Consider the following 72,089-nt stretch of genomic DNA (forward strand, 5'->3'; position numbering starts at 1 on the left):
AGTCCACAATCTTCCTTTCTGGGATTAAGGAAGTACATGAGGGACTATTACCAGGGAATTGAGCCAGACAAATGATGTCAAATGGATTTGTTCATATTTGTTCTCGTGTACTAGTAGCTGTAGTAGTTGCAACCCCAGGCCCATCAGAATATGAATTCAGTGGATGGCAGGCTGAGTTACCCTTCTGTAGTGCACCTTTCTCCTGTTGGGGGATAGGGAAGGCAATCTCCCCCCTTTCATCCTAGTAGTGCCACTCCAGCACCAATACATTAAGAGTTAACTAAGATCTGTATTGAACACCTCCACAGACAAAGAGTTAAATTATCAACAGAGCTGAAATTATCTCCTAAAAACCTGCCACATTTTCAGGGGCTGCCTGTGAAACTTGTGTTGATGTTTCCGTTGTTGCTGTGTTGGTGTTACCACTGCCGACGGGGTTAGTGATGCTGCGATTGATGTCGATGCTGTGATGGGGTTAGTGATGCTGCGATTGATGTCGATGCTGCAGTGGGATTAGTGATGCTGCAATTGATGTCGTTGCTGCGATGGGGTTAGTGATGCTGCGATTGATGTCGATGCTGCGATGGGCAACAATGCTACATTGGGGTTGGTGCTGCAGGCTCCTTGTAACACAGTGGCCTTTAACCTGTGGGGAAATTAACTGGTCAGAAGAGGTTACCCTAGGCCATCTGTCTTCAAATCTTATCTACTGCTACTACTACACCTACCACTACAACTACGGCTATTACCGCCCTTCTGAAAAGTGAGTTAGAACATTTTTGGTTTGTCCACCTTGACTTGGCAAAGATTTTGTACATTATACCTTGGTGTCATTCTGAAGGTTACTGATGGAAATTGTGTCTATATCAAAACAATAAATGCAACATACTAAAGAATCCTTAAGGTTTAATACACATAAATCCCTAAAAAAAAAAAAAAAAAGTGCTATTAGTAGGGGAGCCCACTGGAGTTCATTTACACTTTTGGGAACGAAAGGTTTGATAATGTTGATCGGTTGCTACTAATATGGTAATGAAAAAAAAAAACATTTCTTAAGTTCAACATTCCTGGGGTTTAGAGGGGGCAGGCCCCCAAGCCCCCCCAAAAATAGGCCTTTATTTACACTTTGGTGAACAAGACTGAAAATAACATGGATCAATACCATTATACTACTGAGTTGAAATATGCAACTTAAGAAAACAAAATTTCAGGGGTTTCCATTTAAGAAGGGTTCATTTGGAGGGTTCAATAGGTTTTTAATTACACTTCCGAGAACAAGGTTGAAACTCATACTGGTGAATGACCTTACATACCTTATCCAAAATACATCACTTAAGAAAATATATTCCCTGGCATTTTTGCTTAAGAAAGGTCAGTTAGGGCCAGGTGGGGTCAAAAATAGGTTATAATTACATTTCAGAGAACAATGGTGAATTTCATATTGCTTATATCTTTTGCATCCCTAATTTGAATAACCAGCTTAAGAAACAATGTTTTCAGGGGTTTCCATTTAAGAAAGGTTCTTTTGGAGAGTTCAGTAGATTTTCAATCACATTAGATTATATTAGGAACTTGGAGAAACAAGCTATATTTTACTTTACTATCAGTCAGAGTCATCATCAGTCTCACTGCATACATCTACATCACTCTCACTGTCATCGAAGTCTGAGTCGAAGCATTGCTCTGGAGTCTCAGCATCACTGTCATCGTCGGTTGGATAAGCAGAATCAGGGAGAACAGAGTCTGGCATCTGGGAACTGGTGAACCACACAGTTTGGTAGGCATTGTCCACGAGTTCCCATCCTTTTAACGGCCCTTTGGGGATCACCTTGTCACATGCTGCATGCCATGTCATTGCCACAAAGTTGCTGCGATGTATCTTCTGCTGAATGACATTTTCACAGGGTGGAATACTGCTTGTATCTACACCCTTCAGACTTGCAAACAGCCCCTTGCCTTTCTTTGGTCCAAACGATTTCTCGAAACATAGGAACCTGTGCTTGTTCAGGGGCATTACCTTCTTTGCACCATATATCTTGGCAGTATACTCTTCGAGAAGTTTGTATGTTGGTTTATCTACTTCACCCATTGCCAATGCAGAGAGAGCAACCAAGGTAGACTTGACTGTCTTCAGCAATTTTCAGAGGGCGCTTCTTTCCTTTCCTAATGAAGAATGAGGTGTAATCGCATCCTGTGCAAGCATGAAAACCTGGCAGGGCTTCACAGACTTTGGATCCAATCTTGCTGGCTATGGCTGAAATATTGACGTAGCACCTGTTGCCTTGACCTTTGGTGCCAGTGTCCATCCACACATTGGTTTTCATACGATGGCAATGGTGTAAGAGGATAACAGCAACATCAGTATCTGAGGCCCTCACAACTATGTCACCTGGGTGCTGGAGAGAGATATCTGAATCAATTGCATGGAGACAGATTCTTGTGTCTGCCTCTGGATGGTTACAATCCAAGTGAGTTACTGGTGTAACTTCAACATACCCACTGATTCCCCTGAACCGCACACAGCTTGTGTCTACACTACCATTCAGCTCTGCAAAATGCTGCTTGTCTGCCCAATCTTTCACAAAAAAGCGGGGTAGATTTTGTTTGAAGGATCGGGATTTTAGAGCTTTCTGAAGGTTGCGTGGACGAATTTGTTCTGCTGCAGTGATGACATAAATGGTGTCCTCCACCCCACGGCGCTCACGCTCATTATCGTTAATGGAAGGTTCTTCATATGTATCAAAGACAATGTCTACCCGTTTTGAAGGTTGAGTCAGGACTAACTTCAGGAAAGCTCGTGAAAGTCCACCGTATGTTGGGGGTAGATTTGGTGGAAGACAGTGAAGGAGGAAGTTACCATCAACTATGCTTGATTTTATTTTCACTGGGGAACCATGAACTGTTACTCTTTCCTTAAGGACTCTGAAAAGGTCGACCTTCTTCCCATGCGCAATGGACACCATAGTGCCATCTGTCTGACACATAGTGAGAGGTACAGGAGTGAGAGGGTACTGCAGGAGGTATTCCAGGTCTACTTTCCTTTTTGCAGCGATGATGGCAATCCGTCCAAAGAGGTCCCTAGTACACCTGAGTTCCTTCACAAGTGGATAGCTTGCCCGCTTGTTTCTTGCACCTTGGTCAGCAAATGTCCTCGAGGAAATTTGGGTGATGGGCTTCTCGAATCTTTCAGCATCTTCCACACACTCTGAGATGAAATCATCATGCTTTTCTCTGCCTTTGCTCTCAATCTTAAGTAATGACTCAGAAATTTCAGCTGTAGCCGCTTTCCCTGTCTGAATATTAACAAGGAACTCTAATTTTACAGTGAATGGAGTGGCAAAGTCTTGGTCGATCGTCTTTAGCAATTTTCTGAGGTCCTTGTTGTCATGTGCGATACGGCTTGGTGTTAGCTCTGCCTGCATGTCACCAGATTTACTCATTCCAGCCATTTCAAGGAATGCACTTATGAATCCAGCTCTGGCACCTTTGGTAGCACTCCATCGGAGACGGGCAGTGAAGTTGTTGGTGGAATCTGTGTAGCCTGTCATCCTTGATGCAGCATCTGCATTTATTGTTTGCTCAATAGTCAGATCTACCGGAATTCTGCTGAACTGATTTTCTGTTCTTCGGATACTGAAAAGTCCAGCGTTCAGCATTTCTTTTAGGCCTGGATGTGTGGAAGGTAGATTCATCAGATCAAGTTGATGCTTTGACATCCACCTGGCATAATTTTGTCGATTGGTCCCGAAAAAGATGTCAACTGCTTGAGTGAGTGCCCATGTGTACAGGTTGACATCACACTCTCTGACTGCTCTGTCGATGGTGTGGTACAGGTTGATTCTATTTATGTACTGCATGTAAAATCTGGCGGTTGGGCCATGCTTTCCATCAAGTGTTGACTGAGAGTAACGAGTATATTCATCAAAGAGCATGTTGAATTCTGAAGTGGTGCAGAGCTGATTCCTGCTCTCCTTCTTGTCTGATGCTGAGGATTTTAGGATATCACTGAGAGAGTCCACTTCATCTTGGTGCTCCCTGCAGAATTCACGGAAATGTAGTATCTGAAAGGCAGGTGCTAGCATTGGGTGTAAGCGTTTGCATCTATTGAAGTTCTTGCACTCCAAGAAACCTTTTAGTGACCCTGATGCGAGGACTTCAGCTTCAACTAACATTTCTGGCATTCCAGACTCCTTGATGATCTTTCCAATAGCTCTAAATAGGCACATCTGTACATGAAACACTCCAAACATAATGAATATGTTGTCAAACCTTGGTTGCTCAGTCATCTGTATCTTTATGGCCCTTGTGGCAACGTCCAGGTCATATGTCACAACACCATATGGCTGTCCGCATTCCTCTGCACATTTCTGAGTAATACAAAGAGTCTCCACAACAACATCACTACTTGTTGGGGATTGGCTGATGTTAGGCATGTAGAGGACTGACTGTTTTGGAAGATCATCTATGTAAGTTTGACCATTGAACCCAGTCCACATGGGAATACCTTCCATTCCCAGAGCATGCATCACCATCCATAAAAAGTCCAGCTTTCTTGATGGAACTGAGAGATCCATGTTGCTGCATAAATCCTTGTTGTCATAGGAGAAGTCATTCATTCTTGGCTTTTTCCTGTAGGGTGGCAGGTCTTTATCTAGGACATCTAATTTCCTCCTCCTTTTCTTACCTTCCATCTTTGGCAGGGACATGTCTTCTTTAGGTTTATCTTCATTCTGCCTACCTCTTTGTGGGGAGGGTTCTGTAGGGGGCGACCTCCTCTGAGTCTGATATAATATGCCCATTATGTCATGCAAGGTGTCGGACCCTGATAGTGTGTGTGTTACTTCATCATAATTGTCAAAGGCCAATCCACACGGTACTCCAGAAACCGTACCAGCTGGACAATTCAGCTGTCTGTCCAATATAGCATAGGCAAGATTGGTCTCAATTTCTTCAACAGCATGGTAGTTAAGAGAGTGTCCCATTCAGTTTAGAAGTGTAAGAATCTTCTTACTACCAGTAAGGGACTTCAGTGACAAACCCATCAATATATGCTTTCTCGGTTTCAGGTGACCATTCTTGACCAAAAAGAGTACATCCTGGCTCAAGGAATCAGAGCGGCGCATTACTGAGTCTGAATATTGTCCGGTTTTGGGTCCTCCAATTAGTGTCTGAAAGAAAGTCTTGACAAGTTCAGGAGGTTCTCCCTCACCATGGTTCACAGCTTCAACAGTTAGTGGATCTGGGAGTGGCTCTTTCGTAACAGCCTTTAGGGCCTGTCTGAGCTGTAAGGCAGCTTTTGTGATCTGACCCTCGGGAGATGATGTAAAGTCATACACTGTCTTGATGGAATCATACTCAATATCTGTGCTGTGGACAATCACCCCTTGCCGGCGGGACTCTGGAGAATGCAATAAAATTGTGCCCTGAAATTTTTTGGTCAAAAGATCTCCCAGATATTGTGGTTTGCTTACTGTAGGGACTACTTCAAGTTCTGTACAGAGATCTATATACTGTTCATAGATGGATGTAAGACGTTCAGGTCTTTGGCAATCAATGATGTTGTCTTTGACATATAAATAGATACAGTCAAGGGGAAACTTGGCACTAACACGTTCCTCAGCAACTGGTGGTAGATCATATCCTCTTGCCCTATCTGCCCTCCGTATGTGTAAGGATCGACAACTGTGGTGGAACTGGGCTTCTTTAGCTATTAGGTCAACTCCACTAATTTTGACTAGTACGTGTGATAGTTTGAGGATATTTGCTATCTCCCTGATCTTTTCTTCTGCTTGCTTAGTTAGTAGTTTTCCTGGGAGCTCTTTTGTTTCATCTGGGCGTGTTTTAACCTTCTTGTCACAAAACAAACATGTACTGGGAAAAATACCCACAGTAGACTCTCTTCTACTAGTAGAGCTAATAGGGCTAACACATGCAGATGATGATGATAATTCGGAGCGCAAAATCTTTCTTTCTGGGCCTGAAGTGTCATGAATAGGCCTAGACACAGGTTGAATAGCAGTAAAATTCTTATAACATTTGCTGTGGTAGCCATCATCCTCTCCTGGGTCACTTGGTAACGCCTCAATAACTGCTCTGTACTTTGATGTTTGGAAGTTTTTGCACTGTTTCCTATCTTCGGCAACACGTGTTAGTACATTCCATTTGTCAGGTTCCCAGGGTAGAATCTTTGATTCAATGGGCAGAACATGTACAAGACATCTGGAGGGCACTGGCTGCTGGGTAGATTCTGTAAAAGAAAGACAAAAGGAATCATGTAGACTCCTTATGGTTAAACAATATCAATAATTTATGTCAGTTCTCATCAATAACCAATTTGTGACTGAAAAGAAAAGAATACGAGCTGAGTGATAAACATACCAGTATAATCTTCTCGTGCAGCCATTTTGAAACAGCGTCAGTCTTTAGTAGAAGGTCTCTTAAACTGAAATCACCACACCATACCTGCAGAGAATGCAAAAATGCCAGTGAATGTCATTTTTAACTAATGAACTTTGGACATGTTACGTAAAGTCATCTACCAACACGAGCTTCAACTTTGTTCTCCAAAGTGTAACCGATATGCTTTTGGTCCCTCAACAAGAACCTTTCTAATATAAAAACGCCTGATACTATTGCTTCTTAAGTTGCTTTTTTCTATTAGGAATACAAAAGATATGATCAAAGTAAGTTATAGGATTGATCTCCCAAGTTCCTAATATAATCTGTTTTAGGCCAATTGACACCATAACTCACCTTTCTTAAACAAAAATGCCAGGGAATATATTTTCTTAAGTGATGTATTTTGGATAAGGTATGTAAGGTCATTCACCAGTATGAGTTTCAACCTTGTTCTCGGAAGTGTAATTAAAAGCCTATTGAACCCTCCAAATGAACCCTTCTTAAATGGAAACCCCTGAAATTTTGTTTTCTTAAGTTGCATATTTCAACTCAGTAGTATAATGGTATTGATCCATGTTATTTTCAGTCTTGTTCACCAATGTGTAAATAAAGGCCTATTTTTGGGGGGCTTGGGGGCCTGCCCCCTCTAAACCCCAGGAATGTTGAACTTAAGAAATTTTTTTTTTTTCATTCCCATATTAGTAGCAGCCGATCAACATTATCAAACCTTTCGTTCCCAAAAGTGTAAATGAACTCCAGTGGGCTCCCTGACTATATGAAACCTATGTCGCTTGGCACTGCGTCGGGAGTGTTTGTAAAGATATTATTGACTGACTTTAGTAAGTGGTTTGTGAGAACTGGTATGTATGTATATGCACTTGAATGTCGGCACGTACTTGCTGCTTCTATCTATCTGTCTGTCTATCTATCTATCTATCTATCCATCATGCTATCTGTTATGATTTGTAATTATAATATGGAGTCCTGACATATACACGCTACGTCTCCAATCCTGGCTGAAAGAATTAGAGGGTGTCAGTGTGGGTAGCACACACGTCTACATGTGTATTCTATTCACACGTACACACACACATGCTGCTCTACATATTCTGTTCACACACATGGTACTGTGTATGTGTATTCTGTTAACACATACAAACACATACGCACACACACACTACCCTATGTCTGTCCTGGCCTGAGTGTCAGTGTAGTCTATTCATAAACCCACACACATAAACAACTACTATGTGTGTCCTGGCCTTTGTGTGTATTCATGTGGATATCAGTCAAGTACACACGTTTGCGCACACACACACACACACACACACACACACACACACACACTACTGTCCAGGCATTTGTGTGTGCATGTGGGCATTACTCAAGTACACACAGCTTTAAGCGCACACGAACACACACACACACACACACACACACACACACACACACACACACACACACACACACACACACACACACACACACACACACACACACACACACACACACAAAACCACGTCCACCTCGTGCGATACTTGGATTTGGAAGGACCGACCAACAAAAGACCGCAGTGCATAAACCACTTTGACAATGCAGTAAATTTAGGCGTTTCGACAGGGACCAAGACTTTTACGAGAGAGTGAAATAGGGAGAGAAAGACTGAAGCCAAGACGTAGGTCACAGAATCAGATGGGAGGAGGGGGTTGTGTTTATAACGTTTTCTGAGTCTTATTTTAGGCCAGTCTCGCCTAACCTATCTATATTTGCTGGAACTGAACCTGGCCTAACCTCGAGTGACCTAATTCAACCTAAAATAACCGAAACTAATCTAACTTAACCTCACCTAACCCAGTCTATTTGTATTTAACCTCACTGTCTCACATAACCTCCCTACCTAAGCTAACTAATTCTGACGCAGCCTAACCGCATGTAACACTGCCTAATCCTACCCAGTCTCACTTAACCATACCATACCTGACCTAGCCCAACCCAGTCAAGCCTAAAATGACCTAATCCAACCGAACCTAACTCAGCCTAACCCAACCAAATAAAACCCAACCCAAAACCTATCAAAACCGACGTATTCTAAAGCAATCTAACCTAATCCGTCTATATCTAGTCGAACTGAAGCCAACCCAACCAAAAATTACCTAATCAGACCAAACCCTGCCCAAAGTGACCTAACCTAACTTTCGATCGGCTATATATTCGTTAATTAAGAAATCTTGCTGCCTGACAGTCTACGGATGTTACATTCCAAGTTTCGCCTGTTCTGTGTGCAAGTATCTGTTTGTTCTTACCTAATTGTTCTTACCTAATTGTATCTTTACAGGAATGAGTCAAGCTCGTACTGTCCCGTGTCTTAAACCATATTTATCGTACATATCCTTAAATTTATGAATTGTTTTGGCACACACTATTTCCTTCGGTAGTGCATTCCACTGATCAGTTGCCCTATTTGGGAAACTAAATTTCCTTACGTCTTTGTCGTCTCTCTTTTTATGCAGTTTTTTACAGTGTGTGTGTGTGTGTGTGTGTGTGTGTGTGTGTGTGTGTGTGTGTGTTCATACCTAATTGCCTCTTTACAGGAATGAGTCAAGCTCGTACTGTCCCGTGTCTTAAACCATATTTATCGTACATATCCTTAAATTTATGAATTGTTTTGGCACACACTATTTCCTTCGGTAGTGCATTGCACTGATCAATTGCCCTATTTGGGAAACTAAATTTCCTTACGTCTTTGTCGTCTCTCTTTTTATGCAGTTTTTTACAGTGTGTGTGTGTGTGTGTGTGTTGCACCGCGGACTGGGTACAGTGTTGTGTACCGGGTCTGGGTGTCAACAATACGTGTCCTTTAGTTCTCTCTCTCTCTCTCTCTGCGGTTTCTGTCTCTACTTCCTTCTATCTCCTCTCCTTTTCCTGTTTCCTGTTTTCAACTTTCCCACCATTATCCTGCCTCTCCTCTCTCTCCCCTTTACTCTTCCCTCCTTTCCTTCTGTCTGTTTTCTTATCTTCTCTCCATTCTTATTTTCTCTCCTCTCTCCCGTCCTCCCTTTATATCCCCGCTCCGTTCTCTCCCTTCTTTCTTCCCACCATTTCTCATATCTTCCTCTCTCCTCTCCATCCCTGTTCTCTCCCTCCCTCCCTCCATCCCTGTTCTCTCCCTCCCTCCGTCCCTGTTCTCTCCCTCCCTCCCTCCATTCCTGTGCGCTCCCTCCCTCTATCACCTCTCCATCCCCCTCCTCTCTATTTTCCTTCGCTATCTCTTCCATTCATTCCTTTCCCCCTTGCCCTCGTATCTCTTCGTGCCGCCCCTCTTTCTTCTCTTCCTCACCTCTACCTCTGATCCATTCATTTCCTCGTCTCTTCCCTTCTTAACCCTTTTCCTCCCTCAGCTCGCTCCCTACCCCTTCTCTTTCTCCATTCCTCTCCTTTCGTCGTCCCCCTTCTCTATTCCTCCTAGCCTGAGTCTCTCATCTTCCGCACCTCTCCCCTTCTGCCAGTTTCTTCCTCACAGTTCTGTTTTCCTCTCCCACTCTTTTCCTCTCGTTTCTCTCTTTTTCATCCATCTCATATCTTCCTCTCCTACACTCTTCTTATTTTCTCTCTTCCTCTCCTTCTTCATTTCCTCCTCTCACGCAATCCTTTCTTCCTCTCCCTCCTCTCTCCCTTCCTTCCCCGTCTATCCTCTCATCCTCCCCCTGTTCTCTTGCTTCCCTCCTCTCTTTCTTCCTCTTCTCACTTGTTTCTCTCCTCTCTTTCTTCCTCTTCTCACTTGCTTCCCTTCTCTCTTTCCCCTCCTTATCTACCTTTCCCTCTCTTCCTCCTGTCACTCCTCTCTTCCTCCCTCTCCTCTCTTTCTACCCTTTCTCTCTTCCTTCCCTTTAGTCTCTCCTCCCCTCACATTTCTCATCATTCATCCTTTTCGTCTTTCTCGAGCCCTCCCTTTTCCCTCCTCCTCTGTTCTTTCTTCCCCTCCTCTCTTCCCTCTCCAATCCCTCCTCCAGTCTCTTCGGGTCATTGCTAGGTCTCTCTTCATGTTCCTCATCTTTCCTTGTTCCTTTCTTTAGTGTCACTCCTAATGTTACTGTTCAACCATTATCATCAGCAGCAGCAGCAACAACAACAACAGCAGCAGCAGTGGCAGAAGGATCATTATCATCATTACCATCATCATTATCATCATCATCACCAGCAGCTGCAGCAGCTTTATAATAATTGTTACCATCATCAACGTCATCATAATCACCACCACCCCACAACCCCTTTTTCTCTCTCCAAATATTACCGTCATCTTTCTGGACCCGTGAATATTTTACTGTAAAAATTAAGCAGAGTTGATGAGGCCTTTCATCCTGGAAAAGTTATTCAGTTCAAGAAAATAACAGGCCTGGGATGTGTATATTAAACTCTCTCTCTCTCTCTCTCTCTCTCTCTCTCGAATGTACGGTATTATCATGTATGAGATTCGTCTGTAGTATGAAAATTGTTATGGTGCCAATAACAACTGTAGTAGTAATAGTAACAGCAGTAGTAGCAGTAGTACCTGTACTTCACATTACAACTCCAAATGGGGCCTCGTATTATGAAGATTGGTACTGATCTTCACACTATAATATAAAATATGGATGGAGGTGATCTTAAGTGAAAAAAAATATTAGCAGTAGTAATAGTAGCAGAAGTAGTAACAAAAATAAAATTTAAAATAACAATCCATCCATTCATCCATCAACCAATCCAATGTCACCCCACGAGAAATGTAGGAGCCAGGGGCTAGGCAAGCTGGTCCTGGCATTTAAGATGAGAGTGACCAGCCTCACATCCTTGAGTGGCAATAAACCCCAACAATAAACCCAAATCATTCCTTGGATATAAACATGCACCGGCTCAATCTGATTGGAGCACCTTAATTACCCACTAAACCACCAGGTGCCATAATTTGGTTATATGGTTACCACCCAGCATAGTAAATGGTTTCCAGGTGTAAAGGAAACTATTTGGCTTGTCACTCAGTGCAGAGTCACCTGTAGGGAGAAGGAAGAGGAAAGAATGAAGGAAATAATGAAAGAAGAAGAAAGAAGGAAGAGAGGAAAGCGCAAACACCAAAGCAGCAATACATTGAGTGAGTGGTTGGTGAGGCGTCGCGTAGGGATATTATAATAACAATAATAACAATCATCATCATCATCATCATCATCATCATCATCATTTGGACCCCCTTTCCAACCCTGGGGGCAGGGTGAGGGTTAACAACGTCCAGAGAACCTACATTTGCCCAACCCAATGGGCCACGCTTCCATTCACTCATTGTTCAAGCCTCCGGAATTCTGGCTCTATCTGACACGCCAAAACCATTCAACACATTCTGTAGCTTCACATAAACGTATCCAAAGTGTCATTCCAGACGCTGTCACATTAAAAAGGGGTGCCAAATCCCTGATCATGCACTTCTCACAACATTCATCTAGCCAGCTCAGTCTCTTGTCAGTTCCCTAGCCTCACTGACTTCCATACCTCTCTTCCTCACACACACATCCACCATATCCCTCCACCTTCTCCTTGGCCTACCTCGCCTCCTCCTTTCTTCAAATTCGCTCAGATATATCTTTTTCACCACCCTGTGGTTATCCATTCTTTCCAGATGACCATACCATCTCGGTACACTCTCTTCGATTCTGGTGTCCACAGACTTCCTCACTCCGCACCTTTCACGAATCACATTATTTCATATCCTGTCCACTCTCTGTACTCCACATACATTCCTCAGCAGTCACATCTCTACTGCTCTCACTCTTGACTTTTCATTTTCATGCCACACCATACTCTCACATCCATATGTTAAAGTTGGCACTAACACTCCTTCATGTATGCATCACTCAGCTGCAGCACTCAAGCCTCTGTTTCACGTCAAGGCCTTCGTTGCACCAACTACTTTCCTTCCTTGTGTCCCACTACTTTCCAGTTCAGCAGATTTTCCTCTCTTTTCTATCACTGTACCCAGGTATTTGAACTCTCTCACCAATTCCAGTCTCTCTCCATTCACTGTAACATCACACTGGGAGACTATCACTTTACTCCTTTCTACATTTACCCTCAAGGCACGACACTCACAGACATCAGCACAATTCTGAATTAGACTACCAAGCTCTTGTCCGGGGTTTGGAAGTAGCACTGCATCATCAGCATACAACAAATTTGAGATATTCCATCCATCACCATTCACTACCACCACAGTCCCTCTTTCCATTACTCGTGTTTTTACTTCTCTCATCACCTCATCCATATATATATATTTAACAATCATGGGGACATCACACAACCTTGTTGAATGCCCACACCGATTGTGAACCATCCACTTCGATGCCCATTTACCCTTACACATGCTTCACTACCTTCATTAAAACTCGTGACGGCACCTAGCAGCTTACCATCTACACCGCACATGCGCAAAACCTTTCACAGTCCTTCTCTGTCTTCATTGTTGAATGCTTTTTCCAGATCCATAAATGCCATAAACACCTTATCGTCCTTCTCACAGGCCTTCTCCACTATCTGTCTCACTGAAAATATTTGATCCACACATCCTCTGCCACTCCTAAAGCCACCCTGTTCATCACTCACTAGGACTTCTGACAACTCTCTCTTACTTTCTCTACAATAATTCTTCCATATACCTCCCTTACAACACTCAATAACTTATGCCACAAAAATTCTTGCACTCACTTCACTCACCTTCACTTTTGTACAGGGGTACAATAACTGCTTTTTTCCACTCTGCTGGCACAGTTTCACTCATCCATGCCTTCTTACATATCCCCAACAAGTACTTCATTCTGCTCTCTTCACTACACTTTTTCATCTCTGTATACACCTCATCAACTCCAACTGCTTTCCCATTTTTCAGCCACTTCACAGCTTTCTTCACCTTTGCAAGTGCCACGTTTCCTGGCACTGCATTCCTTCTCTGTACACCCCCAAAACCAGTCATGTTAATTGTCGCTTTGCTCTCTCCATTCACATTCATCAGACTTACAAAATACTCTTCCCTCCTGGTCCTTACTTCATCCCAATGGGTCAATAATATACCACTTACGTCCTTCACACTTTCACATTTCTTTCCGCTGTCACTTCTACATTTCTGCACCTCTTTCCAGAATAACTTCCTATTTTCAGAGTAATTTTCATTCATTTTTCTTCTTAGATCATCATTTACCTTCTCCTTTTTCCTCTTCACTAGTCTCTTTATGTGCTTCTTCTCTCAATATATTCAGTTCTTATTTCAACTGAACTCCTGTTCTGTAACCTCTCTAGCCACTTCTTCCTCTTTTCCTCCACTGCTCTCTTAACCTTTTCAAACCACCACGCCATACCTTTCTTGTTTGTTACCCTTGCCACACCACACACTGCTTTTGCATTCCTAACTATGCAATCCCTATATGCATTCCACAAGCTGTCTAGATCCTTGCATTCCTAACAATGCAATCCCTATATGCATTCCACAAGCTGTCTAGATCCATTTCATTCCAATTCACTTATTCTAACTCCTCCCCTACTTTGGTCCTGTATTCATCTGCCATTTCTTTGATCCTCAGCGTCTCGACTTTCAGTCTTTCTCCCTGACTGCTCCTCTCTCACCTGGTCCACCTCACTTTTTCAGCTTGATCTTGCACACCACTGTCATATGATCTGACAGAAACTCCACATCGTCCTCTCGCTGCCCTCGTATCATCAACCATTCCCATCATCGACCTCTCCACGAGCACGCAATCAATCAGGCTCCTTTCAACATGATCCCCGTTCCATCTATTCATATCGCCCATTACGATCACTTTATAGCTCCTGGGCATTTCTCTCATTGCCTCATCCAGCTCATCCCAAAACCTGTCTTTCTCTCTCTCACTCGTCATCACACGGTGCATAAGCTACAATTACTGCCACTTTCACCTACTGAAACTTGAAGTTGACATACATAGATCTCCAGCTGACACATTTGTAATCTCTTATTCAGTTCTGCCACATTTCATTCATCAAAAAAGCAACTCCTTCCCTGCATCTTCCTTACCCATTCATGCCCGATCTTACTTATTTCACACCCTCCCACTCCTCCAGCTCACATCCTTTCATTTTTGTTTCACACAGTGCCATCAAGGAATATCTTGCACTCCTGAACACATTCGCCACTTCCACCCTCTTGCTCTCCTCATTCACACCTCTCACATTCCACATGGCCACGCGAATCTACTCATTTGGTTGGGGTCCTGGGCAGGTATTGGGCCCACTAAGGCTCTCTGAAACATTTGCCATGATTAAGTGATTTTAGATAGGGGAATCTGAAGGACATTTAACCTGGCCAAAAATCCTGATTATATGGTTACCACCCAGTGCAGTAAATGGTTTCCTCGGAACATGAAGCCATTTGGCTTGTCACTCAGTTTAGAGACCATAAGGCATCCCTGCAATGAGTGAGAGGATGATGGGTGCCCCTACCTACCACCAAGAAAACACTAAGACTTTCACCTTATTATCCAATCATGTACCTCTTCTTAACCAATGCTAAATTATTATAAGACAAATGAAGAAAATTGAGAAAAAAATATATGATACGAAATAAAGAGAAAACATAAAAGGTGTATTGGTGTTGTGGTGAGGAGGGGTATACTGAGATGGTCTGGGTATCTGGAGAGGATGGGGGATGACAACTGGGTGTAGAAAGTGACAAGTATGAACGATGGGGGTAGGGTTGTGAAAGGCAGACCAAAAAAAGACCTGGGATGAGGTCATAGACCTCTGGGATAAAGGACTGAATAGGGAGGCTGCCAGGGACTGAGCAGCACAGACAGCTGTAATTAAGTGACTAAGTCTGACTCATGCAAGCATGTTGGAGCCTTTATAGAGAAAATTAAACAAAATAGACAGACAAGAAAAATGGAAATGGCAAAATAAAGTTGATAAAAAGAGAACCCCAAAAGGTAAGCAAAAAAATGACAAAAAGGAAACAACAAAAAATTGTCTATCCATCTATCTATAGCCAGATCCCATAATGAGTTTGTACTTAGAGAGTTATCTCTAACCTGTTCTTTTTTTTCTTTCTAGGTGAAGATGAACGACACGTGAGTAGCGGCCACACGTGTGAGTATTACACACACACACACACACACACACACACACACAATGTTTTATTCGCCCCTGTGTAGAGTATAACTCTCTTGTGTGGGGAGGCTCCTCACATACACTCTTCTCAACAAGGTGGAGTCAAAGGCTTTTTGTCTCATTAACTCTCCTTCTGGAACGATGCAGGAATGTAGAAGTGAAGAAAAGAAAGACAATGTGATGGTGTGAAGGATGTAGGTGGTAGATTATTAACCCATGGGGATGAAGCAAGGACGAGATGGAAAGAATATTTTGAAAGCCTGATAAATGGGAATAGAGGGAGCAGAGTGGCTGTGAACATGATTGGTTTTAGGGGTGTGCAGAGAAGGAATGCAGTGCCAGGAGACGTGACACTCGCACAGGTGAAGAGTGCTGTGAAGCGGCTGAAAAATGGGAAAGCAGCTGGGGTTGATGACGTGTATGCAGAGATGATTAAGTGTAGTGGTGAGAGAGGAATTAAATGCTTGTTGGAGATATATAAGAAGGCATGGATGAGTGAAACTGTGCCTGCAGAGTGGAAAATGGCTGTGATTGTACCCCTGTAAAAAAATAACAGTGAGTGAAGTGAGTGCATGAACTATCATGGCATAAGTTCACTGAGTGTGGTAGGGAAGGTGTATGGAAGAATTATTACAGAGAAAGTAAGAGAGAAATCAGAAGTCCTAGTAAGTGATAAACAGGGTGGCTTTAGGAGTGGCAGAGGATGTGTGGATCAAATATTTGCAGTGAGACAGATAACAGAGAAAACTTGTGAGAAGGACCATAAGGTGTTTATGGCTTTCATGGATCTGGAAAAAACATACAACAAAGTGGCTGCATGAGATCAAGTAGTGTCTAGAGTTGTCATTAGGCGACCGAAGCCGATGAATGCAAGCATGTCGATGTCTTTGTAATCAATATCATACAATACAAAAAGGTAGCCAAGACTCAGACCCATACATTCTAAAGGGTGCAACATGGGATTGACTATTACCATTTACTCTCTCCTATCTCTAAATGTTTTGGACTATGATAACATGGTCTTGAATCCCTACACTCCAAAAAGGGGAGTAACTCTTACAGCTTCACGTTTCTTCAGGTGGGAGGGTGAGGGTGCAGGAGAGCCAGGCAGTGAAGAGAGCATGGACTTGTCTGAAGGTGGCAGCAGCAGCAGTGGTACCCTTGCCAACCAGTCTCCCCTCTCAGATCACACATCCATCCCACCTCCTATTTACTCCTACCAGCAGTCTGTTCGAGACCCTCTCAGGTTCCCCATGCAGGTAAGACTTTAGTGATACAGACTGCACTGAGGTAATGATAATGTATACATTGTGTGTGTGTGTGTGTGTGTGTGTGTGTGTGTGTTACCTAATTGTATCTTCACAGGAATGAGTCAAACTTGTACTGTCCTATATATTAAACCATTTTTATCATACATATCCTTAACACTTTTCGTACACGTAAGAGTTATATGCGGTGGCTGAATCGGTAGAGAGGCGGCTTGCAGTCCTGATGGACCCAGGATCGAATCCCGGCTGGGGCAGGGAACAGTTTAAGGATTTGAATTTCCTAAAAAGCAGACTTTCCTGATCTACCAGATGACCCGCCGACATGTCATAAAAGTACCCCCGCTAATACCAGTACACCAGTCCTGTATGAGACAGCCCTAGCATGTATTCAATATGGACAGTGGGTGTTAGTGCCAAAGTGGTGACATGTGGAGGTGTAGGAGGACTACTGGGCCTTGGGATAGGCCACTGCCCCCAAGAAATAGGCCCTGAACCTCTGCCCAGAGTCGGACACGTAAAAAAAAAAAAAAAAAAAAAAAAAAAAAAAACAAAAAAAAATGCTAATGACTTTTGGGCCATTGCTCTGGCACAGTTGTTATCAAACCATTTTGGAGAGTTTGATCTTTTACTTAACTGTTGACCTGGTATGAATAAATCTATACCAGGCAGTATTAAGTCATTAATGTGGGACTGGACAGAATTGACATCACTAGAGAAGATAGCCTGCCATGGAATGTCAGCAAGATAATCAATGTTCCATTGGGTCACCTTGACAGGTTCAGAATAGGGAGGTCTGGGGGGGGCTGACTAATGAGGCTTTGATGAGACTGTGGTCAGAGGATCCAAGTGGTGACAGTACTTCTATCCTGTATTGATCTGGATTATTTGTCTGGAACAGATCCAAGAGATGGGCATTATGGCCAGGATTATCTGGTATTCTGGTTAGTTGCTTTACCAACTGTGTGAGATTAAATGATTCTGCAAACGGCTCGCACTCTAGACCAGCATCGTCAATCCTGGCAGAATGCAATAACCATTCAACATTAAGTACGTTAAAATCACCCAAAATGGTAATCTTGGTGCTAAGGACAAAGTTAAAGTTACTCAACTGTGTGGATATGGAGTCAAATACACTGGGTTCTGAAGAAGCACTGAGGGAGTGATAGACTACACAGACACATTTGGTAATATTTAGATAATTTAGTTTACACATTGAGTAATCAAAATTAGTTGAGGTGAAGTTTAAAACAGTGTCAACTGCATATTCAGATTTGGTATAACAACAGGTGCCGCCCTTGTTACAGAAGTTTGTGAAGAGATGGTAACCAGGAAAACAAAATGGGGAAATTCGGTAGAGGGAGAAATTTGGGGTTCTGTGAGGAACAAGGCTAGAGAGGATATGGACTGTAGGAAAAAATGAACTGAATTCTAATTGGTACCGAAAGCACGGACACTGGCGAAGAATAAGGCTGCACCTGCTCTTCTCCGCTGACAAGCAAGAACAGAATTTGCAACAGTTGCTGCTGGTACAGTCGCTTCATGGCAACCAGGAGGACCCTGTGCTGCCAGCCCTACCTTGCCGGTGGTGGCAATCCGAGATATCACCTCGTTTGCTGATGTTAATGTAGCGGCCATTGGTAAAGGGAATGGAAATAGGAGGTGTGATATTTTACGTGCATATAGTGTGGTGTAGACAGTTGAAGGTACAGGTATTAAGAGAATATGCTGGCCTACTCTCTGTGTAAATGAAAGCACTGAAAATGTTCAGCAAAGGGGGATGGTAAGGATCAATTCCTGAGGGCTGGTGAAATGAGGGCTCCAGCTCTCCCTGGCATAAGCTTGCCCTCCACCTCAGAAGTGCCGCCCTGTTCAACTGGTGCTACAGTCTACTCCTGGTAGATATTCAAAATAAAGAGTAAAAAATTAAAAGGAGTAAGAAATTAAAGTTTCTTATACAACACTTGAACCTGTTGTGTACAGTAAAGCAGTATAGTGTCAGACAGGTTTTTTCTTTCTTTTAAATTATTCTAATGCTAATACTATCTTCATTGCTAAACAATTCACCATCAATCTGCCTATAGCAAGACACCTTAATCATGGAAAACATAATCACAAATGAATCATCTCCATGTCACCCTGTCCTCTGCCAAGAGGCTGCTCTCTCTCTCTCCAACTCATATCCCCTCTCTCATATACCTTTCCACCCCATTCCTTCATCTCATGCATGGTCTGCCACTCCCCCTACCCTCTGCCTCACTGACATTCCCTCTCCTGGTCAGTCTGTCATTCTCCATATTTTCAACATGGTTAACCATCTCAGTGAACTGCAGACATTAATGCTGTGTTCAAGCAGAATGGGCGCCTGGTGGGCGCTGCGATGGAGGAGGAGGAGGAGGAGGAGATGTTTGCCCTCAGTGGAGCGGAGGCCCCCATCGCACACAGGGGCACACCTCTCAACCTCACACATCCAGAGTACACCCTACCTGACACAGAGATCTATGAGCCAGAGACAGGTAAGGTACAGTTAGAGACAGGTAATGTATTCCCAGACAGGTTGTGTACAGCCATTTGCAAAACTTTACATCTTATCATCTGCAGCATCCATCTGCAATTCTCATTCCTATCCTCAGCATCACACACCCGCAGTACACCGTGCCTAACAGAGAAATCTGTTGGCCAGAGACAAGTAATGCACAGTTCCTGACAGTAATACTGATCTTTTTTTTAAATGAACATTTATGAGGTACAGACAGACAGAGACAGCGATCTGTGAACCAGTGACAGGTAAGGTACAACCCTCCCTCCTGCCTCCCCAAGTTCTGCATTTAAAAGCAGGCTTCAAGTTTCTACAGGGTGATTCAATACTCTGATGCCTAAGAATAATGCCAGTACAGCACACCACCATTATCTGATGGGGTTAAATTATGGAAAGTGGATCGGATAATGATTTATGGGATACCGGGACAATTAAAACATGGGTTTAATAAGGCTATGTTTGAGGCCAAGTGGAACCCACACCCTTCCCCCTCTGTAAAAGTAACAACAGCAACCTTAGACATGTGGAGAGAATGGAGAATGAAAGACTGACTAAGAGGGTGTATGTAGGTGAGGTGGAGGGAGGGTGAGGGAGGGGTAGACCAAGGATGAGGTGGAGGGATGGAGTTGAGAGGTACATGAAGGAGGGGAGAGTGAGTTGGGGGGAGGGTAGTCAAATGGTGGGTGACAGAGCGACTTGGAGGCGTTTTGTCTGTGGCCACCCTTTGCGGGATTTGGGTGTCGGGCTATAGATAAATAGATAGAACCTTAGACTGATCCCTAGACCTCCTTTAATGCCTTATCTGACTACTTTCCATCACCATATCACCTATGAGTATAACTGAAAGAGTGATCAGAGGTTGAGTAGATGTAACACACTAACCAAACAGGTGTAACTAAAATTATTGAGTACCAGGTCCTGTTGAGCCATCATCATGGGCTGGGGGATAAGTGGTGTCCCAGGGCACTCACTCATCATTGCATTTGCTCTGGCAAAGAAGAGAAATCTAGTTGACAGGAATAAATGTTTGTTTTGCCAGACAAAATTACTGTGCCTGCAATTCCTACATATTTATTTTATTTTCTGCAAAACAGCTGAGTGGTGAGTGAGGGATGGAGTGACAGTGGTCAGATTGGGAAGAAGTAGATGCAAGGGCTGTGGCTGTAAACACAGCTGACGTTTGTGGGCATAGGAGTCATAATAATTCTGCTGTTCAGTACAATATTTCCTCCCATATCATCCATCTATCTATCTATCTATAGCCCGACGCCCTAATTCCGCAAAGGGTGGCCGCAGACAAAGCGCCTCCAAGTTGCTCTGTCACCCACCATTTGACTACCCTCCCCCCAACTCACCCCCCCCTCCCTCATATACTGGTACCTCTCAAATCCATCCCTCCACCTCATCCTCAGTCTACCCCTCCCTCTCCTTCCCTCCACCTCACCTACATACACTCTCTTAGTCAGTCTTTCACTCTCCATTCTCTCCTCATGTCCAAACCACCTCAGTGTATTTCTCCTAATCTTCTCAACCACATCCACATCCACCCCACAACGTTCCTTCATTTTTTCATTCGTCAACCTGTCCCTCCATGTCACTCCACATGCTCCTCTCAAGTAACTCATTTCCACTGCTCTCACTCTTGACTTGTTTCCCTCTTGCAAGGTCCACGCCCTGCTTCCATACGTCAGGGTAGGGATCACAATACTATCATGCAGTGACTTCTTAACTTACACACTCACCTACCTATTTCTCATCACTGCTTTCAGTGAACCAACAACCTTCCTTCCCTGCTGTACCCTTTCACATACTTCATCCCCCAAAGTTCCATTCTTACTCATCACACTACCCAAGTACTTGAATGTACTCACATTCTCCATAATAATAATGTAGGAAAGAATAAATTTATGGTCTTCAAGAGGAATGAAGTCAATGAATGCACAGTGAGGTAGGATGACGAGGAAATGGAAAATGTGAGTGCATTTAAGCACGAGTACTTGGGTAGTGTGATGAGTAAGGGTGCGAGTCTGGAGGATGAAGTGCTTGAAAAGGTGCAGCAAGGAAGAGAGGTTGCTGGTTCTTTGAAAGCAGCGATAAGAAATAGGGAACTGAGCATGATATTTAAAAAAAAATGCCTGCATGATAGTACTGTATTGTGATGCCAACTCTAACATATGGAAGTGAAGCTTGGACCTTGTTGGAAGGACACAAGTCATGAGTGATGGCAATGGAAATGAGTTATTTGAGAGGAGCATGTGAGGTTACATGGAGAGACAGTCTGACAAATAAGAAAGTAAAAGAGCACTGTAGTGTGGATGTGAATGTGATAGAGAGCGTTAGGAGAAATACACTGGGGTGGTTTGGCCATGTGGAGAGGATGGAGAGTGAGAGACTAATGAGGAGAGTGTATGTGAGTGAAGGGGAGAGGGGGAGAGGGAGAGAGGGAGGGGGCAGCTGAGGATGAGATGGAGGGATGGAGTGGAGAGGTATATGAGAGAGGAGGTTTTGGGCTAGGAGGAGGGCAGTGAAATGGCGGGGAACTGGGCGACATGGAGGCCATTTGTTTGTGGTCACCCCTTATGGGATTGAGCCATCTGGCAATAGATAGATAGATGGATAGATAGAATAGTAATATTAATAATACAGTAAAAGTCCTCCAATCCGACCACCAATAATCCGAAAATCCCAATATTCAGAATTTGCCAAGGCAAAAATTTTCTATTTTTTCTGGTGTTTTTCCAATTTTTCTGGGCTATATCTAAGGATTTATCTGGTTTGGACTTGCCCATGGACTTGGATATACGTGCCTTCATCTATTCATCTACACTTCTATGCATTTCCAGTGAGTAAAACAATAATTCATATCATTTATGTGTTTATTTAAAGATCATGTACATATTTGAAATGTTTTCAAAGGCCCCTCTTAATAGTCCTAAAAAAAACAATCAAAAGACCCTCAGTTCCATGTGATTCGTATTAGAGGACATTTACTGTACTGTAATAATAGTAATAACAATACTGATACTAATCCTAATACTAATACTACTACTACTACTAATAATAATAATAATCTATCTACCTATCTATCAACTCCCAGTCGCCTTGATCCCGTAAAGGGTAGCCACAAACAAGTCACTTCCACGTCACCCTGTCCCTTGCCATTTCACTGCCCTCCCCTCAGCTCACACACCCCTCACATACCTCTCCATTCCATCCCTCCATCTCATTCTTGGCCTCCTCCTTCCTCTCCCCTCCTCCACCTCACTCACATACACTCTCCTCATTAGTCTCTCACTCTCCATTGGTTCCACATGGCCAGTGTATTTCTCCTAATCCTTTCTGTCACATACACATCCACACCACAATGCTTCTTCACTTCCTCATTTGTCTGTCTCTCCATGTAACTCCACATGCTCCTCTCAGATAACTCATTTCCACTGCTGTCACACTTGACTTGTGTCCTTCCAACAAGGCATAAGCTTTGCTTCCATGTGTTACAGCAGGTTTCACAATACTCTCATGGAGCGGCTTTTTTACTTCCATGCTCACTTCTCTATTTTTTATCACCTTTTTCAAAGCACCAGCAACCTTTCTTCCCTGTTGTACCCTTTGAAGCACTTCATCCTCCAAACTTCCACCGTTACTCATCACACTACCCAAGTACTGTACTTAAACAGACTCACATTTTCCATTTCCACATCATCCAACCTCACAGACCATTCAGTGACTTCATTTCTCTTCAAGACCATAACTTTACTTTTCCCTATGTTCACCTTTAGATTCCATTTCTTATACGCTTTCCCAAACTCTTTCACCAAGCCTTGCAGTTCCCCTTTGTCTTTTCTTAACAATACAGTACCGGTATTATCTGCAAACAACAGAACAGGAAGTTTCCAAATGCTGCTCTCTCTCATTAGGGCTGCACCAGTATTCACTGCCCTACCTTGCACATCTTTTATAACCTTATCCATATACAGATTGAACAATGATGGAGTCATGACACATCCCTGTTTGAATCCAACATTCAGATAGAAAAATTCACTTAGTTCACCATCCACACGCACTGCAACCTTAGCACCCTCATACATATTCTTCACAGCATTCAGCAGCTTCCCATTTACTCTATTAAGTAAAAGTCCTTTAATCCAACCACCAATAATCTGAATATCCCAATACTCCAAATTTTTTGAGCTGGCAGATGATTTTAAATGCAGTAATAAATATAAGTGTATTAAGTGAAAATTAAGTGAATTACAGTAAGTTACTGTTTAGTGAACTGAGTGAAAACTAAGTAAATCAAGTGGATTTTTTCTCTGGGCTTTGTCTGGGCTTTATCAAAGGATTTATCTGGCTTGGACTTGCTCTTGGACTTGGAATAACTGCCTGCAACTATTCAGCTACACCTTTATGCATTTCCAGCGAGTAAAACAATGACCCATATTATATTAAGTGTTTATTTAATGATCATGTACATATTTCTAATGTTTTCTGAGGTCCCTCTCAATAGTCACAAAAAAAAAAAAAAAATAAAAAAAAAAGTGTTCAAAAGACCCTCAGTCCCCTGTCATTCAGATTACAGGACTTTTACTGTATATTTTTAATATTTTCCACATGCTATGTTTATCCATTCTGTCATATACCTTCTCCAAATCCATGAAGGCTGCATACAACTTCTTTCCCTTCTCTAGAAACTTTACCACTAAAGACCTAAGGATGAGTACCTGATTTACACAACCTCTTCCCTTCCTAGAATCTCCCTCTTCTTCTCCAACTTATTCCTCTGTTATTTCTCTAACTCTGTCAGTAAGCATCCTACCATATACTGTTCCTATTACACAAATACCCCTATGATTAATACACACTTCTTTTTCACCTTTTCCTTTGTACAGGGGAAAAATTATACATGACTTACAATCCTCTAGGATTCTATCTTCCTACCAAGCCAATCTTCACATCTTCCATATCCATTTCACTACTATCTCTTCCCCATGCTTTAGCATTTCACCACACACCTCATCAATTCCTAGAGCTTTCCCCATTTTTACTTACTTCATTGCTTCCACTACTTCCATCCTACCGATCTCTTCCTCCCTTCTCACCTACCTCCTGCTCCCAGCCACTCCCAAGCCACTTATACTCATATTACTTTCATTCTCTGTGTTGAACAGTTCCTTAAAGTGTTCTCTCCGTCTACTCACTTTTTCTCCCCTCTCCACCATCAATCTACCATTTTTATCTTCCACTCTCCTTCTAACTTCTCTATCATGATAATAATAATAATAATAATAATAATCCATCCATCCATCATCCAATCATGTAATAATAATAATAATAATAATAATCCATCCATCATCTAATCCTGTGTTGCCCCAAGAGGAGAGTAGGAGCCCGGGACAAGGCAGGTTGGTCCTGACATTGATGATGAGTGTGACTGGTCGTACTCATCCCTGAGTGGCATTACATGAGCAATAAACCCCAACCATCCCTTGGATATAAATTTCCATCGGCTCAATCCGATTGGAGCGCCTTTATTACCAACTAAACCACAGGCGCCATAATCTGGTTATATAGTTACCACCAAGTGCAGCATTTGGCTTCCTGGTGTATAGGAAATCATTTGGCTTGTCACTCAATGTAGAGTCACCCGCAGACCGAAGGAAGAGGAAAGAAAGGAGGACAGAAAAGGAAGGATGGAAAGAAGGAAGGAGGAGAGGAAAGGGCTTGCACCCACGAGCAGCATTACACTGAATGAGTGGATGGTGAGTGCCCCCACCTACCACAGAATAATAATAATTATAATAATAATAATAATACAAATAATAATAATACAGTACACCCTTCAACTTCACACACACCCTAAGTACACCCTTTCTGATATAGAGACAACATGAAAGAGGTTATAATATTCATGCATTATACATACTCTTCTATATATTCTGTAATTGTTAGTGGACATGGTACATGTATGATGTTAAGCAAGTTACAGACTGAGTTTGATGTAGTGTCAACTGGATGGAGAAAAGAAAAATGCAGTTTTATAAATTTATGCCTACAGAGGAATGTTATTGTGGTGAACAAAATGTCTACTTATTTATCAACAGCATGCCATCATTATATGAATGGGATGCATTTTTGAAAGTGGGTGGGAATGCTCACCATCCACTCACTCAGTGTAGTGCTGCTGCCGGGTGTCTGCCCTTTCCTCTCCTCCATCCTTCTTTCCTTCCATCCTCTTCTGTCTTCCATTCCTTCATTCTTTCCTTGTCTTTCTGCCTATGGGTAACTTTACACTCATTCTTCTGTCTTTCTTTCCTTCATTCTTTCCTCTTCCTTCTGCCTGTGGGTGACTCTACACTGAGTGACAAGCTAGATGGTTTCCTGTACACCAGGAAATCATTTACTACAATGGGTGGTAACCATATAACCAAATTTTGGCTCCTGGTGGTTTTGTGGGTAATTATTGCACTCCAGTCAGATTGAGCCGGTGAAGGTTTATATCCAAGGGGTGATTGGGGTTGAGCAGTGAAGGTTTATATCCAGGGGATGGTTGGGGTTGATTGCTCATGTAGTGCCATTCAGGGATGAGTGAGGCTGGTCACTCTCATCTTAAATGTCAAGACCAACTGCCTAGCCCCGGGCTCCTACACTCCTCAAGGGGCAATGTAGGATTGGATGATGGATGGGTGGATGGATTGTATAACAAATGATTTTTTAATGAATTTAGTGTTCTAGCAATCATGTAAGTGAGGAAATGAACATACAGGTATAATGAGAAAAATGGGCAATGTAGCAGTGAAAAACACCAGTGAAAAAAATGTGCTAAATGTTACAGTCATAAAAGCATGTGATCATATAAGTCAATTGTAAAAAACAGTCTATAATTCTAACTACCAATCTGTCTAATCTACTTATTCATCCAGTAAACTAAAGCATCAGTCTATCTGTCAATTTCCCTTCATGTCAACCCCCAGTGGACTTCCCAAGCTCCCCGACAACCCTCCGATACCTGGTGGAGCCTGGCAGTGAGGAGTGTGGGGGAGTGCGACTTGCAGAGAGGGAAGAAACCTCACAGCCACCTGTCACCCCTACAGAGGACGATTATTCTCTCTACACCGCTGTTGTCTCACCCCCAACCGGCCAGGTCACCCTTAGGAAAGGTAAAGGATCATCATTATTCTCATCATCAACTTAGGATATGTAAAGAATCTTCATCAACATCATCACTCTCATTGTCATCATCATCACTATAAACTTAGGAAGCATCAAGGATCCACCACCACCATCATCATCATCAACTTATAATACATAAAGGACCATCATCATCATCATCATCACTGCCAACATTATTCATCTGAAAAGGAAGAACATGGTATTTAAGGTAGAAAATCAGACAAAAAAGGAAAACAGGGATATCATAGGTAAGCAGTATATGAAGAATGATGAAAAAATGGTAATGGTAGACAGTGAAGATATTAAAGATCCCTGGAGAGAGCATTATAACTGTTTGCTGAATGAGGAGTCTGACTGGAACAGGGAAAGTTTAGAGTCAGCAGATCCAAAGTTTGGCCCTTGAACTTTGATTGATGCTGATACTGGGAGCAGAGCGATAGGCAATATGCAGTTGGGGAAGGTGGTGGGTGTTTCTGGATTTACTGCTGAAAAGCTGAAGGCCTCAGGAGATATATATGAGTGGGTTTAGTTGCTGATTTGAAAAACTCAATTATATATCAGTGTGTTGTTCCAGATGACTGGCTGAAGAGTGTGACTGTAAATGTGTACAGTAAACTTTCAATTATCCCGCGTAATTCAGCCAAGCCCTATGCCAAATAAAGTGAAACACCAGATATTGCATAATACCCTCCATCGGCTCGACATTCAGCGTCGAGCAGGATACTGTGTTACTATCCCTGTTGACCCTCTACCCTAAAAACTTTCCCATGAATGATATTGCTTTAACAGAGCTGAGCCAGCAGCGCCAGATACTGCCTTCAGCCGTATATTGTGATGGCAGATAACTGAAAGTCAGTATCATCCTGACCTCTTTTCCCACCCTAGGGCAGGGTGAGGAGCAGCAATGTCTAGACAGCCCAAATTTGCCCAGTACAATGGTCCATGCTTCCATTCACTCATCATTCAAGCCTCCAGAATCCTGGATCTATCTGATACGTTAAAAACATTCACCACACTCTGTAGTTTCACATAAACGTATCCAATATAATCACTCTGGATGCTATCACGTTAAAAAGGGGTGCCAAATCCCTGATCATGAGCTTCTTCTCACAACATTCATCAAGCCAGCGTGATCTCCTGTCAGTTACCTAGCCTCACTGACTTCCATACCTTTCTTCCTCACACACTCATCCACCATACCCCTCCACCTTCTCCTTGGCCTACCTCGCCTCCTCCCTTCTTCAAATTTGCTCATATATACCTTTTGCACCACTCTGTTGTTATCCATTCTCTCCATATGACCATACCATCTCAGTGCACTCTCTCTGACTCTGGTGTCCACAGACTTCCTCACTCCACATCGTTCACAAATCATTATTTTGTATCCTATCCACTCTCTGTACTCCACATACAATCCTCAGCAGTCCCATCTCTACCGCTCTCACTCTTGACTTTTCATTTTCATGCCACACCATACTCTCACATCCATATGTCAAAGTTGGCACGAACACTTCTTCATGTTAGCCTCGCACAGCTCCAACACTCAAGCCTCTGTTTGTTATCAAGGTCTTAATAGCACCAGCTTCTTTACTTCCTTGTGTCACTTGACTTTCCACTTTTTTTGCACATTTTCCTCTCTTTTCTATCACTGTACCCAGGTACTTGAACTCTCTCACCAATTGCAGTCTTTCTCCATTCACTGTAACATCACACTGGGAGTCCCCTTCTTTCTCAATAACCATCACTTTACTCTTTTCTACATTTACTTTCAAGGCACGACAGTTACAGACATCTGCAAAACTCTGCACTAGTCTACTAAGTTCTTGTCCAGTATTTGCAAGCAGTACTCCATCATCAGCATACAACAAATTTGAGATATTCCATCCATCACCATTCAGTACCAATGCCATCCCTCTCTCCATTACTCATGTTTTTACTTCTCTCATCACCCCATCTATATATATACTGAACAACCATGGGGACATCACACAACCTTGTCACACACCCACACCGATCATGAACCATTCACTTAGATGCCCATTTACCCTTACACATGCTTCATTGCTATCATAAAAACTCTTGATGGCACCTAGCAGTTTCCCAACTACATTGTACATGTGCAAAATCTTCCACAATCCTTCTCTATCTACTTTGCTGTATGCTTTTTCCAGATCCTTGAATGCCATAAACACCTTAAAGTCCTTCTCACAAGCCTTCTCCACTATTTGTCTCATAGCAAATATTTGATCCACACATTCTCTGGCACTCCTAAAGCCACCCTGTTCACCACTCACTAGGACTTCTGATATCTTTCTTACTTTCTCTATAATAATTCTTCCAAATACCTTCCCTACCACACTTAATAAACTTATGCCACAATAATCCTTGTACCCACGTTGCTCAACTACTGGGGTACAGTCACAGCCTTTTTCCAATCTGCTGGCACAGTTTCACTCATCCATGTCTTCTTACATATCTCCAAAAAGCACTTCATTCTGCTCTCTCCACTACACTTAATTATCTCTGCATACACCTCAGCTACTTTCCCATGTTTCAGCCACTTCACAGCATTCTTCACCTGTGCAAGTGTCACGTTTCCTATCACTGCATTCCTCTGCGCATCCTCAAACCCAATCATGTTTACAGTGGCTCTGCTCTCTCTTTACGTATTCACCAAGCTTTCAAAATATTCTCCCCATCTTGTCCCTACTTCATCCCCATGGGTTAAAAATCTACCACTTACGGCCTTCTCTCCATCTTGTCCCTACTTCATCCCCATGGGTTAAAAATCTACCACTTACGGCCTTCACTCTTTCACATTTCTTTCCACTGTCACTTCTACATTTCTGCACCTCTTTCCAGTATAACTTCCTATTTTCAGAGGAATTTGCATTCATTTTTCTTCCTTGATCATCAAGGAAGAAAAATGAATGCAAATTCCAGTCGAGCAGGGCAGTACTCCCGAGGTGGATGGAAAGCTGATGACAGGGAGTGCTGGAGCTCCCGTTTCATCAGCCCTCGGGACTAGTTCCTGACCATCCCCCTTTGCTGAACTTTTTCAGTGTCTCAGTTACACAGAGAGTAGGCCAGCATGCTCTCCAGTACAAATTTCTCTATCTATCTTCACCAAACTACATGCACAGTACACACTACACTTCCTATTCAAAATTTACCAAAATGGCGTCAATTCACCCAGCCTCGGAGTCCCCAGGGGGGGGGACCATAAATGCCCCCGCCATCTGCCCCTCTCCCGGTGACGACTCGAGGTGCCTGGAACCACTGTCTGACTCTCTTCTTCTTCATTTCTGCAACATTCGCGGCCTTTCATCTAACTTTCACTCTGTTGAGCACCACCTCTCCTCCTCTAAACCTCACCTTCTTTTTCTAACTGAGACTCAGCTGTCTGAGGCAACTGACAGCAAACCCTTTTCTGTATCCTCCTACTTTCTCTATACTCATTTCAAAGCCAAAGGTGGCTGTTGTGTATACATACGCAACGACTTATCTTGCTCTCGTGTTCCTGAACTTGATTCTTCTGAATTCTCCACTCTCTGGCTTCGGCTTTCCTGTCATTCTCTGACTAAATATATCTGTGCTGTTTACTTATCCCCTAATTCTACTGACTATCAAAAATTCTTCGACTATCTTACTTCTACGATGGAACACATTCTGTCCATTTCTCCTTTCTCTGAAATCTCCATTCTTGGAGATTTCAATGTTCACCACCACCTTTGGCTCTCCTCTCCTTTCACGGATCCACCTGGTGAACAAGCCTACATCTTTTCTATCCTTAATGACCTAGAGCAGCTTGTACAGCACCCTACCCGTATCCCTGACCGCCTTGGAGAGAGCTCCAACATACTTGACCTCTTCCTCACAACTAATCCTTCTGCTTACTCTGTTAATCTTTTCTCTCCGTTGGGCTCCTCCGATCACAACCTTATTACCTTAACCTGTCCTATCGCTCCAGTACGGCCTGCGGACCCTCCAGGGAAACGTCGTCTCTGGCATTTTGGAGCTGCGGACTGGGAGGCCCTCAGGCAGTACTTCTTTGATTTTCCCTGGAATGATTATTGCTTCCATGGCCGTGAGCCATCTGAGTGTGCCTTGCGCATTACGGAGGTTATTCTCTCGGGCATGGAAGCATACTTTCCTTTCTCATATCCTTTGACTAACGCAAGAAAGCCTTGGTTTAATCACGCTTGTTCTAATGCTGTCCGCAACAAGGAGAAGGCCTACAAAAGGTACCGGAGCCAACCCACCCCTGAATCACATAATCTTTACGTTTCTGCCCGGAATCGTGCTAAGTCTGTTCTTCGCTCTACTAAAAATAATTTCATCCATACTAAATGCTCTCAACTCTCCAACTCGAATTCTTCCCGCTCCTTCTGGCACCTTGCCAAAAATCTTTCTAACAACTTTACCTCATCATCCTCCCTCCTCTTTTCTACTCTGATGGTTCTGTAGCTATTTCTTCTACTGATAAAGCAGATCTCTTCGCACAGACTTTCTCCTCCAATTCCACCTTAGACGATTCCGGTGCTGTTCCTCCATCACTTCCCCCCTCTGACTTCCTCATGGCTGACATTAAAGTTTCTTCAGTTGATGTATTTTCTGCCATTACTGGCCTCAGTACTAACAAGGCATATGGGCCTGATGGGGTCCCTCCTGTTGTTCTCAAGAACTGTGCTTCTGTGCTTACACCCTGCCTAGGCAAACTATTTCGCCTTTGTCTGTCAACTTGTACCTTTCCTTCTTGCTGGAAGTTTGCTCTCATTCAGCCAGTCCCAAAGAAGGGTGACCACTCCCAACCCTCCAACTATCGTCCAATTGCTTTAACGTCCTGTATTTCAAAAGTTTTCGAGTCAATTCTTAATAAAAAAATTTTAAGGCATCTTTCCTATCACAACCTTCTTTCCGATCGTCAGTATGGGTTCCGTCAGGGACGCTCCGCTGGCGATCTTCTCACCTACCTTTCAGACTCCTGGTCATCCTCCTTTCGGGACTTTGGCGAAAGCTTTGCCATTGCACTTGACATCTCAAAGGCTTTCGATCGAGTCTGGCACAAATCTTTAATTTCCAAACTGCCCTCCTACGGTTTCTATCCTTCTATCTGTACCTTCATCGCTAGCTTCCTTTCTGGTCGTTCTATAGCTGCTATCGTAGACGGCCATCGTTCTTCTCCTAGATCTATCAACAGTGGTGTTCCTCAGGGCTCTGTCCTATCACCAACTCTCTTCCTTTTATTCATCAATGATCTTCTAAGCTGTACATCTAACCCTATCCACTCATACGCTGATGACTCCACCCTTCACCTTTCCATTCGGTTCTCGCAACGCCCATCTCAACAGTTACTTCAAGAAACAAGGGATGAGGCTATGGCACACCTAATGTCTGACTTGGCTCACATCTCTGACTGGGGTAAAAATAATATGGTTGTCTTTAATGCTTCTAAGACTCAGTTCTTACACCTATCAACCCGACAAAATCTTCCACAGGTATACCCACTAATGTTTAATAATATTCAGATTAATCCTGCATCATCCTTGAACATGCTTGGGGTTTCATTTACTCGGGACTTATCTTGGAAAGATCATATTACATCTCTTGTAAAATCTGCTTCCAAGAGATTGGGTGTGCTAAGCCGACTCCGCTCTTTCTTTACCCCTGCACAATTGCTGACTCTATACAGGGGTTTTATCCGCCCCTGTGTGGAGTACAACTCTCATGTGTGGGGAGGCTCCCCACATACAGCTCTTCTCAATAGGGTGGAGTCAAAGGCTTTTCGTCTCATTAACTCTCCTCCTCTTACTGACTCCCTTCAACCTTTGTCTCTTCGTCGCACTGTTGCATCTTTATCTCTTTTCTATCGCTACTTTAATGGTCACTGCTCCTCTGAACTGTCTGCTTGCATTCCTCCACCTCTACGACGGGCACGTAGCACCCGTCTGGCAGCAAACTCTCATCCCTTTTCTGTCCAACTCTCTAATCCAAGAGTTAACTGTTACTCCCAGTCTTTCATTCATGCAACAGGTCAGCTCTGGAACTGTCTCCCTCTGTCTGTATTTCCTCCTGCCTATGATCTCCAGTCTTTCAAACGCAGTGTGTCCAGGCATCTCAAAATGATCGGATCTTGAATTTGGCTCTCTATTGTATTTTGTTTTTCTCCTGGAGGGAACTGTTACTGCGGGCTCATGGCCTTTGGTTCCTTCTTCCTCGCATTAAAAAAAAAAAAAAAAAAAAAAAAAAAAATTATCTCCTTTTACTCTTTACTAGTCTCTTTACGTGCTTCTTGCACTCAATATATTCAGTTCTTATTTCAATTGAACCCCTGTCCTTTAACCACTCCAGCCACTTCGTTCTCTTTTCCTTCACCGCTCTCTTAATCTCTTCACGTCACCATGCCGTACCTTTCTTCTTTGTTGTTACTCTTGCCACACCACACACCACTTCAGCATTCCTAACTAAGCAATCCCTATATGCATTCTACAGGATGTCCAGATCCATTTCGGACTTTCTCCCTGACTGCTCCTCTCTCTCCTGGTCCACCTCACTCCTTTCATCTTGATCTTGCATACCACAATCATATGATCTGACAGACCACATCGTCCTCTTACTGCCTTCGTATCAGCAACCATTCCCAGCATCGACCTCCACAAGCACATAATCAATCAGGCTTCATTCAACTTGATCCCCATTCCCTCTATACCATGTATATTTATGTGCATCTCTGTGTTTGAAATACGAGTTACAAATGCAGGACCTCCTTTCCTGACATATATCCTTCAGTTGCTTCCCGTTATCAATTTCTCCTGGTACTCCATTACAACCCATTATGTCATCCTCAGGACCAGTGCCTACTCTTCCATTCATATTGCCCATTACAATCACTTTCTAGCTCCTAGGCATTTCTCCCACTGCTTCATCCAGCTCATTCCAAAACCTGTCTTTCTCTCTCTCACTCCTGTCATCACACTGTGCATATGCTAGAATCACAGCGGCAGCCACTTTCACCTTCTCAAACTTGAACATGACATACATACATCTCAAGGTGACACATTTGTAATCTCTCATTCCATTCTGCCACACCTCATTCATCAACAAAGCAACTCCTTCCTTGCATCCTCCTCGCCCAATCATGCCCGACCTCACACACTTTACACCCTTCCACTCCTCCACTGCACACCCTTTCATCTTTGTTTCACACACTGTCATCATGGCATATCTCGCACTCTTGAACACATTCACCACTTCCGCCCTCTTGCTGTCCTGATTCACACCTCTCACATTCCACATGGCCATGAAACCTGTCCATTTAGTTGGGGTCCTTGGCTGGTATTGGGTCCTCTGAGGCTCTCCAAAACATTTGCCATGATAAGTGATTTTTGATAGGGGAATCTGGGGTATACTTAACCTTGCCAAAAACCCCAGTTATAGGGTTACCACCCAGTGTAGTAAATGGTTTCCAGGGTACAGGAAACCTTTAGGCTTGTCATTCAGTGTAGAGACCATAGGGCATCCCTACACTGAGTGACAGGATGATTGTTCCCCCCCATCTACCACAAAAGTTAACTGTATATATCAACAGTATATTAGAAACAGAGATACAATGGTACATTATATCAGACACACAGATAAAATCTAGGGGGGCCTACTTAACCAAAGAGAATACGGGGCTATGTGTATTTATGAATCCAATCCCAAGGTGGGATTCTCAAACACATTTGCAATCGATTCCCTGTTATAACTTATATGTATTTTACAGGAAGAACCAGAGATATGAGAGATTCTGTACTGCCCTTTTCTTGTTCTTCCCTCTAAAAATATATATATTAACCTATGATAATATCTCTCATAACCAAGATTTCTTTTTCTGGGAAGAACAAGAAACATGGGAAGACACTGTACTGTCCTTTCTTTGTCCTTCCTGGGAATACATATCACAGTTACAACAGGGCCTTGATCATAAATACAGTTTGATGTTCAAGAATCTCACTCCCAGTTTCTTATTTTTGAGCATCTCTTCTACAGAGCGTCCGTCAAGCTTGGAGGTGACCCGGAAGAAACTTTTGACAGTGACAGAGGAGCTTCTGACAGTGGCGGTGGAGGACGACCAACACTCCCTCTCCTCCCTCAGCCAACACACCAATGACGATGATGACGACGACGACGATGACGCACAGATGCTCTCACATGATGAGTTCACTGATATGCTTATGCCAGATGACATAGACACACCGGATGAACTAGAGGAATCCATCATGGAGCGTGAGTTTTTTTTTCTCTTTTTCTTTATGTGTTAACTCTGGGCAAAGGATTAACAGCCATTTCATCGTGTCTGACCATGGGCACAGGCTTACCTTAACCCATTCTGCTACATCAAGCAGTCCTCCTACATTTTGCATACCTCCATAATTATGTCATCACCTGGTCTGAATATATCAAAGGGTTATATGAAATAATGACAATCACGCACAGGTGCTTTCACAAGACAAGTTCATTGATGATGCAGACACACTAGATGTACGGCAGGAATCCATTATGGAATGTAAGTATTGCTAAGAGCTGTTTGGTTACAACAAAAGGTTACATGAAAAGAACCTATGTGACAATGATGAAGATGATACACAGATGCTTTCATGTGGCGAGTTCACCAATGTGCTCACCCGTGTTGACACAGATACACTGGATGAGCTGTGAAATCCAGGGGCATCTGCAGGATTTTTTGTAAGGGGGGGCAAAATAAAAGAAATTATACATATATGTGCCGACCAAACATATAATTCACTATAAAATATAGTATCAAGATGTACTGAAATTGCAGGCGAAAAGTATTCATATGCTGATATGCTGTAACTCAAAGGAATGGAAATATACGTGAGGTCCGGAAAAGTTCCAGACACACTTTGGAATTCTAAGGTGGGGCAACTGCCCCCCCTTGTCCCCCTCTCCAGACACCCATGGTGAAATCCATCATGGAGTGTGAGTATTGCTGACTGACAATTGGTCTGGCTGTATCAAAAGGTTACATGGTTCTGGATAGGGATGACTTCACAAGGTGACACCAGTGTAATGGGGTGATACTACTGCCCAGTTGTACAAGCCCTCCCAGTCTTCCTATCCCCTGAAAGGAGGATGATTGAATGCAAGGGCAACTTCAACCTGCAATTTACTGGGTTCTTGTCCTTTTTTTTTTTTTTCTAAACAAAAGACAAACAGAGGAAGGAAAAACAAAACAAAACAAAATATCATACACCAAATTACAGGTATCCCCCATTCATAAAAACTCTGCAACAGTTTGACTTAAACTGCTGAAGGCTGAAGTTTTGGGGAAAAATCTGGGGAATCAAGTTCCAGAGAGAAGTAGTTTGGAGAATAAAGGAATTCTGATATGCAGAAGTTCTACAATATGGCAGTGTGACAGTCAAGTCATGGTGCTACCAGATGCCCATGTAGCACAGGGGAATGTATGGAGAGGTGGCGCAATGGATGCAACTTTGTCTGAGAATTTGCCATAAAAGTATCTGTAAAATTATTCAAGGGAGGCAATACTTTGTCTTACTTGTAATAGAGGTAGTTAATTTATAATTGCAGGATTATTAATTATTCTTATAGCTTTGCTCTGAATTTTGTCCAGTTGTTTTAGTGGAACATCTCCACATCCACTCCACATGGGAAAGCATTATTTATGCTGAGACTGCACATGACTTGCAAATTACAGCTAACTGCTCATTAGGGTAGACATTATGGATTTTGTATGAAAATCCAAGTTTCTTTGAAGCAGTTTTATAGCATGTGACCTTGCATGAATTTCATGAATCTATAGTTATTAGGCAGGAAAGCATCCCCTTGGTTATTCACCTAAAATAAATGCACTACAGTGATAAGTTCCATAATATCACAGTTTTTTCCATGCAGCCAGTAGGATATATAAGGTACATGCACAAGCAAAATGATGCCATGTTTCCTCTCGTGGAATCGTCATACTATACAGGGTTGATCATGGTATTACTTATGTTTCATATGAACTGGCAACTAAATTAAGTGCCAAAACTAGCTAATTACTTTCCTACAGTTGCTGATAACTGCTGAAAAAAGATATCAGAGATGTTTGGTAAGCTTTGTAACAATATAAATGTCTCAACCTGGACTCTAATAATTTGTCAAAGTTTCATGCCTGAGAGTGATGATTATGTGCCTTGTTACAGAGCTTGTAATCACGTACCACTCTCATGGTAGTATCTCCCGAGTTGATGATAGCCATCCATCTACTACCGAAACAGGGAAATTGGCAAGTGAGCTTTACAGGTGACAAAAGAACTTTAACACTCAATCTTTCTGTAACTTACAGTGGCTTTATTTGGGGGGGGGGGGGGAAACTGCTGTTGTTGTGCCATCATGCTCATCTGAAACATGAACCCAGTGGACTGCAGGTGTACATTGTCCTTCCCCTGCAGTCCATCAACCTCTTTTCAGGGGATAGGATGAGAGTTCAGGGGCATTAGCATTATCAGGCAGTGGAGTTGCCTGGTTATATCAGTGACACAACATGAAGACATCCCTTCTCCAAAAAAAAAAAAGAAAAAGAAAAAAGAATAGATAACAAGAACCTTCTATCTTGATTCAGGTCTGGGTCCTCAGCCAAGGATAGAGCCACTACCTGAGTACACAGCAGTGCAGGAAACCAGTGAGGAACGGTCATGGCGATCAGTTGTCATATCTGGAATTGAACGGAGGATTGACATGAAGGTCAGTACATCATCATTCATCCATCATCCAATCTTTTATTGCCCCACCAGGAACATAGGGACCCTGGGTTGGTCTACTTAATTCCTGATTTTTGAAGTGAGAATGACCAATCTATTGTCCCAGAATGGTATTGTGTGAGCAGTAAACCCCATCCACCCATAGTACGTACTGTACACCTTTATGAGCAACATCTGCTTGGATACTTTCAGTCAGTATATCTGTATAACCAAATGGTTTTTGGTGGTTTAGTGGGTTAAGGCACTGTGACCAGATGGAGCCTCTATGGGTTTCATCTGAGGAGGGAGTTGGGGGCTCTTTGCTTGCACAATGCCACTCACGGGAAAGTGGGGATGGTCACCATTGCCTATAAATATTAGGAATGGGTAGCCTATGCCTGGGCCTCAGGGCTCCTTTTTATATGGGCAAAATGGGATTGCATGATGGTCCATTTATTGCAAGAAATGTTAAATGACCCGAACAGAGAAAGTCTCAAAGTAGGGCTAAAGATGAACTGGACTACTGTAATGTGTAATCTTCACACACCAAAGAGCATCATCAGTATACCAAAAGAAATTCTTGAAGTAGTCAAGGAGTACAGTTACTTGGGGCAAATACTAAAATTAATGATAGACCACGATAACAAAATAAAAAGTCGCATTACAATTGGAGGGAAAGCTTTTGGTAAACAGAAAGACATTATGAAAAGTAGCTTGGCAATATGTATGAAACAAAAAGTGTATAACAAATTAATTATTCCAGCTATGATGTGTGGTTGTGATACCTGGAAACTAATAAAATCAATGGAAAATATACTAATCCGTTCTCAGAAAGCAATGGAAAAGTCAGTGTTGGGAATATCTCTATGAGACAGGAAAAGATCAACTTGGGAGAGAAAGCAGACAAAAGTTAGTACATTATAGAAGTTATAAAAGAACAGAAATGGAGGTGAGCTGGCCATGTAGCTAGAATAAGGGATAACCGATGGAGCAAGAGGCTGACTGACTGGACATCAACAGATTGTAAGCATAGCAGAAAAAGGCCAGACAGGAGGAGGAGATATGAGAATGAGATATTTTCAGGGAAAATGTGACAGAGATTGCCTCAGTCAAAGAATTCGTGGAGAAGGTAAGGGAAGGCCTTTGTTCAGCAGTAGACTTATAATGGCTGCTGCTGCTGCTGATGATGATGACATACAAATAGAGTATATATATATATATATATATATATATTGTGTATATACAGCAAACTCTCTTGTATGTGCTGCCACATCTTCTAGAATGCATCATTATCTGTCACAGCAAATGGAGGCAAATTTTAAAAAACTTACAGGATGCTCAAAATTAGAAATCCATGCCATCCGATGGGAGTCCTGCCCCTCAGACACTGCCGTAAGTCTCATCACCAAAACACTGCTTTTGATGTTGCGAAATTTGGCAATTTTCTAATTTGTTAACTGTATGTTGCTATCTTTAGCTTTCTTACGTTCAGCATTAATTATATAAATTTTCCTCGTCTTCAATACGTTTCATACTCATATTTTCTAGGGTATCTCATCCCAAAATGGATGATGTGTTGGTTCTCCCCCCCTCTCCCAAGGCCATCACTCTCTCTGTAAGGATTGTGACTGCAAGGTGGAGTCAGAATCCCAGGAGCATGAATGGTGAGTGAATGAGAGTGCAGCCTAGTTAACTAGGCAGAAATTAGTTCTCCCTCTAGTTTATTAGTGTTTTTTATTGCTCTCTTAACCCTACCTCACCCCACCCTTGTATGGGAAAAGAGGTTGGGATGATGATGATGATGATGATGCTGGTGATGATAATGTTGCAGGTGATTGAGCCGTACAAGAAAGTGTTGAGCCACGGGGGTTACTATCCAGGGGCTAATGAGGCCATCATCGTCTTTTCTGCCTGCTTCCTCCCTGACAGGTCACGCAAAGACTATGATTATGTCATGGACAACCTCTTCATGTAAGTTTTCTTCCAGCTTGAATGAAATTACTGTATTTTAAAATAATGTAGGCCTAATGCTGGAACAGTGATTTATATGGAAATATAAATAAAGTATCAGCTACTTTTATATGACTGGTACTGCTAACTTACACAATGGAAATACAAGTACAGTATATGAAACTTGTATAAAGTCTTAATAAAATATATAAGTGAAACTTTATCAAGGGTGATCCATGTATTATGCAACCAAAGTTCATGTGTTGCTGGGACAGCTCAGTCAGCAATACTATATCCTTTTTACTCTAACTTGGCCTAAAACTACCATGTCAACATCATTAATGATGAGTTGTAACAATAAATTAACACTAGAATATGATGTCACCTATAAAGATATGCTATGAAAAGGATGTTCAGGTGTAGTATTGTCTTTTTCTCCCACTAGCAACATGAAATAAGTCACTAAAGGACAAAAATCTGAGCCATGTTATAGTAAAAATAGTATAGTGCATACCCTGCATCATTTTCTACTTCCCATAGCCTTTTTCATGCCTTTTACTGTTTATTCTATTATGTTCACTGACTGTACAGTTAATTAATAATTTCATGAGGCAGCCAAAATGACTTTGTTCCTCACATTAGTAGACAGTCCTTCCTGCAACAGACAAGACTGGAGAGCACAATAGATGGACCACCTAATACATTAATGGCACAAAGGTATATGAAACTTATATATTACTTGTGCAGGTATGTGCTGACAACACTAGACCAGTTAATTGCAGAGGACTACATACTAATCTATCTACACGGGGCCACAACACGAGGCAACATGCCTTCCTTTGCATGGCTTAAGGTAATTATTATGCAATGTATCATGTGATGGAAAGTATTATGAGAAATACCTTGAGAAGGTCTGGCCATTTGGAGGGAATGGAGAAGAGACACTGACTAGCAGAGTGTAGGTGAGGTGGAAGAGGATGGGGGAGGCTGAGGATGAGATGGAAGGAAGGACTGGAGAGGTATATATATATATATATATATATATATATATATATATATATATATATATATATTCAAGTACTTGGGTAGTGTCATGAGTAAGGATGGAACTTTGGGGGATGAAGTGCGTGAAAGGGTACAGCAGGGAAGGAAGGTTGTTGGTTCACTGAAAGCAGTGATGAGAAGTAGGGAGGTGAGTATGGAAGTTAAGAAGTCACTGCATGATAGTATTGTGATCCCTACCCTGACGTATGGAAGCGAGGCGTGGACCTTGCAAGAGGGGAACAAGTCAAGAGTGGGAGCAGTGGAAATGAGTTACTTGAGAGGAGCATGTGGAGTGACATGGAGGGACAGGTTGACGAATGAAGAAGTGAAGGAACGTTGTGGGGTAGATGTGGATGTGGTTGAAAAGATTAGGAGAAATACACTGAGGTGGTTTGGACATGTGGAGAGAATGGAGAATGAAAGACTGACTAAGAGGGTGTATGTAGGTGAAGTGGAGGGAGGGAGAGGGAGGGGTAGACCGAGGATGAGGTGGAGGGACGGAGTTGAGAGGTATATGGGGGGGGGGGTGAGTTGGAGGGAGGGTAGTCAAATGGTGGGTGACAAAGCGACTTGGAGGCGTTTTGTCTGCGGCCACTCTTTGCGGGATTAGGGCTCGGGCTATAGATAGATAGATAGATCTATCGGTGGATAAATCAATAATTATATGGTGTCACGGTAGGGTCAGGCTCCATATTACCTCACCCTTACCAGCTTACTTCGGCATTTGTCAGGTTAATATACATAATACATTCACTGTTATGTCCATCCATCTCTCTCATTCTCCTCATCTCACCCTGTTTACTCCCCTCTCATCATCATCATCATATTTCCCAGTTCTGTATTATATAACCATCTTTTTTTTTTTTTTTTTTTTTTTTTTTTTTTTTTTTACATACTACATAAATGTAAGATGTTTTGTACTTCATGAATATAGGATATGGCTGTATGATAGGCCAGCCAGTTGCAAGTACTTCATGAATATAGGATATGGCTGTATGATAGGCCAGCCAGTTGCAAGTACTTCATGAATATAGGATATGGCTGTATGATAGGCCAGCCAGTTGCAAGTACTTCATGAATATAGGATATGGCTGTATGATAGGCCAGCCAGTTGCAAGTACTTCATGAATATAGGATATGGCTGTATGATAGGCCAGCCAGTTGCAAGTAATGGTGTGTGTGTGTGTGTGTGTGTGTGTAATTCACCGGGTCGGTCAGGATCACTTGATGGTCGTGATCGTCAGCTTTTACCCTCCCGGAAGGGAGCTGAGAGCTCATATAGTCCGATCTAAGGGCAAGGCTGTGACCACACACGCACACACCAGTCCCCTTGCTCAAGGGGGACAGTAACCACCCACTTCGTCAGTGAAACTTTTCGCAACGTGTGTGTGTGTGTGTGTGTGTGTGTGTGTGTGTGTAATTCACCGGGTCGGTCAGGATCACTTGATGGTCGTGATCGTCAGCTTTTACCCTCCCGGAAGGGAGCTGAGAGCTCATATAGTCCGATCTAAGGGCAAGGCTGTGTCCACACACGCACACACCAGTCCCCTTGCTCAAGGGGGACAGTAACCACCCACTTCGTCAGTGAAACTTTTCGCAACGTGTGTGTGTGTGTGTGTGTGTGTGTGTAATTCACCGGGTCGGTCAGGATCACTTGATGGTCGTGATCGTCAGCTTTTACCCTCCCGGAAGGGAGCTGAGAGCTCATATAGTCCGATCTAAGGGCAAGGCTGTGACCACACACGCACACACCAGTCCCCTTGCTCAAGGGGGACAGTAACCACCCACTTCGTCAGTGAAACTTTTCGCAACGTGTGTGTGTGTGTGTGTGTGTGTGTGTGTGTGTGTGTGTGTGTAATTCACCGGGTCGGTCAGGATCACTTGATGGTCGTGATCGTCAGCTTTTACCCTCCCGGAAGGGAGCTGAGAGCTCATATAGTCCGATCTAAGGGCAAGGCTGTGACCACACACGCACACACCAGTCCCCTTGCTCAAGGGGGACAGTAACCACCCACTTCGTCAGTGAAACTTTTCGCAACGTGTGTGTGTGTGTGTGTAAACTTAACCCATTAGCTGTGGTGGCTTCTCTTCAGTTAACATAAAATCGCTTACTGTATGCTGAAGTATATATACATATATATTTATTTTCCGGTCACAGCGTTCATCTAGCACGTCATATACTGTTCAGTTCTGCCGAGTTGCTCTTAGCTGAACGTATCGATGTAACGTTAGCCAAAACAAAATACCGTCTTTGTAACTAATTCGCATCTTACAGTTTCGATATCTAATCTCATTGTTCGTACATCACGATACTTTAGGCAGACAAGAAAATAATCTACCGAAATAGAAAACGCTAGTTACATGGATAACTGATATATTTTTCGTTCCTGGACTAGGCACATTTTACCCCTCTCCTATTCTGTCCTACTTTAGCCTAAACCAACCCATCCTAACCTACTTTTCTCTGCCCTACAATACCCTACCCCAGCCTACCCTGCCCTAGCGTTCCCTACCCTATCCTACCGCTGAGGTCTCCTGTAGGGATACTCGTTCTTCGGTTTTTGCCAGGCGTAGGGAGGTGGAGGAAATTAAGGTGTTGGACATCCGTTCTGGGGGCGGAGAGACTTACAACATCCCTTTGTCTTGTTGTATACTTTGGTCTACCCTTTCCCTGTCATGACACTTCTCCGGAGTCGATAATATTCCCCATGCAGTGCTGAGGTACCTGGATGATGAAGCAGTGTCCTTCCTCCTGAGTCTTATAAATAGAATTTGGAGAGATTCGTCCACTCCTGCTTCTTGGCTGTGGGCTGTTGTCCTACCGTTTCACAAGCCAGGTATTGCAGGTCACCATCTTGGTTTGCGTGGTAGGTTGCCTTTATTGATTATGGAATTTTTCCGTATTGGTGCCACCTTGTTTCCCTCATATCCTCAAGAGGAGGGAGTGCCTCAAACTAGTGTCCTTAGTGTCACCGTCTTTGCTAAAGTTCAGGAAGATTTTGTTGGCTCTGTTCCGGAGGGAGTGTCTGCCTCGCCGTATCCTCGCTATCCACATCCGTTTGGGTACAGGGTGAAGGCTGCCATGGGGGATGTGGATGTCCAACCTTTCTTGTTTGTCCTGTGCGTGTACCAAGGATGGCTCCCTGGCTCCTCTGAGGGGTGCAACCGTGTGTTTACTTTCCTGAGAGAGGGGCCTTTCTTTCCTCACAGGCGGCTCTTTGCTATTTTTTTAGAACATGCTTCCTCTCACAGTGTCTCGATTCTCGTATGTACTGATGGATTGAAATCCCGTGAGGGGACAGGCTTGGGTGTTATATTTCCCGATTTCATTCGTGGTAGGAGTCTTCCCCCCATCGTATCTACTTTTATCGCAGAACTTACTGCTATTTTACTCGCAGTCAAATTGATATTTAGCTTCCCTCCTGTTTGTTATACAGTTTTTAGCGACTCTGCCGATCTCCATTTTGTGTTTTCCCGTCCAATCCTCTTTTGTTGTCTACAGTGTTTTAGAATGGCTGTGCTTGCTAGGGACTGCTTTGTGGTTTTGTACCATTGTGGGCAATGAGCATGCTGACACTCTGGCAAAGGCTGCTGCCTCTCGCCCATCCTCACGTCTCCCCTGCCTCGCTCAGTGATATTCATCTAACCACTCACTGTTTGCTCCCACTGGCAGAGTAGGTGGGATGCGGTGGGGGCCAACAAAATGTGTGATATTTGTGGGTAAACGGGCCCCTTCACTTGCCGAGGTCTGAATGCAGGTGGGAGACGGTTTTATGCTGGCTCCGAATAGGCCCTTCCTGGTTCTCTCATTGATTTTTAATGGAGGACTCTCCCCCTACTTTCTGTGTGGAATGCTTCGTCCCCCTGACTCTTCGGCTTTTGCTGATGGTGTCCAATGTTGGGGAATTGCGCCATCGTTACCTCTCTGAGCACCGGGTAGGAGAGGGATTGTAGTCTTCTGTTGGTACTTGGAGAGGATGCTTGTTGTGGTGGAGGGGGAAACCTTTGCTTGGTGTAGGCAGCTGCACTACCGTGTAAAATTTAGTATACAGTGGTTTTAGTGTTCTTAGTGTTTTAGTGTTTTTCTTGTTTTAATTATGAATTGTATTTTGTGTGTGTGTGTGTGTGTGTGTGTGTGTGTGTATGTGTATGTGTGTGTGTGTGTGTGTGTGTGTGTGTGTGTGTGTGTGTGTGTGTGTGTATTTCATCTTTTCGAGTGCTTTTATTCTCGTTGTCATCCGGCGGCATATGACCCTGGTTGTTGTATCGCCAGATTTTATTGTATATACTTATTCAGTTCAATTTACCCTACCCTACTCTTCTCAACCCTACACTAGCCTACCTCAGCCTACCCTACCCTACCCTGCCATTGCCGACCCAACTCTACCCTACTTTAACCTCCCCTCCCCTGTACAGCCCTTTCACCACTACATTACTTTTCCTGTTTTCTTCTCTCTACCTTCGGATGATTTTCTTCACCTCTACAGTAGAGAGAAATTTCGAACTGGAAGGGTTAAATACTGCCATCATCAACCCCATCTCTATCAGGGGATCTCCTAAGCTGAATAAAATCATGCGGTCAGCTAGGACAATGTAAATAAGTTGTTCTCGGCTTGAAAGAGTAAATGATTCTGTCCCGTCATCCTAAGAGGGTTTTCTGAAGCTGTAGGATATCGTCAGAAGCTAGCAAAGAGTAAAAGTGACATCCGCAAACCGGGAGCTCTGCGTCCAGCGCTCCGCGGTTCAAGTCCCAGAGGTGGACAGATGTTTTGACGTGTAGACGTTACCAGGGCGTAGCTTGGTGGCCTACCCTTTAATATTTTGGACTAATGGTGGTCTAGCCTCGTGCACCTGCGCTCCACCACATAAAAAAAAAAAAAATAAAAAGGAAAACCAAGGGTCATGAATGAACTAAAGGACTGAACTAAGCGGGGAAGAACAAATCGTAGAGAATATCGCCCCAAATTTGATGAGACAGTGTAGTATAACTGAGTGAAATAGGCGTTGGATATGACGGAACTATTATGATTTGTAATTATAATATGGAGTCCTAACACCCTGTCCAAACCGACCCAATCCTACCTCACCCTGCCAAAACCGACCCAATCCTACCTCACCCTGACAAAACTGACCCAGTCCTACCCCACCCTGCCAAAACCGACCCAACCCTACCCCACCCTGCCAAAACCGACCCAGTCAAACCCCACTCTGCCAAAACCGACCAAATCCTAATCCACGCTGCCAAAACCAACCAAAACCTATTCTGTACTCTGTCATAACCGACACAATCCTACCTCACCCTGCCAAAACTGACCCAGTCCTACCCCACCCTGCCAAAACCGACCCAACCCTACCCCACCCTGCCAAAACTGACCCAGTCCTACCCCACCCTGCCAACACCGACCCAACCCTACCCCACCCTGCCAAAACCGATCCAACCCTACCCCACCCTGCCAAAACCGACCCAACCTTACCCCACCCTGCCCCAAAAAACTCAATCCTACCCCACCCGGCCAAAACCGACCCAACGCTACCCCACCCTGCCAAAACCGAACCATTCCTACCACACCCTGCCAAAACCGACCCAGTCCTACCCCACCCTGCCAAAACCGGCCCAATCCTACGCCGCCCTGCCAAAACTAACCCAACCTTACCCCACCCGGCCATAACCGACCCAACGCTACCCCACCCTGCCACAACCGTCCCATCCCTACCCTACCTTAACCAAACCAGTCTTATCTAACTCATTGTCCACATTAACACTTTTTTCCATTTTCATCATTCTTCCTCCAGACGATTTTCTTCAACTCTGGAGAGAAATTTCGTACTGGAGGGGTTAGATACAGTCACCATCAACCCCTTCACTACGAGGGGATCTCCTAAGCTGAATAAAATCGTCCGGTTACCTAGAACAAAGTAACTAAGTCATTCTCTGTCTGAAGGGGTTATTGTGTCTGTCCCATCATCCCGAGAGGGTTTCTTTAAGCTCCAGGAAATCGTCTAAAGGTAGCAAAGTGTAAATATGACGTCAGCACTTGTTCTAGGCGCCACAGATCGAATCGCGGAGGTGAACAAAGGTTTTTATATCATATAGACGTTTTATATTTTATATTTTGCAACTTTCAGAGGCATTTACTCAGCTTTAGGAGTCTTATGGATAGGCTTAATCAAACGTATCGAACCTCCCATGTTAGAAAAAATAGCTTACAGAAATGCGTCCTAGTACTGAAGGGGAGGAATGGACAGATCGAGTGACTAAGATATTGAATTATGTATATGACTGGTTTCGTTGTTATTTCTATTATTATTATTATTATTATTTCAGGCAAATGTCCCAGGCTTTTAGACTGGCTGACTAGCGAATATTATTAAGTCTCCCGTGGCTCCGTGCTCCTTCCACTCAAGAGCCTGCACTTCACGCATTCCACGCACAAGATGGCGCCACCGCTGCATTCCTGCGAAGACGAGAGGTCAAGAGGACGACACTTGCTTTTTGTTTGTTTGTTTACTGTAATTGCTTAAAGTTGTGATCCCTCCAACTTGAATGCTCAGTTGTGACTATAGATAACTAGAATACGATGCTAGTCACGAAGAAGGGCTATGAAAAGATACAGAGCTCGTAGTAATGGCTGGATGAATCACTCTTTCGTGATAATCAAAGACGGTGAATAAAACGCACACTTGTAGACGAAGAATATAATTACCAAACCGTTTCGGTGGACACTGCCACCATCTTCAGTGGTCAAGATAGTGAGAGGGAGTGACATAATGACTATTCAAGGGTTCCTTTTTATGCGTGTGTGTGAAAGGGTGGGGTAAAGGTGAGGTGGGGTGGGGTAGATTGTAAGCGGGGATTAACCCAAGGGGGATTTTGGGGGGGACATTACCGGACAGGTCAGGTGTAATTCCTATCTGACCTTACCTGTGTCGTAGCAGGAAGGAATTACACATGACCTGTCCGGTAATGTTCCCCCCAAAATCCCCCTTGGGTTAATCCCCGCCTACAATCTACCCCACCCCACCTCGCCTTTACCCCACCCTTCCACACACACACAGGCATAAAAAGGAACCCTTGTAGTGTTAGTATGTCACTCCCTCTCACTATCTTGACCACTGAAGATGGTGGCAGTGTCCACCGAAACTGTTTGGTAATTATAGTCTTCGTCTACAAGTGTTGGTTTTATTCACCGGCTCGTAGTATTTTTTTCTTTTAACTAAGATACATGAAATAAGCTGCAAAAATACGAAAATACGAGCTTACTTAATGTAAATGAATTATGGTACGTTCAGGATGGAGGGAAGGCATTTTGTATTTTGTTTGTGATGTTATAGTGCAGTGGTTCCCAACCTTTTTGGTCCTGTGGCCCCCCGAGAAAATTATGAGAAGCTCCATGGCCCCTATATAACTCAGATCGTATATTTATATATTTTTAATATTTGATATTGTGCAGAAAACGGTAATTACCCCAATATACTTAAGGCTAAACTAGCACAGTAAGGTATATTTCATACTTGATTTCTGTCAGGTTTTACCCAGACCAAATAACTTATAATATCTTATATTACCAATAAGGCCCATGGCCCCCCAGTCAATGTCCCATGGCCCCCGTGGGGGCCATGGCTCCCAGGTTGGGAACCGCTGTTATAGTGTCTCTCAGGATCCTAGGATCCTCTCTCGGCTGAACCAAATTGTCTGGCGTCAGCTGGAACATGATGCTAGAGTTATGTCGGTCGTGATGGGGTTAATGGTGACGGTATTGACACTGTCAGGCTCCTATGACTCACTCAGTCGAATAAAATCGTCTGAGTCAGCTGAAATGGGGTACTAGAGTTGTCCCAAGCACCAGAGGGTTAAGATTCTTAACCCTCTGGTGCTTGGGACAACTCTAGTATTCCATTCCAGCTGACAGACGATTTTGTTCGGCTGAGTGAGTCATAGGAGCCTGACAGTTACTACACTGTCACCATTAACCCCCACATGACCGGCATAACTCTGGTATATCATGTTCCAGCTGACGCCTGACAATTTAAATTGGTTCAGCCGAGTGGGTCTGGGGGGCACTAAGTGAAAATATCCAAAAAATATTAAAGGGGGGGCTATATCAATTTTGCCACAGGAGGTATACCAAAATTGGACTTTTTAATAAAACCCCCTCCTCTCTCACTCCCTGTGTTTTTTGTATATACCCCACTCTCTGTCTGCCTGTGGTGTGTCTGTCCCACCCTCTCTGTGTGTGTGTGGTGTGTCTACTGTGTGAAGGTGGCTGTGTACGTGTCTACTGTGTGAAGGTGGCTGTGTACGTGTCGATGTGTGTATGTATGTAGTAGTGTGTGTGCGCGTCTTGATGTGTGTATGTATGTAGCAGTGTTTGTGTATATGTATGTAGTAGTGTCTTGATGTGTGTATGTATGTAGTAGTGTGTGTTGTCTTGGTGTGTGTATGTATGTAGTAGTGTGTGTTGTCTTGGTGTGTGTATGTAGTAGTGTGTGTGAGGTGAAGTGTAAGGGGGCCTTGTGGTTTTAAGGAAAGCCTGCTACGCAAACTTCCCTCAGCCACATTTTAAAGAAACCTCTATCACACCGGGATTTGAACCCGGGTCCTCCTGATCAGCAGGCCAGCACCATACTGACCATGCTACCGCGCTCCCATTAGGGTATCGGCTAAAACTTTTACTGTATTTTATTTCTTTACATGTTACAAAAAAATGGGAAATTGGACTATCATGCACAGACTAAACTAAATTGTGTACCTATTAATGTCCCTTTAGGAGGAGATATCTCGAAATTTCCTGAGCTACTTGGAATACCTAAGCCTGCAGTTTAATGCTAATCATGAACAAGTGCTATGGAAAGAATATAGAGCAGTTGCTACTTATATAAAGGGAGAAAGTAAAAACTGGAACTTACGTCTGCTATCCAACGGCAAGACTTAAACGATTAACCATATATTACATAAACTTAACACACTGAGTGACACAGAAACTAAACATATGATACAAATTCTTTAATGAAACGTATAATGAGAGTACAAATGACAAAATATACACTGCACAGGAAGACAGTACAGTACTCTGTGGTCATACTCTGAGAATGAAAGCCTATCTGTTGTACCGATTTATAAACGGAAGAGATGAATCGCTAAATTTGATCCACAGTAAAAAAATATTAATAATAATAATAATGAATACATAAAACAATAAAGACAAACCATATGGACTACATGTCCACCCTAAACTGACAAAAACCTGGCATCTCTCCACCTTGAATGCTGAGCTGTTTCTAGAGATAAAGACTAGATTATCATGCAAATCACAATGAAGATCTATGGGGAGGATGCAAAACCATAATACTGTCTTATTCTGCCACTTAGATACAGGAACTAAGCAGCAGAAGGACTAAAATTTGTCAAGGTGAGCCAACTACAATGACACAGAGGAAGTCTGAGATTATATAATGTGTAATCATGAACTGATTGCATCATTCAGTAAAGATTACAAAAGGAAAAGCTATCAAATCTGAAAGTGTAAGTACTATACAAGATATGATTAACCTTGTACATCCATATTCTGAGATATGCTTCCTATATCATAGCCTACACACAAATTCATCCCCCTCAACAGTAATGGTATATTCCTGCTGTCTCCTGACTTCCAATCAACTTATGAACTCTCTCCTAATTACAGTACAGTAATATGTTAATGAAGGCTGCTAGTAATTACCTTCAGTATGATAATTCTTATTTAAAGGTAGCAGCAATGGTTAATGAAGGATGTAAGGTATGCAGTCCTTCCAGTACTGTATTAAAGGGATTAATGGAGGAAGAACAGGACTGAAGAGTATTGTATCGGTGCTGTAATAAGAAGGGGTAGGACTTTGGGCTATGTTTGGTGTCCACTGTTTAGTAACTCTGCAAGTGTATTCTGATCATTACTTGTTCGCTTTAACACAAGTCTGCCTAAGGAGTCTTTCGTACTGTACACATGGTGCTAAGAGGGACTCCTTCGTGTGGTGGGACTGATATAATCATGTGGCTTAACTACAGTACAAGGTAATACAAAATTATGTCCCTCACCACCCTCTTTTTCCCCCAGACCAGTTTTGGCGCCAGCAGTCCACCAAATTCACATTCAGATAAGCCTACGGTTACTACTGCTGGTTCAGTACAACCTGCCAAATCCGAACATCCAATTTCCAAAATATTTTTTCATGATATAGAGGGGTGTTGATATCATGTCCTCACACATTCAAGGTATAACTGAAGACTGAGTTCTTTTGTGGACATGTTTAAGAGCAGATAATATGTTAATTATGCAAGTGCTTCAGTTTACTTATTGTTCTCAATTGCCTTGACTACATTATTTGTTTCACAAGTCATTTCTCACAGCTGCCATTATGATTCCACTTTCCAAAATGTTCCATTTTGCATAAAGCCTTTGGACCTAGGCATTTTGGATCTGAAAGGTTGTACTGTACACCTACTACTACTGTTCTTCTTAGATGGATACAATAGTTTACGTATCTGTTATCATTATCATTGTGGTAGGTGGTGGCGACCATCATCCACTCTCTTGATGTAGTGCTGCCTACTCCTTCCTTAGTCTTTATCATTCTTTTTCTGTGCCTGCCCTCCTCTCTTCCTATTTCTCCCATCTTTCCTGTCAATACTTAATGCTTTTCTTTCCTTTACATGTGGCTTTACATTGAGTGACAAGCCAAATGGTTTCCTGTAAGCCAGGAAACCATTTACAACGCTGGGTGGTAACCATATAACCAAACCATACGTGCTCCCTACGTGTGAACAAGTGGGTTGGTGGAGGCTTAGTGCCCCTCCCCGTAAAACAAATAACTCAAAGTCAAATGGCCACCCCTTGCGGGATTGTGGCGTCTGGCTATTGATAGACAGATAGATAGATAAAAAATACAGTCTCATCATACTTCTTTCACGGTGTAGGATCCTGTGGCTAGGCTAACCTAGTCCAATACATGTAAGGGTAGATGACCTGTCTACATCCCTTGGTGGTGTTAAAAAAAAAAAAAAAAAAATCCAGTTGCTTCTCGGGGACAAAGCCATGCATGGATGTCATTCTGACTGGGCGTTCTAACCCCTAGATGTCCTTTTCCAGCCGCATGCCCTTACTGGCACCAACCTGTGTCATTGTAGGGTATGGGGTATGATGCATAAAGTGCATGTATAGCAGTGAAGAGCAGGTAGTTATAAAAATGTTTGGCAGGGTATGCTGGCCTACCCTCTATGTTAGTGACACTGAAAAATGTCAAGGGGGAGCTCCAGCTCTCCCTATCACCAGCTTTTCCACCTTCCTTGAGAGTACAGTACTGCCCTCACAGGCTGGTACCATACTACAGCCTGCTCCCGATAATAATTATAATAATAATACATTATAATAAAGGACATGGTAATTGGAACTTGGAATGTAAGGAGAGCGAATGATGAGGTGAAAGAGAGAGAGATTGTCCGGGTGCTTGAGGGTGCGAAAGTGGATGTATGTGGAATAACTGAAACAAAATGGGGAGGAGAAAGTGTGAGAGAATGGGAGTATGGATGGGGTATATGTGCAGGAGTAGGTGAGAATGAGAGGGCAAAGGAAGGAGTTTGTATAGTTGTGAGTAAAAGATGGAAGAGGAGCATAAGACAGTATGGATCAGTTGGGTCAAGGATTGTGTGGGTAAAGTTGAAAGTTGGAATGCAAATGTGGGCGATTGTGTGTGTGTGTATGCACCAACGCAAGATCGTGCTAGAAGAGTGAAAGAAGAGTTCTGGACATGTGTAGAAGTGTGCATGGAAAAGTCTGGAAGGAATGACAGAGTGTTTTTGATGGTGATATGAATGGTAAAGTTGGGAATGTGAAGGTGGATGGAATAGTTGGTGAGTGGGGTGTGCCTGCTGAGATAGATGAGAATGGGAGTGCGTTAGTGGACATTTGTGCTGGGAGGGGGTTGGTGATAGCCAATACCCTCTTCAGGCATAAAATGATCCACAGGTATACATGGCGAGTGATGAGAAGGGTGGGTGGTGAACTGAATGAAAGGAAGGCAATGATTGATTATGTGTGTGTGGATGAAAGGATGCGAAGATGTGTAAAGGATGCAAGAGTGTATAGAGGTTGGGGGAGTGGACTTTCTGACCACTACTTGGTGGTGGCCAGAATTAGGATTCAAGTAAGATGGAGGAATAGAAGAAGGGAAAGACGAGAGGAAGGAGTAGTTGCAAGGAGAGTGGAAAGGTTACAAGAGGATGAGAAAAAGGCAGAGTATAAGAGAGAAGTGGAGGAACGATTGGGCAAATATGAATTGGAGCAGATGGGAGACGTGGAAGGTGTGTGTAGGATATTTACAGAAGAAATATGTGCAGCATGTGATGTGGTGTGTGGAAGGAAGAGAAGACGGAGGTGGGTGCAAGGAACGGCGTGGTGGACTGAAGAGGTGAGACAGGCTGTGGCACAAAAGAAGAAAGCATACAATGAATGGATGAGAAATAGGGGCGTGGAAGAAGTTGAGAGGCGGAAGAGAGAGTTATATGTAGAAAGAAAGAAAGAGGTTAAAAGATTAGTAAGAGAGAGTAAGAAGAGAGTGGATGAGGAATTTGGAAGGAATTTGAGTGTAAAGTGGAGGGACTGTAAGAAAATGTTCTGGAAAGAGGTGAAAAGAGTAAGACAGGGTGGAAGTGAAGTTAGCAGGGGAGTGAAAGATAAAAATGGTAGATTACTAGTGGAGAAGGGAGAAAAAGTGAGCAGATGGAGAGAACACTTTAAGGAATGGTTGAACATACAGGATGGAAGTAATGCGAGTATAAGTGGCTGGGGAATGGCTGGGAGGAGGAGGGAGGTGAGAAGACAGGAAGAAATCAGTAGGATAGAAGTTGTGGAAGCAATGAAGAAAGTTAAATCTGGGAAAGCCCCAGGAATTGATGGAGAGTGTGGTGAAATGCTGAAGCATGGGGGAGAGATAGTAGTAGAATGGATGTGGAAGATGTGCAGATTGGCCTGGGAGGAAGGTAGAGTCCCGGAGGATTGGAAGTCAGGTATAATTATTCCCTTGTACAAAGGAAAAGGGGAAAAAGAAGTGTGTGGTAATCAAAGGGGCATTTGTCTTCTTAGTATAATAGGAAAAGTGTATGGTAGGATACTTATTGACAGAGTTAGAGAAAGAACAGAGAAATTAGTTGGAGAAGAACAGGGAGGCTTTAGGAAGGGAAGAGGTTGTGTAGATCAGATATTCATTCTTAGATCTTGAGTGGAAAAGTTTCTAGAGAAGGGAAAGAAGTTGTATGCGGCTTTCATGGATTTGGAGAAAGCATATGACAGGGTGGATAGACAAGGATTGTGGAAAGTGTTAAGAATATATGGAGTAGATGGGAAGTTGTTGAATGCTGTGAAGAGTATGTACGATGGTGCGAAGGCTGCAGTGCGTGTGGATGGTGAACTAAGTGAATTTTTCTCTTTGAAAGTTGGGTTGAAACAGGGATGTGTCATGTCTCCATGGTTGTTCAATCTGTACATGGATGGGGTAGTAAAAGAGGTACAAGGTAGGGTAGTGGATGTTGGAGTGGCCCTGGTGAGAGAGGGTAGTGTTTGGAAACTCCCTGTACTGTTGTTTGCAAATGATACTGTGTTGTTGAGTGAAGACGAAGGAGAGCTGCAAGGCTTGGTGGATGAGTTTGGGAGAGTGTGTAAGAAACGGAATCTAAAGGTGAATGTAGGGAAGAGTAAAGTGATGGTCTTTGAGAGAGGTGAAGTCAGTGAATGTACAGCGAGGTTGGATGGTGAGGAATTGGAAAATGTGCGTACGTTTAAGTACTTGGGTAGTGTGATGAGTAAGGATGGAGGTTTGGAGGGTGAAGTGCTTGAAAGGGTACAGCAGGGAAGAAAGGTTGCTGGTTCTTTGAAAGCAGTGATAAGAAACAGGGAAGTGAGCATGGAAGTGAAAAAGTTACTACATGACAGTATTGTGATACCAACTCTAACGTATGCAAGTGAAGCTTGGACGTTGTTGGAAGGACACAAGCCAAGAGTGAGAGCAGTGGAAATGAGTTATTTAAGAGGAGCCTGTGGAGTCACATGGAGAGACAGGCTGACGAATGAGGATATAAAGGAGCGTTGTGGTGTGGATGTGGATGTGATAGGAAACGTTAGGAGAACACACTGAGGTGGTTTGGTCATGTGGAGAGGATGGAGGGTGAAAGACTGACGAAGAGAGTGTATGTGAGTGAGGTGGAGGGGGGAAGAGGGAGGGGGAGGTCGAGGATGAGATGGAGGGATGGGGTGGAGAGGTATATGAAAGACGGGGGTGTGAGTTGGGAGCAGGGCAGTGAAATGGCGGGGGACAGGGCGACTTGGAGGCGATTTGTTTGTGGCCACCCCAAACGGGATTGAGGCGTCTGGCAATAGACAGAGATAGATAGAAGATTAAATGACTAAAGCTAACACTGATTTGAACTAATACACATCTGGTCCACAGGTCGTGCTGGAGTCTGCTGCCTTGACGCTGCTTCCTTGCCACACTTGTCATACCCTGCTGAAGTTTGGTCTGCCCTGCCGTGAGAAGCCTGACGGTGGTGTGGTGTCTTCCCCTACTCTGAGATGCCTGGTGGTGGTGGTGGTGGTGGCGGCGGAGGCGGCGGCAGAGTGTCGTGTCTTCCCCAGCCGTGAAATTACTTGCTGCTGCTGCTGGTGATCTGCCCTGACCTGCCGAGAGAAGCCTGGTGGTGATGGTGTGATCTGCCTTGCAAGTCCAGGATGTTCTGTGGACAAATGCTACTTCTGAATGCATATTTTATATTGCTGTTTCTGTTAATGTATTCTATACTGAAGTATTAATAATGAAAACTTAAATTTTCTGTCTTGTTTCATTAACTTTTAAACTGTGGCTTTGACTTAATATAGGTGATAAGTATATTGCGCTCTGCAGTCTTGTGTGTTGTGGGGACGGCTTTTGTGATGAGCTAAGACATTCTGATCGCTTCACCAAATTACTACTCAGCCGTGTGATCAGTGGACATAAAAGATTATACAATACAATGATATACAGCTAAGCATAAAAAAGGTTATGGGAATTCTCCACCATGCAATCAACGGACCTAAATTAAAGCCTATATTATAAAGCTAAGCCTGAAGAGGGTTGTGGGAAATGGATAATGATGCAGGGTAGACACTGGTAATGTTCACTGAGCCGTGCCCGCAACACACAAGAACTGGGTGGCGTAATATATGGACCACCTTGTATAATGAGAGGCCGTAAGTGTGTGCTGACCCACAAACTTGCCATCAATGTCCCGTCATAACTATTACTGTGTCTTGTAGGAAGCACAAAGAAAACAGGCCACAGAATACCTCCTTGTCTCTCGTTCCTCCTACACAAACATACACGCCTTTCACTTTAACTTGGCATAGAGTTTTATTTAAAGCATACCAGAATGTCAGGCAGATCAGTAGCAGAAGTAGACAATACTACAGCCCTACATTCTTTCCACAGCACTCATTCGTGACTAACATCATATTCTAATGATAACTATCGCTACTACTCGGCAAACCGTATGGAAACTATAAGCTATCTGTCTATCCATCTATCTATAGCCAAACGACTTAATCCCGTAAGAGGTGGCCACAAACAAGTCGCCTCTATGCCACCCTGTCCCCCGTCATTATGCATCACTCCCCCTAATTCACACCCTCTCTCATATACATCCCAACTCCATCCTCCACTTATAAGTAATACATTAAAACAACCGTGAATTACTGCCGCACAAGCTGAGCCGTAATCATATCCAACACATACACGAAGGAGCTTTAATGAACAGAAAACAATACCTTGATAGCAGAAGACACTAAGACCACAAGTACTGACAGCCTACACCAAGAAACATAACTAATTTCAGTCAGAGACCAAGTGATTATGAGAGGCACACAGTTCATCACTTCAGCTCAAGATCCGTCCCACCTTTGTAACCTTATGTTGCATCATCCTCTCCACAAACAAAATCGAACAACCGCCCAACACTACACAGAGTATCTTTGCAACATATCCCCTCCTCCACCCGACTCTACACTTCCCAGACACATACATAAACACACAGACACCCCGGCCAGCCAAAACTTTCTATACCAAACACATACATAAACACACAGACACCCCAGCCAGCCAAAACTTTCTACCAAACAGCATTCTTCATGTGCCACCACCAGCCATACACCCTTCAGACACTACCGAACCCAGAGACACGAGTACACCAACTTTCCCTGCTACAATACTAACACAAAATATAACACACATACAATCTCCTGTGCTCATACTGCAAAGTGGCACCACCACACCACAGCACACCCACTCACTTCCTGCACCACACCACCACAACACAGACAATCCTTCAATATAACACAGGGTTCACATCCAGAGGAGCCTAAGATGTAACAAGAACAACAACAACAACTCAGGCCAAGTTAAAGTGAAACGAGTATAGTTACGAAAGGAAAATTATTTCGAGTTATTTTGTAAGCGCTTCGGGTACATAGAGTTACAAGGCCGCAGGGAACGAACTGCATACCGAGGGTGTAATACTACGGCGGCTTAGGGGGCTTTATACCACCTTTACTTCAGTGATTTATTGTTCAACCGAGCAAGCGTAGACAGCAAGCAAGCGAGAACACTATATGACATGGTATAATAGGGTGGCAGAGAACAGCGCCAAGACTGCGTTGTCTAGGAAACTATTAAAGCCACAACGGATCTATGGACATCATTAGAAACCTAGTAAAAAAAAATAATAGGAGTTACTTGAGGGACTTTTCTCAAAATTTGCCGCGCCAGTTCTGATTAAAGGAAAATAAACGTACCAAACTGAGCACCAGAGCCGAGTTATTTTAGTTTTTAAAACTACTGCTGATCTGTTCAGACAGCTGGAAAGCTTATGAAGAAGCAATTGATACTAAAGTTAAATAGACGCATGGTCAGTGTAGCGGGGTTTCGCCACTCCGCCCCCCCCCCCCGTAGGCCGTATGGCGTGAGTGGAAATACGAATATAAATGAAGCCAAGGCATAAATATATATTGTGTGAAAGATACTGTGGATGGCTTGGTGAAATTATGGAGCCAGCAAGCGTTACGTACGGCATGAAATAGTGTTGTGAAGGGGCAAACCTGAAGGCGGGAGGGGAGAATTGCCGGTGTTTTAGGGCTGGAATTATTGTGATTCTGATAGTGTAAATGCGTATGGAATTGTATGAAATCTACGTCAAACAAGCTGCGAGTTTCCGTGAACGAGTGTGGTGTGTGCTAAAAATAGCGTTGCCTCATACTCTCAGGGAGAAGCTGACTCACACACACACTACATAACTCCTCATCTTCAAATCCCTGGTCTAACTGGACAACACCCCTGGAGGAAGTGAGTTCTGCAAATTTTGTTGATATATATATAATAATCTATTACAATTACCTCTCCAACTTTCAGACAAATAACCATTTTCTCCTACAGATTACACATATGAAAGAAAGTAAATCTCCACAGCAGTAACTGTAGAAGAGTTATGTTTATGTGTAGTAGGTTATAACAATAGGAAAACATCCATGGAAGATGTAACAGTCTGTACAGATAGGGGGAAAAAAAGTTGGTAGCATAGTCTTCAGGCAGGTGTGCAAGGAAAAAACTGTGTGTAAAAGCTGGTAGCGATCGGAAGAGTAACCTCACTTTGTCGGTCAATTACTCGAAAACTATTAGACTTATCGATTTCCTGTTACAACCATCATCAATACCACTAAATTCTACGTAAGATCAATACCAGAATGTAAGCCTTTGGTAGCGTTTTGGGGGGTAAAAGGCGAGAGAAATGTTTTTGTTCCTAGCGGTTGTTGTGTGACAAGCGCTCGGAGTAATAACCTCACTTTGTCGGCCAGTTACTCGAAAACTATTAGACTTATCGATTTTCTGTTACAACTATCATCAATACCACTAAATTCTACGTATAATTAATACCAGAATGTAAGCCTTTGGTAGCGTTTTGGGGGGTAAAAGGCGAGGGAAATGTTTTTTTTCCTAGCGTTTGTTATCAGTGACATTCGCTCGGAGTAATAAACTCACTTTGTCGGCCAATTACTCGAAAACTATTAGACTTATCGATTTTCTGTTACAACCATCATCAATACCACTAAATTCTACGTATAATCAATACCAGAATGTAAGCCTTTGGTAGCGTTTTGGGGGGTAAAAGGCGAGTTTTTTTTTTTTTTTTCCCTCGCGTTTGTTATCAGTGACAAGCGCTCGGAGTACTAACCTCACTTTGTCGGCCAATTACTCGAAAACTATTAGACTTATCGATTTTCTGTAACAACCATGATCTATGCCATTAAATTCTACGTATGATCAATACCAAAATGTAAGCATTGTGTTACGTTTTGTGCGAGAAAAGGCGGTGGAAATGAGTGTCTCTTCGCGGCTGTTACCATTGATTAACTCTCGTAGTAATACTCTCACTTTGTCGGCCAATTACTCGAAAACTATTGGACGTATCGATTTCACGTTTGAACCATGATAAAGAGCAGTAAATTCTACGTATGTACAATACATAACTATGTAATATTTATGATAAGAATTCGTTGTTACGTAGGCGGGAACATTGCGTACGCCGTGCGCGCATCACGAAAGTCAATCACGGACGGAGTGCCTAGTACTTTCTTTCGATTTACTCGAGAACTATGAGGCGTATGGGGTTCTTCTTTGAGATGGGGAAAGCTGGTGAATTTGGGCATATTACTATGTAATAAAAACATAAGGTGTCTGGGAAAATTTAGCTATCAGAGGTCAGTCAATTTTTTCCGAAAATTGCTTTCAGTTTTTGGCCATTTTCTCGAAAAGTATACATCATATCTCAACCGGATTTGTTTCGTTAGAAAGCTGATGAAATTCTCTATAAAAACTTATTAGATCATTTTCCTGTATGATGGAAAACATTCAAACGGCGATGTTGGGAAGTGAAAACAGTTTACTCGACCATGCTTCCAGGGCTAATAACTTTTTTTGCTGGTGTTTTCATGTGTTTTGGTCCTGTTTATTAGATAGAACAAACATCGATGCCTACCTTGAGAAAGGTTTCATGGGAATACATGGATTTTTGGGTGGCGAAAATAAGGCAAGAATGTGTTTCATTCGCTCAAATTTGCCGCGCGCGCGCTCCCCGGCCGGGCGGCTTGGTCGTATAAAATCGTGAGCCAGAAAACTTACTGAAACTTATCGTGTGCGAGAGGGTTAACATCAAGCGAGATGGATGGATGGATGGACGGATGGGTGGATGTGGAATCGTGGATGCTTGGACCGATGGTAGAGTTCCTGCTGTTTCGTCCTTCCACCTGCCGACAAAAATCATCATCAATATCATCATCATCATAATCGTCATCATCGTAGTTGTCGTCCTCATTACCACCATCATCATCATCATCATCATCATTATTTACACCGTCATTCTCATTATCATTACCATTCTCCTCCTCCTCCTCCTCCTCCTCATCATCATCATCATCATCATCATCATATTATCATCATCACCTACCTTTCTATCTATATCTGTTTATCTATAGCCAGACGTCTTAATCCCGTAAGGGGTGACCACAAGCAAATCGCCTTCATGATGTACTGTCCTCTACCATTTAGCTCAAGTATCCCAGTCATATGTTTCTACTCTTTCCCTCCATCTCATCGTCGGTCTCCCCATCCCCCTCTATCCTTCCAGCTAACTCATGTGCACTCTTCTAGTCATTTTCTTATTCGCCATCCTCTCCACATGGCCAAACCATCTCGAAGTGTTTCTCTTAACGCTTTCAGTCTTATCCACATCAGCATCACAACACTCCTTCATCTGCCCATTTGTCTGTCTCTCTCTCTATGAAACTCCACATGCTCCTCTCAAGTAGCTCATTTCCACCGCTCTCACTCTTGACTTGTGTCCTTTCAACAAGATCCAAGCTTCACTTCCATACTTTAAAGTGGGAATCACAGCATGCAGTGCCTTTTTTTTTTTTTTTTCATACTTTCATCTTCAGTTCCCTCTTCCTAACCACTGCTTTTTAGAGAATAAGCAACCCTCCTTCCCTGACGCATCATTCCAGTCACTTCATCCTCTAATCTTCCATCCTTATTCATCACATTACATAAATACTTAAATGTACTCATATTCTTCCATTTCCTGGCTATGCAGCCTCACTGTGCATTCTGTAACCTCATACGTTGAGATGTTAAAGCATCACCACCATCAGCATCAACATCATTATCACCACCAATATCATCACCATCAGCCTGTGACACACCACTGCATGATAAGGACCCTCTCACCTTTCTCCACTCTGATCCATTGATTATTAGCCTGTTCCGTCCTTGCTCGGTAGATCTGCATCATATGATCTCTCCATCTTGTTCTCTGTGCACCTCTTCTTCTCACTCCATCTCTGGCTTGCCATTCAGTTACGCTCGCACTCCTTCTGTTATCTCTTCTGTGAAAGACGTGACCTGAGGTGTGTGTGTGGAGTTACCTGGAAACAAGCTCAGAATTACTAGATGCGGGAGCTTCAAGACCCTTTGGTTAATCCCCTTGGTGTGGTGTGGTGTGGAAGGGTGGTTGGTGTGGTAAAGTTTGGGGTGGTGTGGTGTTGGGTTGTGTGGTTTGGGGTGGTGTGGTGTGGGGTTTTGTGGTGTGGTGTGGTATGGTATGGTATGGTATGGTATGGCGTGTTGTGGTGCTGTGTGGCTTCACTGTCCCTAAAATCTAGAGGAATGTAGAACCTTGTTCGAAAATCATTAGTGAGAAGCAGATGGACATGGCCGCTCTTTGATGTGCCCTGATAAAACGTAAACAAAACGTGTGTTGCATCCTCACAACTAAACCAATATAAAGAAGGATAATTATTCCATTTAAATAATTCACGGTCCGGAGAAAGACCAAAACTGAGCTACTATTTCGGACACACATCCATCCCTTTCCTTGCGATAAATAAAGAGACAGTGAACAATGATTTTTGAAACCCATTGAGTGACCTTAGGTATCCAGTATGTTTTTTCAGAACATAGTGTAAATGTTTAGTATTTGTATGGCCAAGAAGAGCAATATCCCTGACCTCATTTGCACTCTTATGATATAAATAGTTCGAGTGTGAGGGAAATGCTGTACACACGCACGCACGCACGCAAATACACACAAGCATGCGCGGACACACACACACACACACACACACACACACACACACACACACACACACACACACACACACTCTCTCTCTCTCTCTCTCTCCTACACACAGTCACCAACTACATTTGAAGAGAAACGAAAAACAAGAGGTGACTCAGCCATAGACATGAAGATCGTCGCCGTCACCATCATCATCGTCATCACCATCATCATCGTTGTCGTAGTCGTCATCATCATCGTTGTCGTAGTCGTCATCATCATCATCATCATCGTCATCATCATCATCATCATCGCCAGGAGCAACAGCGTCAAGCACAGCAATCATCACAACCCTGTTAAAGAGTTACTACATAAGTTCCATCACCGTCATCATCATCATCATTATTATCCCAACTGCTTCATTCATCATTACAATCACCATAATCTCGGTCCAATTAGTTGGTTCAGGAGTTTCAACATCACTATCATCAGCAGCATCACTATCATCATTATCAATATCATCTCCGACAACCCTATTATCATCATCATCAGCCTGTGACACACCGCTGCAGGATAAGGACCCCTGTTCAATCTAACTTGGCGTAAAATTGCAATCTCTTTCTTAAATTTTGTGTTGTGACAAGGGGTTAACACTAGATTGATGCTAGTCATGAAGAAGGGACGTGGAAATGATGCAGAGCTGTATATTTGTCCAAATTTACCACTGCACTACGGGAAATCAGCTGCAAAAAAACGACGATCTCGGCCTAGGCAAATGAAGGAACAACACCATAATATACTTTGTGTGTGTGTGTGTGTGTGTGTGTGTGTGTGTGTGTGTGTCTGTGTGTGTGTGCGTGCGTGAGTTCGTGCATGCGTGCGTGTGTGTGCGTGTGTGTGCGTGTGTGTGTGTGTGTGTGTGTGTGTGTGTGTGTGTGTGTTTGTGTGTGTGTGCATGCGCTTCAGGACAAAATAATTTACATACAATAATTTTTTCCATCACATTGTCCCTCTCATATCTGAATCGCACTTATCAGTATACATTCAGGTCCCAAACTGTACTGTTGGGTGGACATGGACAAGGAGGCAGGCAAGCCTAGTCCACCAGTCTGATCGGAACGAGAATCTACAGGATGACACTCACACTGTTATTTCACTGGTCTGAGACACCAAGATTGAGGCGGTACAAGGCCTCAATCTCCCTCACACCAACAGCCCCCTTGTCTCATCAGAATTATGTCTAGTAGCCTCATAGGTAATATTTCTTTGGGCCATGATACTTCCTGGCTGTCAGTGCGATATCCTTGTGTCCTAATGTAGTCACCTTAATGGCTAAGAACAGCAAATATCTAACACTTACCTCAGAGGAATGATGCTACAGCAACACACACACACCCTCGCCCTTCCACTGTCATACGGCCACTAGCAAAAGTAGCCAAGTAGCGACGCCTACCAAGACGAGAGACTTGTCCAGCTACTTTTACAACCACTAGATGGTACCCGGGCCCTCTCATGGTAGGGGCAACTCTAGTATTTTATTCCAGGTACTGCTGGGCGATAGCATTCAGCTGAGAGTGAGTCATAAGAGTGTTAATACTGTCTCTGTTAACTCTCATGATCATACAGGTCTCTTTACCAGCCCTACCCAAAAATAAATTCTGTGTGTGTGTGTGTGTGTGTGTGTGTGTGTGTGTGTGTGTGTGTGTGTGTGTGTGTGTGTGTGTGTGTGTGTGTGTGTGTGTGTGTCGATAGCGGAGATACCTAATGTAAATGATATGTCATACCCAGTGATTCACGATGATGTAAACAGGGCTAACGATAACGCTGAATTGTTGTGTACTATATGTACTGATAACAGATTGGTTGTCACTAATAACCTCATGTATGCTGACAAACATTTTCCTGGTGATAAAACATATCGGAGACGCGGCACCTGGGTTTCGGAGGTGGATACGTGTGTGGCGTCACCGTCTCTGATAGACTATATGAGTGATTTTTCTGTGTTAAGGCGGGGTGACCTCCCTTCCGATCATGCCCCCATTACAGTAACAGTTACGTGTTCAGGCGTAGATTTGGACAGTCTCATGACGAGGGCGGGGTCGCTAGGGGATCACGCAGCCCTTCATGGAAATGCTGGCAAGACTTGTTTAATGAGAAAGTCACTCAGATTTAACAGAATCAACAAAGAAGCATTTGTGAATAATATTATGCAAAGAGTACCTAATGAAGATTATGTAAATGTTGAAGCTTTTGAGAAGCGCATCACTGACGCTTTATACTCGTGTGCGGAGGACAATATAGGCAGGGTAGACAGAGCAGTAGAGATAGGTGGTAGCAATCTTGGTAGGTGGGAGAGGCTGCTGGATGACGGTGATGACGCAAGAGTGTGGAGACCAATTGATTGGAAAGGAGACTTTAACATGGACAGACCTGATGAAATCTTGTGCCCCAGTGATGAGGATTTTAAATTCCATTTTGAGTCTGTGCTGAACAGAGAGGATGTGAACAATGAGGTTGTAGATGAGGTGACAACTGATGTCACTATACCCGTACTGGATGAGCCCATCTCGCCCGCACAGGTGCACCAACAAGTAATATACAGTATAATAATAATAATGACGTATAGAAAAGGGGGGGAAAGGAAGGAAGGGAAGAATGATTGTGTGTATGTGATGAGTGTTATGCAACCAGGGCGACGACACATGGTGGCAGGAACGAGGCCTTAGTTTAAACTCCCGGCCTTACTGAGAGCTCTGGTCCTGGTTGCATTGTGTAAAGTGCATTTTTTTTTTTTTTTTTTTTTTTTTAATAGGAGAGGAAGAATTTAGACTAAGAGAAAGAGTGTCGGGGCTTAACCCAACGTGCGTGTGTTTGGTGTTGGGAAGGGGGGGGGGGTCTCGCACGTGCACTGTGTTGTTACTTAAGGACGGGAGGAGTGAGTCGCTACGGCTTTCTCTGCCAAGCATTAGCTTATTGGCTGCCTCTCAGGTTCATCTGATTTTTCCGGCTCCAGGAGGCTGGGTTGGATGATAGGATACGGGTGTTAGGGTAAGGTGTTGTAGCCCTAGAGGGCTTGGGTAGGGGGATAAGGAAAGGGGAGGGGTGGAGGAAGGGGAGTATGGGGTGTCAGGATATGAGGCGGGGGTGCTGGATATGAGGGTGGCGGGTTATTACGTGGCTGCCGTGATCTTGATAATGGGTGTAGGGGTGGTTTAGAGTCTTAAGTGAATTGCAGGGTGTGAACTAAGTAGTTGATTAATAAAAGGGTCAGTAATAAATAAACTATTGGTGCTTAAGTGAACCCTCAGCGAAACACGAACATGTTCTACCCTTGCCATGACGCGAGACAGACAGCCAGGCGCCGCGGAGCTGGGCGGCGCACGCATACACCCCCCGTGTAACATTTGGTAACTGAGGCGGTGAATCTCGGATGAAGAGTTAGACGGCCTGGCGCCATGGCCTAACCGAAGCAGATATACACACCACAACACCAAGAGCGACACTGAGGGTCGCTGACTGGGCATGAGGGTTTTAAATGGGTTGCGGCAGACAGGTAGACGCCGCATTGGGGGCGGGGCTTGCAATAAAGAAAATTATCACAAAATGTAGGGGACCCTTATGTAACTTTGACGAATCTTTATACCGTCCATTATCCTTTCGTTTTTTTTTCTCTCTCTCTCTCTTGTTCTTACGTTGCCTCATGTTCAAAGGTACTTTTATTTCTTAATGGCGGTGGTCTAATATAAATTTCCATGTGGCTCTATATGTGGACACTCAGTGGATTGTGTTTTCCATTTTTTCCTCCTAATCTATAGTTTATCACATCTTTCCTGGCTTATTTCCCTGCGATATCTATACTGCATTCGGATTCTACACTAAGTTATTGGCTGCTTAATCAGTTGCTTTGTACTGTGATCGTATCGTATCTTTTATAAAAGCTCCAATAAGCTTGCATGCGTCGGCCTTAGTCACATGATGGCTCTCCACGCTGCTTGATCTCTGGCAGCCTCCCTATTCAGTCCCTTATCCCTGAGGTCACACTCTATGACCTCGTCTCAGGTCTTTTTCGGTCTGCCTCTCGCAACCCTACCCCCGACGTTCACACTTCTTACTGTAGATCCATAATATCTGAATGTTTCTTGTCTGCTTCTTACCATTTGTAGAGGTTCCCTGTAGTGTGTGTGTGTGTGTGTGTGTGTGTGTGTAATTCACCGGGTCGGTCAGGATCACTTGATGGTCGTGATCGTCAGCTTTTACCCTCCCGGAAGGGAGCTGAGAGCTCATATAGTCCGATCTAAGGGCAAGGCTGTGACCTTCACACACGCACACACCCGTCCCCTTGCTCAAGGAGGACAGTAACCACCCACTTCGTCAGTGAAACTTTTCGCGACCTGAGCGAGGCGCGAATTCCCGTCCACCAGTTGGCAAGCGAGAAAGTTACCACTGCACCAGCGAGCGGTGTGTGTGTGTGTGTGTGTGTGTGTGTGTGTGTGTGTTCTTACCTAATTGTTCTTACCTAATTGTATCTTTATAGGAATGAATAAAGCTCGTAGTCCAGTGTATTAAACCATTTGTATCATACATATCCTTAAATTTATGAAACGTTTTGGCACACTATTTCATTCGGTAGTGCATTCCACTGGTCAATTATTGCTCTATTTGGGAAACTAAATTTCCTTACGTCTTTATTGCCTCTCCTTTTATGCAGTTCTTTGCAGTGTCCTCTCACTGCTGCATCCCCATAGGTTATATACTCATTTATGTCTATTTTCTCCTTCCCTGATATGCATTTATATAGTATAATCATGTCTCCTCTTTTCCTTCTCTCCTGTAGTGTAGGTAGATTCAGTTTTTCTTCGTAGCTTAGATCCCTTAAGCTTGGTACCCATCTTGTAGCTGCCCTTTGAACTTTTTCAATCTTATCTATGTGTTTTTTTAGATGAGGACTCCAGACTACTGACGCATACTCCAGGGTTGGTCTGATGAATGATGTTATTATCTTTAATAGTATGTCTTCATTTGTGTGTGTGTGTGTGTGTGTGTGTGTGTGTGTGTGTGTGTGTGTGTGTGTGTTCTTACCTAATTGTATCTTTACAGGAATGAGTCAAGCTCGTACTGTCCCGTGTCTTAAACCATATTAATCGTACATATCCTTAAATCTGTGAATTGTTTTGGCACACACTATTTCATTCGGTAGTGCATTCCATTGATCAATTGCTCTGTTTGGGAAACTGAATTTCCTTACGTCTTTATCACCTCTCTTCTTATGCAGTTTTTTGCAGTGTCCTCTTGCTGATGCTTCTCCATATGTTAAGTAGTCATTTATGTCTATTTTCTCCTTCTCTGATATGCATTTATATAGCATTATCATGTCACCTCTTTTCCTTCTCTCCTGTAGTGTTGGTAGATTCAGTTTATTTAGTCTTTCTTCGTAGCTTAGATCCCTTAAGCTTGGTATCCATCTTGTAGCGGCCCTTTGAACTTTTTCAATCTTGTCTATGTGTTTTTTGAGATGAGGACTCCAGACTACTGATGCATACTCCAGGGTTGGTCTCATGAATGATGTTATTATCCTTCTTAGCATGTCTTCATTTATGTATGTGAATGCTATTCTCATATTTGCAAGCAGTGTATACATGTTCCGTACCTTCTCACTGATGTGGTCAGCCGGAGATAGTCTGTTATTGATAATCACACCTAGGTCCTTCTCTCTTTCTGATGTGTGTAGGGTTTTATTTCCTAACGTATAATCCCAGTCAGGTCTTTTTCCACTTTTACCAAACTTGATTACATGACACTTGTCCACATTGAATTCCATTTGCCATGTATTACTCCATTCACGAAGTTTATTTAATTCTTCTTGTAGCTCTTTACAAGAGTCTGTGTTAGTAATTCTCCGTTGTATTTTTGCATCATCTGCAAACATATTCAGATAGCTTTCATTTCCAGTGTTACTGTTTATATCATTTATATGCACTAAAAACATGATTGGTGCCAGCACTGAGCCCTGTGTGGTACTCCACTAGTCACTTCTTTCCATGATGAGTAGTTTTTCCTTAGTACTGTTCTCATTTCTCTTTTTGTGAGAAAATCTTTCATCCAAGAAAACAGTTTGCCTTGAATTCCTCCTTGATGGTACAGTTTCCATAAAAGTCTTTGGTGTGGTACTGTGTCAAATGCTTTCTTGTGTGTGTGTGTGTGTGTGTGTGTGTGTGTGTGTGTGTTTAGGGGTGTGTGCGATGTGTTATGTAAGGATTTTTTTTCTCTCTCTCTCCTTTACTCCAGTTCATTTTACAAGTGCATATGTAAGTCTGATCATGTGTGTCTGCCTGATTCTCCACGGCTACAATATATCATTTTGCCTGGTCGCTTGCCTGCTCGTTACTTACAGCCTCGTATCTGCATAATGAACCATGAAATATTGTAACTGGCTGACCATGGCAGGACAACGAGAGATAAAGAGGGGGGATATGAGAAAAAGAGCCGAGAGTAAAAGCAAAAAGAACAGAGAATGAGATAAAGAGAGCAGAGACTGAAACAAAGCGCATAAAGGCAGAATGGGGCCAGAAAAAGTGAAAAAAACGAATAGCGAAAAAAAGAACACAGGGTAACAGTAATATAGGCTTAGATACGTAGTTCGGAGGCTGATGAGGACTATGAGAAGTGCTACAGTATAAGAAGACGAGACTACATGATTCAGAGGCTGATGAAGGCTATGAGAAGACCATGAATGATTTGAGAGAGTTGTCATTGTATAATCAGACAGGACGTGTACAACACCCAATATGGTGTGTGTAATCAGCAGAAAAAAGCCTTGCACGAGGGAGGTCGTAAGCTACAAACGTGCTATTGACCAATTACCAATAGGAGGAGTGTAATTGATAATAAACACCCTTGCACGAGAGGGAGGCAGGAGGCTTTAAAAACATACCATTGACAAATTCCCAATAGGACGACTGTAATAGATACCGATGTAACAGACACGAGGAAACATCCATGCCTGAGAGGTGGGGAGCTGTAAACATATATAAGTGATGTTACCAATTGGAGGAGTGTTATAGACAGTAAATATCCTTACTTGAGAGGAGGCTGAAAGCTTCAGAAACATTCCAGTGACATATTAACCTTTATATTAAGCAAACCACTGACATATCTATTAACGCTTGCCATAAAAGACTGAACTTGAGTCTGTTATCTCGCAGCCACATACGAAAAGACATAAAACAAGGCATATCCAACGACTTTCAGTACAGCAACGTCTCTTCAACCTTATTCTTACTTCCGACGACTTTATTCAACTTGGGCAACGTATCTGCTAATGAAACTTGGGCAGGATATCTGGTACACAAGGCTGTATCTACTGCCATCTTTCTAGTTCTAGTATTTTCCACGAAGCTCTTATACAATCGTTCAGAGAGAGGTAAATAAACAAAAAACATATGCTATACTGAGGAAGAGGCAATCGTAACTATAAAGGGCGCTATTCTTAAGCAGTCCACCCTCAGTCACACGAGAAGTGAAACATACAAACACAAAGTTTCAGTCACACAAGGCACACACAAAATATATAAAATAGACGAAACACGAAGTGAGCACACACACACACAAATACACACACACACACAAACACACACACACACACACACACAAATACACACACACACACAAACACACACACACACACACACAAAACCACGCCCACCTCCTGTGATGTTTGACTTTGGAAGGACCGACCAACAAAAGACCGTAATGCATAAACCAATTTATATAGGCCTAGTCTCAACTAACCTATCCATATTTGCTCGAACTGAATCCTGCCTAACCTCGAATGACCTAATCCAACCTAAATTAACCCAACCTAATCTAACTTAACCTCACCTAAAGTAGTCTAATTGTATTTAACTTCACAATCTCACGTAACCTCCTCATACCTAACCTAACCAATTCTGACGCAGCCTAACCGCATCTAACCCTACCTAATCCTACCCAGTCTCACTTAACCATACCATACCTGACCTAACCCAACCCAGTCAAGCCTAAAATGACCTAATCCAACCGAACCTAACCCAGCCTAACCCAACCAAATAAAACCCAACCCAAAACCTATCAAAACCGACGTATTCTAAAGCAATCTAACCTAATCCGTCTATATCTAGTCGAACTGAAGCCAACCCAACCAAAAATTACCTAATCAGACCAAACCCTGCCCAAAGTGACCTAACCTAACTTTCGATCGGCTATATATTCGTTAAGAAATTTTGCTGCTGCCTGAAAGTCAACGGATGTCACATTACAAGTTTCGCCTGTTCTGTGTACATAAGTTTGTGTGTTTGTGTGTGTGTTTATTTAGGAGTGTCTGAGATGTGTATTACAGGGAAAAATTTACACTTTCTCTCTCTCTCTCTCTCTCTCGTGTTAAAAAATTGGGTACACAATCGGCACGATGCGTCCTTCTAATGCAGTACAGACAAAAAACGAGAGAGAGAGAGAGAGAGAGAGAATCCTCCCATAGATAATTAGGTCCAACTGCTAGTGTTGTGTTGAATGGAAGAGGCAGTACATAACAGCCCTCCCTCCCGCCCTCCTTCCTACCTCCTGTTTATAAGCCTCTGTTGTTTTTTCTATTGTTTTGGCCCACTGTTACGGTCAAAACAAAAGACAATGACCAGAAATGACTCCCGTAGTGTCCAGTGCTCTGTCAGATAGAGGAGACAATCAAGGCAATCAACACAGCCTGATCTCCCGCCCTCCTTGTTGTCTTTTGTTTTTAAGGCCCTACTGTTTTTCGTATATTGTTTTTCTGGCCCAGTGGTGCTTTTTCCTGTACATTGCTTTGGTGTGTGTTTTGTAATGTGGCCTAAAACTTGAGTCCCTTCCACTTGGTACTCTGTCTGAGGTTTAAGTGACTGGATGTGTTTTGTTCCTATTTCTGTCTGCATCCTCGTACACTCTCTCTCTCTCTCTCTCTCTCTCTCTCTCTCTCTCTCTCTCTCACACACACACACACACACACACACACACACACACACACACACACACACAAGGATAGGATACTTTTCTTAAGTGGGCGAATCGAGTGAGAACACAATACTTGACAGCTAAAATTTGGTATCAATAAGTAAAACTCTTGCCCAGTATGGCTTGTAAAATTGCCCTGCTTTGAGGAACACCAAAACATTGTCTCCTTTCCAGCTATTGAACTCTCTCTCTCTCTCTCTCTTTTCCCATAGAGCCAAGTATAGCCGAAAAACACCCAAAACTTTTCCGCTAAACAAGAACAGAGCATCATTATTTTTTCTCTGCTCAGCTGTTGTGCCGATCATGGCATGTCGTGGCTTTCTTAAGGGTTATATCAAGACCTGCCACTTCAAGCAGACCCTCTTAACTAAATAAAATCGTCTGGAAATAGCTAGAATAATAATATGTCAGGGAATAAGAGGGTTAATACTCAGACTATATTTTCAGCTCTGGAAAGAAGTAAACACATGACACCATAGCCTAAGTACGGGTCACTGAGCATAAAAGGGCACTGGGGTTGAGGTGTGTGTGTGTGTGTGTGTGTGTGTGTGTGTGTGTGTGTGTGTGTGTGAAAGTGTAGTTGTGTAACAGTACTATACAGCCAGACACAAAAACTTCACCCAATATTTCACCTCATCTCTTCTACTTTTTACTTCCCTCTGTTGCCTAATATTCCTAAGCTGGGAGAGGCTTCGTATGCTTCTCCCCCCAATCATTCCCTCTGATACAATACAGGAAAGTGACGGATTTCCCCCCCACACACACCCTCTCTCTCTCTCTCTCTCTCTCTCTCTCTAAGTGTTAAGTGGCAGCAGCAGAATACCAGGCAGAACTTTTATGTCTCTTAAGTGTACCTCGTTTCATTCACTGTCCTAGAATTCGAGGAGTGAGGGTGTGCGGTGTGGCTAACGTGGTACACAACCCTTTCACTACGAGTACTGTAATCTTATTCGTGCAATCTCCAGACGATTTTACCCAGCTTAAAGGGGATTTGTCGAACTGGAGGGGTTATATCTAGCCTTCATTAACCCCTTTGCCACTAAGGGTCTTTTCCAAGTTTAAAATCGTCTTGAGAGAGAGAGACAGACAGACAGAGACAGAGACAGACAGAGAGACAGAAATAGACAGACAGAATTAAAATAAAACTGTGTCATCGGACTGAAGGAGTTAACCAGTTTCTATGACCAACGCCAGACGATTTTATTCAGCCGAGGGACAATTTTTTTTTTTTTTTAAGCATGGAAGAAGGAACTGCGGCTAAACGGTGGAAAACTATCTCTTATAAACTTTTTTTTTTCCTTTTCCGTGATAACAAATTTAACCCTTTCAATTCGGCGGGGTATTTTTTTATGCATTCGTGCTGGAGAGCAGATTTGACTAGTAACCAAGGAGACTCATTTCTCTCTCTTAACTGAGGCCCACTGAATTTCACGCAACCACGACTTAGCATTCTCTTTGTGGGAGTGGTCTGGTTCCGTCAGATGAAAACAAACAGACTATAATAACAAGAATTAACTTAAAAAAAAAAGAATGGACATCACCGGGATTCAAGGCATTAACCCGGGAAGATTTCATTCAGTAGCGGGAAATTCGCATGTGTAGTAACAACGTGACTGAATCTGGCACCTCCCCGGACTCCCAGATAC

General features: G+C 43.1%; 1 protein-coding gene across 1 annotated transcript; it reads left to right on the forward strand.

Moving 5' to 3' along the window:
* The first annotated feature begins 692 nt into the window (after positions 1 to 692).
* Positions 693 to 46,713, forward strand: LOC145389872 (uncharacterized). Its single transcript, XM_080264999.1, has 10 exons — positions 693 to 763; positions 15,496 to 15,512; positions 16,631 to 16,811; positions 19,174 to 19,333; positions 26,328 to 26,513; positions 34,558 to 34,794; positions 37,154 to 37,275; positions 39,103 to 39,242; positions 39,969 to 40,074; positions 46,591 to 46,713. The coding sequence occupies exons 2-10, from the start codon at positions 15,502 to 15,504 to the stop codon at positions 46,609 to 46,611; spliced, it is 1,164 nt and encodes a 387-aa protein (XP_080121125.1). The 5' UTR covers positions 693 to 763; positions 15,496 to 15,501; the 3' UTR covers positions 46,612 to 46,713.
* The last annotated feature ends 25,376 nt before the right edge of the window (positions 46,714 to 72,089 follow it).

Source organism: Coenobita brevimanus, unplaced genomic scaffold (genome assembly GCF_032717465.1).
Source record: "Coenobita brevimanus isolate Jiangsu-jjx unplaced genomic scaffold, ASM3271746v2 jjx.HiC_scaffold_2572, whole genome shotgun sequence".
Taxonomy (NCBI): domain Eukaryota; kingdom Metazoa; phylum Arthropoda; class Malacostraca; order Decapoda; family Coenobitidae; genus Coenobita; species Coenobita brevimanus.

Excerpts from the sequence above, each read along its gene's own strand:
- LOC145389872 (XM_080264999.1), top strand. Across the intron at positions 37,276-39,102 it reads AACGGAGGATTGACATGAAG|GTGATTGAGCCGTACAAGAA; the intron begins GTCAGTACATCA and ends ATAATGTTGCAG. Across the intron at positions 39,243-39,968 it reads GTCATGGACAACCTCTTCAT|GTATGTGCTGACAACACTAG; the intron begins GTAAGTTTTCTT and ends TTACTTGTGCAG.